This window comes from Oncorhynchus clarkii, chromosome 4 (assembly GCF_045791955.1).
Source record: "Oncorhynchus clarkii lewisi isolate Uvic-CL-2024 chromosome 4, UVic_Ocla_1.0, whole genome shotgun sequence".
NCBI classification, from domain to species: domain Eukaryota; kingdom Metazoa; phylum Chordata; class Actinopteri; order Salmoniformes; family Salmonidae; genus Oncorhynchus; species Oncorhynchus clarkii.
In genome coordinates, this window is record NC_092150.1 from 45,191,900 (window position 1) to 45,263,988 (window position 72,089).

Genomic DNA, 72,089 nt, shown 5'->3' on the forward strand with positions numbered 1-72,089 from the left:
CGAGGGCCACCAGGGGACCCACTACATCCACCTAGCTCCCTACAGAGGGCCTAAGAGGGATGGGGCCAACCTAGGGAGAGGGGGGCCAACACCTGGAGAGGGGTGCCGACCCCCACCAACGGCCAAAAAGGGGTGCCATTACATCCAGCCAGCTCCCTGCACCAGGGAGATGCGGGAGAGGGCCAGAGGGGACTGGGGCCATCCCAGGGAGGGTGGGGGCATCCCCCGGAGAGGGGGGCCGACCCCCTGCCCTCAACCCCCAGACGGCGCCACTACATCCACCCTTCTCTCTTCACCAGGGGGGTGACCGCCAGAGAGAGGGCCCATGCCCGGCCCGTGACCACCAGGGTGTGCTACTAAATTCACCCAGAGAGGGCTGGAGCCAACCTAGGGACTCAGAGCCGACCCCAGGACAGGCCACCAGGGTCTGACTTCCGCCCGTAGCAGCTTCATCCAGCCAGCTCCCTGCCCCAAGGGTTAGTGGGGAGAGGGCCCAGTGAGGGCCACCAGGGGGTGCCACTACATTCAGCCAACTCGCTGTTCCAGCTTTAGAGAGAAATAGTAATGGCATATTTTTGTAGGTACTAACTCCGCCATGGTTCGTTCGACAGCCTATTGGGTAATACATGGCATTTACTTATTTGGTAAGTACAGGCTTAGGAAACGTTATACGTTTTGTTCTATGAGTTAATCTTCATCAGGTAACGTCACATTTTGTGATTTAAAAAAAAGGATTTATGCACATAAAGGCTTCATAATTGATAAAGGTCATGTTAAATGACTAATACTATCTCATAGAAGAAACGTATACGATCTCCTAAGCCCGTCTTAACCTGACCTTATTTTTGGTAATTTTGTCATATTTCTACCATTATTACATTTACATTTGAGTAATTTAGCAGACGCTCTGGTAATAATTTGACTAAATACATATACTGGGATGTCTTTTATCATTTTCCTCACAGTAACACACACTTTCAGTTTTAGTCTTATTACACCAATTATTTACAGGATTGGTGGATCCCCGGCAGGACGGTTGAGCTAATGTAGGCTAATGTGATTAGCATGAGGTTGTAAGTAACAAGACAATTTCCCAGGACATAGACATATCTGATATGGGCAGAAAGCTTAAATTGTTGTTAATCTAACTGCACTGTCCAATTTACAGTAGCTATTTTAGTAAGATAATACCATGCTATTGTTTGAGGAGAGTGCACAGTTATGAACTAGAAAATGTATTAATAAACTAATTAGGCACATTTGGGCAGTCTTGATACAACATTTTAAAGAGAAATACAATGGTTCATTGAATCAGTCTAAAACGTTGCACATACACTGCTGCCATCTAGTTGCCAAAACCTATATTGCACCTAGATTCCTAAGTGATATAGTTTATTTATTTTATTTTTACAGGGACAGTGCACATTAATCAGCGTTTCAGTAAAAGTGCCGGTTTTAGCCAGCCGGCTAATTTTCAACATCAGTCCCTGGGCAGGTTATTATTATTATTAATGGCCTTAGTCTTGCATTTCAAAGATGATGGGGGGGGGGAAATCTTTGTGTTATCTTTTACCAGATCTAATGTATTATATTCTCCTACATTAATTTCACATTTCCACAAACTTCAAAGTGTTTCCTTTCAAATGGTATCAAGATGCATATCCTTGCTTCAGGTCCTGAGCTACAAACAGTTAAATTAAAAACCTCTTGAGGATCGGACCCTTTTTTTTTTATCCCCTGAAATGACACCCAAATCTATGCCCTGAAACATCTATTCAGTTTCTCCACATTGAAATGAATGTCGGCCATCTTGAAAATAGGCTGTTGTGACTGATTTTATATTAAATCTTATGATGACTATGAAACTTTTCCAATGGGTCTCCTTGTTCTGTGTGAAGTTTGGTGTAGTTATCATTTATGGTACTATGTGATAATAAAGCACATCCCACTGCTGCCCATTCTGTCTCATAAATATACCTCAAAATACATACAGAATACATACAGGTATCAAAATATATACAGGTATGACCTTTGACCCCCAACCAAGGTGGCCCCATGGAGATGTCATTAACATACAGTGGGGCAAAAAAGTATTTAGTCAGCCACTAATTGTGCAAGTTCTCCCACTTAAAAAGATGAGAGAGACCTGTAATTTTCATCATAGGTACACTTCAACTATGACAGACAAAATGAGGGAAAAATCCAGAATATCACATTGTAGGATTTTTAATGAATTTATTTGCAAATTATGGTGGAAAATAAGTATTTGGTCAATAACAAAAGTTTATCTCAATGCTTTGTTATATACCCTTTGTTGGCAATGACAGAGGTCAAACGTTTTCTGTAAGTCTTCACAAGGTTTTCACACACTGTTGCTGGTATTTTGGCCCATTCCTCCATGCAGATCTCCTCTAGAGCAGTGATGTTTTGGGGCTGTTGCAGGGCAACACGGACTTTCAACTCCCTCCAAAGATGTTCTATGGGGTTGAGATCTGGAGACTGGCTAGGCCACTCCAGGACCTTGAAATGCTTCTTACGAAGCCACTCCTTCGTTGCCCGGGCGGTGTGTTTGGTGGGATCATTGTCATGCTGAAAGACCCAGCCACGTTTCATATTCAATGCCCTTGCTGATGATAGGCTTTGTTATTTTGGTCCCAGCTCTCTGCAGGTCATTCACTAGGTCCCCCTGTGTGGTTCTGGGATTTTTGCTCACCGTTCTTGTGATCATTTTGACCCCACGGGGTGAGATCTTGCGTGGAGCCCCAGATCGAGGGAGATTGTCAGTGGTCTTGTATGTCTTCCATTTCCTAATAATTGCTCCCACAGTTGATTTCTTCAAACCAAGCTGCTTACCTATTGCAGATTCAGTCTTCCCAGCCTGGTGCAGGTCTACAATTTTGTTTCTGGTGTCCTTTGACAGCTCTTTGGTCTTGGCCATAGTGGAGTTTGGAGTGTGACTGTTTGAGGTTGTGGACAGGTGTCTTTTATACTGATAACAAGTTCAAACAGGTGCCATTAATACAGGTAACGAGTGGAGGACAGAGGAGCCTCTTAAAGAAGAAGTTACAGGTCTGTGAGAGCCAGAAATCTTGCTTGTTTGTAGGTGACCAAATACTTATTTTCCACCATAATTTGCAAATAAATTCATTAAAAATCCTACAATGTGATTTTCCGGATTTTTTTTCTCATTTTGTCTGTCATAGTTGAAGTGTACCTATGATGAACATTACAGGCCTCTCTCATCTTTTTAAGTGGGAGAACTTGCACAATTGGTGGCTGACTAAATAATTTTTTGCCCCACTGTACCAAAACATAAATCCCTTCCATAATTTATTCATTATTTTATAGTAACAATTATGATCCTCCAGCCTTCGTCTTGAATAGTGATTTCCTACTCATTCTAATGACACTATATATCCACTAGATGGAGGTGTTTTGACTAAAGTACCAACTTGTCCAAAACCCCATCTGTTTGATTATTAGATTAATGTATTAATAGTCACTACCCTTTCCAAGCCACAAAGTCTGGAGGAAAGGACCTGGCTGCAGTGGAGGAAGGACCTGAGTCATTCATTCCAAAGGCCATTTATTCTGGAACAGAATAATAAATCAAATTAAGCTTTATTTATATAGCACATTTCAGACATAAATGCAACACAATGCACTTCACAAGGAAAAAAATATGAATATAAAAACTGAAATATTTACACAAGAAACAAAAGAATAACAATTTTAAACTAAAACACTAAAAAAGCACCCTAAGGAAAAGCAAAGCTAAAAAAACGTGTTTTAAGATCCCTTTTAAATATGGCCACTGTTTCAGGCCCCCTCAGGTTCTCTGGCAGGCTATTCCAGAGACTGGGGACATAATAACTAAAGGCTGCTTCTCCATGCCTCTTGGTCCTAGGCTTCAGGACAGTTAAAAGGCCAGTGCCAGAGGACCTGAGGGATCTACTGGGTACATGCAGCTGAAGTCGGAAGTTTACATACACTTCAGCCAAATACATTTAAACTCAGTTTTTCACAATTCCTGACATTTAATCCTCAGAAAAAATTAGTTTTAGGTGAGTTAGGATCACCACTTTATTTTATGGGAAATGTAAGAATAATAGTAGAGAGAATGATTTAGTTCAACTTGTATTTATTTCATCACATTCCCTGTGGGTCAGAAGTTTACATACACTCAATTAGTAGTTGGTAACATTGCCTTTAAATTGTTTAACTTGGGTCAAACGTTTCGGGTAGCCTTCCACAAGCTTCCCACAATGAATTGGGTGAATTTTGGCCCATTCCTCCTGGCAGAACTGGTGTAACTGAGTCGGGTTGGTAGGTCTCCTTGCTCGCACACGCTTTTTCAGATCTGTACACAAATGTTCTATTGGGTTGAGGTCAGGGCTTTGTGATGGCCACTCCAATACATTGACTTTGTTGTCCTTAAGCCATTTTGCCACAACTTTGGAAGTATGTTTGGGGTCATTGTTCATTTGGAAGACCCATTTGCCACCAAGCTTTAACTGAAGTTTGATGTCTTGAGATGTTGCTTCAATATATCCACATCATTTTCGTTCCTCATGATGCCATCTATTTTGTGAAGTGCACCAGTCCCTCCTGCAGCAAATCAACCCCACAACATGATGCTGCCACCCCTGTGCTTGGGACGGTTGGGATGGTGTTCTTCGGCATGCAAGCCTCCCCCTTTTCGTCGAAACATAACGATGGTCATTATGGCGTGGCCAGACTGCGTGGCCACGCACGCCTCCAACTCAATCATCAAGTTTGCGGACGACACAACAGTGGTAGGCTTGATTACCAACAACGATGAGACGGCCTACAGGGAGGAGGTGAGGGCCCTCGGAGTGTGGTGTCAGGAAAACAACCTCACACTCAACGTCAACAAAACTAAGGAGATGATTGTGGACTTCAGGAAACAGCAGAGGGAACACCCCCCTATCCACATCGATGGAACAGTAGTGGAGAGGGTAGCAAGTTTTAAGTTCCTCGGCATACACATCACAGACAAACTGAATTGGTCCACTCACACAGACAGCATCGTGAAGAAGGCGCAGCAGCGCCTCTTCAACCTCAGGAGGCTGAAGAAATTCGGCTTGTCACCAAAAGCACTCACAAACTTCTACAGATGCACAATCGAGAGCATCCTGGCGGGCTGTATCACCGCCTGGTATGGCAACTGCACCGCCCTCAACCGTAAGGCTCTCCAGAGGGTAGTGAGGTCTGCACAACGCATCACCGGGGGCAAACTACCTGCCCTCCAGGACACCTACACCACCCGATGTCACAGGAAGGCCATAAAGATCATCAAGGACATCAACCACCCGAGCCACTGCCTGTTCACCCCGCTATCATCCAGAAGGCGAGGTCAGTACAGGTGCATCAAAGCTGGGACCGAGAAACTGAAAAACAGCTTCTATCTCAAGGCCATCAGACTGTTAAACAGCCACCACTAACACTGAGTGGCTGCTGCCAACACACTGACACTGACTCAACTCCAGCCACTTTAATAATGGGAATTGATGGGAAATGATGTAAATATATCACTAGCCACTTTAAACAATGCTACCTTATATAAATGTTACTTACCCTACATTATTCATCTCATACGCATACGTTTATACTGTACTCTATATCATCGACGGTATCCTTATGTAATACATGTATCACTAGCCACTTTATACTATACTATGCCACTTTGTTTACATACTCATCTCATTTGTACATACTGTACCCGATACCATCTACTGTATCTTGCCTATGCTGCTCTGTACCATCACTCATTCATATATCCTTATGTACATATTCTTTATCCCCTTACACTGTGTACAAGACAGTAGTTTTGGAATTGTTAGTTAGATTACTTGTTATTACTGCATTGTCGGAACTAGAAGCACAAGCATTTCGCTACACTCGCATTAACATCTGCTAACCATGTGTATGTGACAAATAAAATTTGATTTGATTTGATATGGCCAGTTCTATTTTTGTTTCATCAGACCAGGTGACATTTCTCCAAAAAGTACGATCTTTGTCCCCATGTGCACTTGCAAACCGTAGTCTGGCTTTTTAATGGCATTCTTCCTTGCTGAGTGGCCTTTCAGGTTATGTAGATATAGGACTCGTTTTACTGTGGATATAGATACTTTTGTACCTGTTTCCTCTAGCATCTTCACAAGGTCCTTTGCTGTTGTTCTGGGATTGATTTGCACTTTTTGCACCAAAGCACGTTCATCTCTAGGAGACAGAACGTGTCTCCTCCTGAGTGGTATGACGGCTGCGTGGTCCCATGGTGTGTATACTTGTGTACTATTGTTTGTACAGATGAACGTGGTACCTTCAGGCGTTTGGAAATTGCTCCCAAGGATGAACCAGACTTGTGGAGGTCTCCAATTTTTTTTCTTCTGAGGTCTTGGCTGATTTCTTTTGATTTTTCCCATGATGTCAAGCAAAGAGGCACTGAGTTTGAGAGGTAGGCCTTGAAATACATCCACAGGTACACCTCCAATTGACTCAAATTATGTCAATCAGCCTACCAGAAGCTTCTAAAGCCATGACACAATTTTCTGGAATTTTCCGAGCTGTTTAAAGGCACAGTCAACTTAGTGTATGTAAACTTCTGACCCACTGGAATTGTGAGACAGTGAATTATAATTGAAATAATCTGTCTGTAAACAATTGTTGGACCAATTACTTGTGTCGTGCACAAAGTAGATGTCCTAACCGACTTGACAAAACTATAGTTTGTGAACAAGAAATGTGTGGAGTGGTCAGCAAACAAGTTTTAATGACTCCAACCTAAGTGTGCGTAAACTTCCGACTTCAACTGTACTTGCAGCGGTAGAAACATGTTGTCGGAATGCAGCTGTATTGAACCTCTGGGCACAATAAACTTGGTTCAGCTTTCACAAATGTCTGTTGAGTTTTTTACTCTGAGAATTAAAACCTAACAGTATTCTGTTCCCACTCGTGGTATCTCTCTTCGGTTACGCATGCACGGAATAGCAAAACAGCATAGCTGCAGTTGGTGAGCATTTTGTCATATTCTGGTGTCTGATGAGGAATGGAAATGTCAGGGGGAACCTTCGAGAGGTATACATTTGAGCGCTTCGGCGTGTGCATACTCCTCACCCTTCCTCTTTTGGCACCATGCAATGGACCGGGGTACAGCTGAGCAGTGGGAAGGTGGTGGGGAAAGAGTGGGGTCCAGGGACTGGCTTGCTGTGGCCTGGCCTGTGGCAGCAGCCGGGCCTCGATCCGGCAGCAGAGACGCAGAATCAGAATACCTATAAGAATTCTACTTTAATCTATTCATATACCTTCTCACTGATGGCAATAAATAATCTTCAAGTTACTTTCTTGGCATTCCATTTAGTTTTTTCAGACCTGCTGCCATTTCATTGCTCCATTTTCCCTTATGTGAATCTTCTCAGGCTTTATGAGTACTCTTTAACTTACAACAATCACCATAGACCTGGCACTGGAAAGATTTCTCATAATGAGTCTCCATGTGCAGGTTCAGATTATATTTGCAAAATTACCATTAATCAAATGTGTGTCAACGTTAGTTTCAAGATTGATCTATTACACTTTCTTTTTTTTTTTTTATATATTTTTTTTTACTTAAAGTGTTCTACACACACACACCACAGACAGGTTTTCTCTCACTAGTATGCACTCTAATCATAACAGAAAACGTGGTGTGAAAGGAATCCCCACAACTTGCACCAATGAAGACCAGCAGTGCCAATTTGACTGACCCGCGCTCTCCACTCGCCACACGATCTACACTGAGGATCACACTGTTTCCACGCTGAACACTAGAATAGTGATTAAATGCAAAGAGGGGCTGAGGTTCACTGGTTGGTTCTAGGGACATGGAACCCTCTCCATCAGGTTCTGTTTTGATCTGTTCTGTTGAAGTGCATGGTAGAAAGGCTCCCTGTCCATATTCCTCACATTCAGTTTGGTAAATATGTGAAGGCTCAGTTGAGTCCTGATTCTGACACAAGCAATAGTGAATATAACATTAGGGTCTTTGGACTCCAGAGCATGAAGCTGCTCTCTACCCATAACTGGTCCTGAGCTCCTGTTCATAAATCTGTGTGGGCTCTGGGTCCTCCTGCCCCAGACTAGGTCTCCACTCATGCTCACAGTGCTGCTGCTCTGGTGGGAACCTTTTCAGAGACAGAGAGAGTGAGCTGCTGTAGGTTCTGGAGGAAGGATGAAACAGATGACTAAGTGAATTCAGCTGACAACAATAATAAACCAAGACAACATAATCACGATTTACTTAAAGGGTGTATATGAAACAAGGGGTCATGGAGAAAGAAACCCTTCACCAGGCACCACAGTATTGTTTTTCTGTCTATTGATTAAAATGATATCCCTTAAAATGAATCAATATGAATTTTGAAACAACGGTTTGCAAAGTACTCTTGAATGTTCGTGGACGTTTGGCGTTCTGAAACAATGGACGTTGATGTCACTAGAGGAACCAGTCAATCAACTGCAGCATATTAACCAGAAAATGTATAATAAATGTATAATAATCACAGTAGAAAAACTCATCATGAACTCATTTAGGCCTACTGGAATATGACAGGCAGCCAAAGGTAGGCTACCTCTTTTTTATTGTGTTCGTGTCTTTGCTATGGATTAAGTGATATGACATGCTATTTTATCAAATCTTTTCTCTGTAATTAATATTACCTGATTAAACTAATCATGTAAATGTAATTAACTAGGAAGTCGGGGCACCACGGAATAATGTTTATAGAGCTGTTGTCTTCCGAACAAACTCTTAAAGACCTGGTAATCTTTTATATCAATAGCAGTCAATTATTAATCGTCACCTTATTCAGTCTCATTTGAACGTTATAAAATTCTGGATTATCTTCACAAACCCTGGCTATCAAGTTGAATCAACAATACAACATTTGGTTTAATTATTTATTTACTAAATACCTAAATAATCACACAGAATTACATATACACAGGATGGTTACTAATTATGTCTTACAAGAAAACATCCGTAGCGGACGGAAACTATATGACGGCTGGTTACACAAAGAAAGGGGGCTGGGTTTGAATGAAAGCGCGGGAGACTGAGGAACAAAAGGATTGGGTCTCTATCGGACCTTATGAAGCTATGCTATCGTAAATACAGAATCTTATGCATTCTAAATAACCGCCCATTTGGAAAAGGAAAATGCCAGCAATATTTACTCTGAGCTGCGCTTCAATAGATTGGTCATAGATGGAAGGCTGGGTTGCCCAGCAGAGATCTCCCTTGTCCTTTGAAGAATATGTATTTTGGTAGAATGGATACGTTGTAGTACCGTGTCTTCCTGAAGAGATTGTTCGTCCTGTCCTAGTCCACGTTTACAGCTGCTGCTGCTGCTGCTGCTAACTCGACGTCTAGGATGTATCACTTCTTTAGTGAATAAGAGTTCAAAGTTCATACCAAGTTACCATACTATAAGCTCATGCTATATTCTGGCTGGTATTGTCGGAATTCATCCTTCCAGCACGTCGATCGTCACCAGACGTTGAAATTCCCCCTTCTAAAACATATGGACATCAGTCCTCACATCACTGGGAACACAATGTTAATTTTGTTAGGTTGTAGGTGTTCAACCATTCGCAACCAGAGCTCACGCTGAGATTGGCTTAGTTCTGTAGTTGATATTAGCCCTTTTAAACGTATGGACAGGAGTCCTCACATCATCGGGAACACAAGGTTGACTTTCGTCAATGGGCTTTTGTCGTGGTGGAGAGAAGGGCATGTTTCATAGTTCACAACCAATGCCTGTTCACTTGGGCGGGGCCACTGAGTGAGCATAGTTCACTTATGAAAACAATTATCTCATTTAGAAGCTAAAATTACACTTCATCTTTTCACAAATAGTTTAATATTTAAACATTTAAATTGCACAACAATTCCATGTGAATCTGATAACTAGAATGTGTAGACTTTCCAAGAAACAGTTTATGTCGTCCTATGATCAGTAATAATGTCTCAGACGACAACTGATCTGACATCATATTCTTTAAGTACCAACGGATACTTTCAACTGGTTGGATTACTGAAATATGGTTCCATTCCCAACCCTTTGATGTTACCAGACTCCCTCTATGTTAACAAAGGGCTTTCCAAGAGTCAAATCTATAGAGTAGAGAGAGAAAGGGGGGAAAGGTATTTATGGGGGTCATAAACTTAGGTGAAATTAGATTGCTATTGGTTATGAATAGGCTACTGGGTGGATGGGTGGTTGGTTGTTGAGTTATTTTCTAACCGTTGTTTGCCCTGCTAAAATGTTTCATATACACACACTTTAATCAATTAACGTTACTAACCTGCTCTATGCAACTTTATATCTGGTTTAGAACGATATCAAGCAGCCTCCGTAGCTTCTCGTTCTCTTCCCTTGAACGATAGATTTCTTCCTGGTACTCTGCCACCGTTTTTTTTAACAGCCCCAAATATCTCATCAGCAGCTGCTGTTAATCGTTCATTGAGAAGAACTCGCAGCAATGATATGTTAGTTATTTTCGCATTATGAAAGTCGTTGTTCTGTCCTGTCCGATCAAAATTCCACACGTACTCTCTTGTTAAGGAACAGCACAAAACAATGAAGCGCACATGCTCGGTTGCTCGTTTATCCACTGAGCGGTGTGACAAAAGTTTCATTGTAGCCACCTGCAGTAGAGTCTGTGCAATGGGTTATCTGATTCAATCCTGGTGTCAATAAAGCGACTAGTTGCCAATATTTGAAATGAGTTGATCTATGAGTAATAATAGTAATTGCCTTTAGATGTTATTCAACGTTAGATACTTAAGCAATAAGGCCCGAGATTGCCAATATAGAAGGTTATTGGCTGTTCTTAAGCACGACTCAACACAGAGTGCCTGGATACAGCCCTAACCGTGGTATATTGGCAATCTACCACAAACCCCCGAGGTGCGTTATTGCTATTATAAACTGGTTACCAATGTAATTAGGTATACGGCCTGATAGACCATGGCTTTCAGCCAATCAGCATTCAGGGCTTGAACCACCCAATTTATAATAATAAATTATTGATTTGTCAAAGTTCATTGCACAAATATTATTCCACAAGTAGTTCTGGACAGGTCTCCGTGCTTCTGTAACCGAAAGACCCCACACAGGAAGCTGTGCACTTATTGGTCAGTATAGTAGAGCCCTGCTTTGCATGAATTTTAAGCCGGACCCTACCCATGCCCACAACGTTCAAGCCTTACCCTATCCAGGCCCGATTGCTTCTGCCAAATTTAAGGCCCGGCTTAGAGATCCTTATTTATTCTCTATGTTTGGTTAGGTCAGGGTATGACTCGGGTGGGAAAATCGATGTTTTCTATTTCTTTGTTGTTTTGCCGAGTGTGGTTCCCAATCAGAGGCAGCTAGCTGTCTATCGTTGTCTCTGATTGGGGATCATATATAAATTGTGATTTTCCGTTTGGGTTTAGTGGGGTGTTATTTTCTGTTTAGTGTCTGTGCCTGATGGAACGGTTCGCTTTCGGATGTGTTATTTTTTTGTTTGAGTGTTTCTTGTAAATAAATATCATGAACACTTTCCACGCTGCACTTTGGTCCACTCTTCCTTCCACCGACGAGGAGCGTTACACCGGCCCTGCCCGAAACCCAAAATCAGAAATAACTTCCTCCATTAGTAAATCCATTTGCTGCTCCTCTCTGTCTCACTCACTCTCTGCACACTGCTTACTGTGCATACGCTCTGCTTATGGCGGCTCTGGGTCTGTGAGTATCCATGGCAGCGTCGGCTCTGCTTGGGCTGCTCTGCTCAATAACGAGATGAGAGAGTAGTTAGCTGAGCTACTTTTTGTCACTCTAAACTCCGACAAAACTCAAGGAACATTACTATTTTCGGTGAAATAATTTATCCTGTTTTTTATTTGAAGAGATTGAAGCACTTATGACACCATGTTATGATCTTAGTCATATGACTGTACTGCGCTGTACGGGGTCGGGTAGCAGAGCTCTACAGTGTAGTCAGAGTTGATAAATGTCGAGAAATCAAAAAGGATCTAAATTGGTGAAGTTCGTTCAGTTTCAAACATTGACTCAATGAGAACACTAAAGAGAGAAGGCAAGTAAAGAGAAGAGCGACCTTAGGCTACTACCCTATACCTTTCAACGAGACCTCTACGTTCACAAACTGTAAGTAACTTTCGTTATTTTCATAAATGGCTGTAACAATTAGGCTATAGGCTTTATAGAAATATAATAGTATGCAATGTTGATTGTGTAGACAAAGCTTTAGCTAAAACATTATAGTTTGTTAGAATATTTGGTTTGAGCTATCTGGAATCCCCCCTGCCCCACGAGGAATTCCTCAGCTTGAGGTGACCATTGACACCAACGGCATTCTGAACATATCAGTGGTGGACACGAGCAAGGGCAAAGGGAACAAAATCACCATCACCAACGACAAGGGGCGGCTCAGCAAAGAGGACATTGAGAGGATGTTGCAGGATGCCAACAAATACAAAGCTGAGGACAATGCACAGAGGGAGAAAATTGCAGCCAAGAACTCCCTGGAGTCGTACACCTTCAATATGAAGAGCTGCTTTGAGAGGAGCACGAGCTTCATTCATCATTACCAAGCTGTACCAGCAAGGAGGGATGACCACCGACACGGTCTAGCTCTGGTGCCAGCTCCCAAGACTCAACCATTGAAGAGGTTGACTAAAGCGAAGGACTTGTATAATGGACTTTTCAAAATGCATTAGTACAGTATCACTGAATACGTTTTGCTATTCAGAAAATACTCATTTCTACTGCTTGACATTATAATGTCCTTTTATGGCTCAGAGCTATTCGGGAAGTGTTTATGTATTGGTTGAACTGTAAAGAGACAGTAGATGTTGATGTTAATATGTCATTTCATATTGCATTGCTGGACATTGAAAATAAAATGTATTGAAATAAGTGTATAGGTCTGTTGGCTGTTTCCTTCTCATCGTAGCAGATTCAGTATTCACATAACGTTTTTTTTTATTTATTTTTTTACTCAACACCATGAAATATTGTAAACAAAACTTTGATGGCTAAACCACAGAGAGAAGAGCAGGTGAAGACACCATAATAGCCACTGTTTGGAACTCTATTCTGTGATAACATCTGATACAATCATTATGGTCCTTCTTGGAAAAAGAGGCACATTTCTGGTAATCCCAAAAGTAAAATCGTCACATTTATGGAACATATTATGCCTATAAAAAAAATATATATAGGTCACATTTTTCTTACTTTATTCTTAATGGTGTCAAGCTCAGAGAACCAAATATGATTGATTTGTAATATTTAATATTCCTTCGGTCACTGAAGGAAAGTACCAGATGAACTATTTTATTTTACAGTACCAGTCAATTATGGACACACCTACTCATTTCAGGGTTTTTCTGTATTTTTTTGAAAAATAATGAAGACATCAAGACAATGAAATAACACATGGAATCATGTGGTAACAAAAAAAGTGTTAAACAAATATTTGATTCTTCAAAGTAGCCACCCTTTCCCTTGACGACAGCTTTGCACACACCTAGAATGCATTTGAATTAACAGGTGTGCCTTGTTAAAAGTTAATTTCTGGAATGTCTTTCCTTAATGTGTTTGAGCCAGTCAGTTGTGTTGTGACAAGGTAGGGTTGTTATACAGAAGATATCCCTATTTGGTAAAAGACCAAGTCCATATTATGGCAAGAACAGCTCAAGTAAGCAAAGATTATTTTTTATTTCACCTTTATTTAACCAGGTAGGCTAGTTGAGAACAAGTTCTCATTTACAACTGCGACCTGGCCAAGGCAAAGCAGTGCGACAAAAAACAACACAGTAGTTACACATGGGATAAACAAAAGTACAGTCAATAACACAATTAAAATCTATGTACAGTGACAGTCCATTACTTCAAGACATGAAGGTCAGTCAATACGGGAATATTTCAAGAACTTTGAATGTTTCTTCAAGTGCAGTCGCAAAAACCATCAAGCGCTATGATGAAACTGGCTCTCATGATGATCGCCACAGGAAAGGAAGACCCAGAGTTACCTCTGCTGCAGAGGATACGTCCATTAAAGTTACCAGCCTCAGAAATTGCAGCACACATAAAAGTAACAGACACATCTCAACATCAACTGTTCAGAGGAGACTGTGTGAATCACGCCTTCATGGTCGAATTGCTGCAAAGAAACCACTACTAAAGGACACCAATAAGAAGAACAGACTTGCTTTGGACAAGAAACATGAGCAATGGACATTAGGCTGGTGGAAATCTGTCCTTTGGGCTGATGAGTCCAAATTTGAGATTTTTGTTTCCAACTGTCGTGTATTTGTGAGACGCAGAGTATGTGAACGGTAATCTCTGCACGTGTGGTTCCCAGTGTGAAGCATGGTGGAGGAGGTGTTGGCATACTTTGCTGGTGACACTGGCTGTGATTTAAGGCACACTTAACCAGCATGGTTACCACAGCATTCTGCAGCAATACACCATCCCATCTGGTTTGCGCTTAATGGGACTATCATTTGTTTTTCAACATGCCAATGACCCAACACACCTCCAGGCTGTGTAAGGGCTATTTTACCAAGAAGGAGAGTGATGGAGTGCTGCATCAGATGACCTGGCCTCCACAATCACCTGAACTCAACCCAATTGAGATGGTTAGGGATGAGTTGGACTGCAGAATGAAGGAAAAGCAGCCAAAAGGTGCTCAGCATATGTGGGAAGCTGGTGAAGCTGGTTGAGAGAATGCCAAGAGTGTGCAAAGCTGCCATCAAGGCAAAGGGTGGCTTCTTTGAAGAATCTCAAATATAAAATATATTTGTTTAACATTGTTTTGATTACATGATTCCATATGTGTTATTTCATAGTTTTGATGTCTTTGCTATTATTCCACAATGTAGAAAATAGTAAAAAATAAAGAAAACCCTGGAATGAGTTGGTGTGTCAACTTTTGACTGGTACTATGTATATTTTCTAAGGCTCTGGTCTGTCGTAGGAGTGAGGGTAAAATGTAGGAATTTTCTCTGGTATCCACTTTATGTTTTAATTATTATTTGGGGTATAGGGGAGGGTCACTTTAAGTGTTTTCGGGTAGGGTCAGGTCAAAATATATTTTACTGAAAGGAGGGCCGTAATTTTCATTTCAGAGATCCGATTTTCTCCAGGTATCCCTAATAAATAACGTACAGTCCATTATAAAAAAATATTTGACACAGCTACGCAAAATTCGTGGCAGGAACAGACATACGGAAACTAGACAGCACTTATTAGCTGTATTCAAAATACAGATTCTCTCCCTTTTAAAATGGTTGGCATTTTAATAACCCACTTATTAGGATTTGCTTATCCCATCACAATACGGTAGTTTAACTGGGGAGAATAACGGAAACTTCAATGCAGTCGTCGGCATTTGGGAAGGATGTTAAGTAATATCCGTGGGTTTAAACCGGGGAAAGTTATTTCCTGAGGTTGACCAGGAGTGAATAAGTCATGCTTTGAGCTCTCACACCAACCCAACCAGTAAATGTTTTTCACGACTAAGACAGTTGGTGCCATTATAGAACAGCTCGGAAACAAATGATAATGGAACCGTCGGTGAACTCTCAGAAGGACGACACTGGTAAGAAAGTCACTAAGTTAGCCATCAACAAGTGCTTTAGCTACGCTGGCTTGATTGCTAACTAACGTTAACCCTTTGTGATAGCCAAATCTCACAAATGCGTGCGAATTTCGGAATGTAGCTACAGACCACTGAACATGTACGAAATGTTGCTATTGCTGGAGCTGTCACTTGCTGAGTGAACTATTTTGACCTTCCTGTTACTACCACAAAGTCAAAATGGCTATATCGTTAAAATGTACTTTTAGGTCTTTAATTTAAGGTTAGTTAGGCATAAGGTCAGCAGTGTGGTTAGGTTTAAAATCAGATTTTCAGAAGAGGAATTGTAGAAAGAGGCCATAATAAGTATGATTTTTGTGGAGACGTCAGTCAGCCTAATTAGAAGCTGTGGCAGGGGTGTGCCAAGGATTGCCATGTCTCCACTGGGAGACAGCCAAAACAATGTTATCTGTCAGTTCGATTGTCAACAGGTGTATTATTGCATTCGTGAATTGCTTTGCATGGGGTGTTTTATAATGTTGTTGACATTGGAAGGGATAGCCTGTGTAGTAGACCTAAATGCAATTGCTTGCATGATCATGCTTGACGCAGCTCATAAGATATCTTCAAGTCTCTCTCTGGGACTGTTGAACCCCATTGTCCTGTGTTCACCATAAATTGAGAGATGACATCATCTGATTTCCTTCTTGTCAGGTGCAATGGAGAGCTTGCAGGCCCAGCTAGCAGATTGCCGAGCGCAGCTGGAGCACTGGCAGGGCGTGGCGACAATCTGCGAACTGAGCAAACAGGAGGAGCTGGGAGAGCTGCAGAGACAGTGTGACCAGGAGATGCAGTCTCTTCAGGAGGCCCTCAGAGGTCAGAGAGAGAGCAACACACACGCACACACATATAACACACACACCACACCACAACACACACACACACAGTGTGACCAGGAGATGCAGTCAGAGGTCCCTACCATTGTATAGATGGGGCGGGTCTCCTCTCTTCTGAGGAAGGTTGCTCTGTTCTATTCATCATCCATTCCCAATGGGGGCTATTGTCAACATTTTTGCACTAGATAGAGAATAGCGTGCCATTTGGAATGCAGACAATGTGTAGGACCCACCTAAATGGCCTGTTATTGTCTGTCATCTCGTTTCTCTCTTCTATTCTCAGAGACGGCTTCTCAGTATGAGGCTAGAATATCTACTCTGCAGTCTGAGCGTGCCCAGTGGAGGAGAGCCAGTGTGCAGTCTCAGGTGTGTGTGTGTGTTCACCTCAATGTTACTTAACCCATTTCCTTGTCTCTGACTTCTCTCGCTCTCGCTCTCACTCAGGGCAGTATAAAGAAGGACGGGGTGGAGGTGGGAGCTATGCAGTCTGAGGGCCAGTCGACAGACCCCACCAATAGCCTCAGAAAGCCAAGAACAGACGGATGGGATAGCCAACCAGCGGAGGCTGAGGGACCAGGGGAGGGTGAAGGGGCAGGGCTGGAGGGCTATTTCTCCCAGAACTGTGACTTCACCTCTTTCTCCTCCTTCTCCTTGGACACGCCCTCACTGCCCCGCCGCCAACCCTCCCAGGAAGACACCGCCTCCCTGGTCTCCACGGGAACCCTGGTGCCCGAGGCCATCTACCTGCCCCCGCCTGGCCACCGTCTGGTCACACACACCGAATGGGACTCGCTTAACACACAGGTGAACACACACACTTTGACATCAATTCACTAAGCAAACAAGTGAGCACCAGCCACACAAACACACTCCAACTAGGACTTATACTGAAAAAATATATAAATGCAACATCTAAGGTGTTGGTCCCATGTTTCATGAGCTGAAATAAAAGATCCTAGAAATGTTCCATAAACACAAAAAGCTTATTTCTCTCAAATGTTGTGCAAAAATGTGTTTACATCCCTGTTAGTGAGCATTTCTCCTTTGCCAAGATAATCCATCCACCTGACAGGTGTGGCATATCAAGAAGCTGATTAAACAGCATGATCATTACACAAGTTCTGTGGACAATAAAAGGCCACGCTCTAAAATGTGCAGTTGTCACTCAACACAATGCCACAGATGTATCAAGTTTTGAAGGAGCGTGCAAATTGGCATGCTGACTGCAAGAATGTCGACCAGAGCTGTTGCCAGATAATTTAATGTTAATTTCTCTACAATAAGCTGGCTCCAACGTCGTTTTAGAGAATTTGGCAGTACGTCCAACCGGCCTCACAACCGCAGACCACGTGTAACCACACCAGGACCTCCACATCCGACTTCTTCATCTGTGGGATTGTCTGAGACAAGCCACTCGGAAAGCTGATGAAACCATGGGATTGCACAAACGAAGAATTTCTGCACAAACTGTCTGAAACCGTCTTCGGGAAGCTCATCTGCGTGCTCGTTGTCCTCACCAAGGTCTTGGCCTGAATGCAGTTCGGCGTCGTAACTGACTTCAGTGGGCAAATGTTCACCTTCGATGGCCACTGGCACGCTGGAGAAGTGTGCTTTTCACGGTAGAATCCCGGTTTCAACTGTACCGTGCAGATGGCAGACGGCGTGTATGGTGTCGTGTGAGCGAGCGGTTTGCTGATGTCAACGTTGTGAACAGAGTGCCCCATGGTGGGTTATGGTATGGGCAGGCATAAGCTATGAACAACGAACACAATTACATTTTATCGATGGCAATTTGAATGCACTGAGATACCGGGATGAGATCCTGATGCCCATTGTCGTGCCATTTATCCGCCGACATATATGACGGAGTGTTCCAGTTCCCGCCAATATCCAGCAACTTTGCACGGCCATTGAAGAGGAGTGGGACAACATTCCACAGACCACAATCAACCTGATCAACTCCCTCCCAAGGAGATGTCGTGCTGCATGAGGCAATTCGTGGTCACACCAGATACTGACTGTTTTTCTGATCCATGCCTCTACCTTTTTTGGGGTATCTCTGACCAACAGATCAAATCTATATTCCCAGTCATGTACAATCCATAGTTTAGGGCCTAATGAATTTATTTCAATTGATTTTCGTTATATGAAAGATAACTCAGTAAAATGTTTGAAATTGTTGCAGTTATTTTTAAGTGTACTTAAAGCCTGTTAAAACAGCCAACATTGGTGTGTTTGACTATCAAACAGGTGAGCAGAACTGTACAGGTCTGTAATGGACTCGTGACGTCTTCTGTGGATTGGTCTCGTGACGTCTGATGTGGTGTGGACTCATGGTGTCTAATTTGGTGTGGTCTGATGTGCAGGTTGTGGAGCGGGAGGGAGAGCTGAGTCGACTGAGGGAAGAGAGGACCAAGCTGGAGAGCGAGCTGGACACACAGACTACTGAGACACACAAACACGTACGCACACCTTTACACACATGGCATATACTGTATATTGAGAAATGTCAGTTGACCACGGAATTGAATGTTACTGTGTGTCGTGTGTGTCAGGTCACAGTTCTCCAGTCTCAGGTTCAGACCTCCGATGCCCTCCTACAGGAGCTGCAGAAGTCTTTCAACCAATCACAGAATGCCATACATAGCAGGCTGGTGAGTGACCGGCACTTGGTCCAACCACGGAGGAGGGGGATGAGGTTCATGTAGTGTGTGTTTGAGATGTTTTGTGTGTGTGCTTGTGTGTTGTGTTCCCAGGCAGAGCTGTCTCTCTCTCAGAGGAGGGTGTGTAATGAGCTGTCCAGGCTAAAAGGGGAGGAGATCGAGGAGATGATTGGGGCAGGGGACACCAACACACCCCTTGGTCCTACACTACAGGTACAGTATGTGTGTATATGCGTGCACTTGTGTGTGTTCATACAGTCAAGAATCATTGCAATACAAAGGAAATATACTATTACTGTATGCACTACTGTACTCTCACCTGTAGGGGGCACACAGTGAGGAGAGGCTGCGTATTGAGATCGTCAATCTGAAGGAACAACTGGAGACCCGCGTGGAGGAGAGCGGTCTGTTCATCTGCCTTTCCTTTGCTCTTTCTTTGTGTTGATAAGTGTAATAGAACTTGCCAGCTGGTTCAAAACCAACATACATTCTCTCTTTCTCCTATGGTTCTGCCTCAACAGAAGTTTTACAAGGTGAGTGGGCATTATTATATATATGTGTGTGTGTGAGAGAGATCATATGTAATTGTGTGGTATAGAAGGCCATAGGAATTAATCAGTAATGCATCACACACGGGAAGTTGATAACAAGCGTTGACCGTAGTAAACTCATAGGTTACGTTAGATTAGGTAGGCTAACGAAGACGACTGTAGACGAAAGTCAGGGAGGTGCATCTGCCACAGCCAAGACCTTTATAAAGGTCTATTCAACTTTTCTTTAACCCCAGATCACAAACTGAAAACATACTTTCTGAAGTGCCTTCAGAAAGTATTCACACCCCTTGACTTTTTCCACATATTGTTCGACAAAAAAATGTAAATTATTAAATTGAGATTTGTCACTGTACACCGTAATGTCAAAGTGGAATTGTGTTTTTTAAAATATGTACAAATTAATTAAAAATGTAAAGCTGAAATGTGACCTACCACTTGGATTTGGTCCTATGGAGCAAAATGGTATATATACAGTGGGGAGAACAAGTATTTGATACACTGCCGATTTTGCAGGTTTTCCTACTTACAAAGCATGTAGAGGTCTGTAATTTTTATCAGAGGTACACTTCAACTGTGAGAGATGGACAAAAATGTACAAAAAATACAGAAAATCACATTATGATTTTTAAGTCATTAATTTGCATTTTATTGCATGACATAAGTATTTGATCACTTACCTACCAGTAAGAATTCTGACTTTCACAGACCTGTTAGTTTTTCTTTAAGAAGCCCTCCTGTTCTCCACTTACCTATATTAACTGCACCTGTTTGAACTCGTTACCTGTATAAAAGTGTGTCCACACACTCAATCAAACAGACTCCAACCTCTCCATAATGGCCAAGACCAGAGATATGTAAGGACATCGGGGATAAAATTGTAGACCTGCACAAGGCTGGGATGGGCTACAGGACAATAGGCAAACCTGTCTGTCTGCTTTCCATCAGACACTAAAACACAAGGCCAAATCTACACTGGAGTTGCTTACCAAGAAGACGGTGAATGTTCCTGAGTGGCCGAGTTACAGTTTTGACTTAAATCAGGGTGAATATGGCGAGACTTAAATGGATTTCTAACAATGAACAACAACCAATTTGATAGAGCTTAAAGAATAATGGGCAAATATTGTACAATCCAGGTGTGCTTAGAGCAGGGGTGGCAAACTCATTCCATGGAGGGCCTAGTGTATGCTGGTTGTTGTTTTATCCTTTCAATTAAAACTTAGACAACCAGGTGAGTGGAGTTCCTTACTAATTAGTGACCTTAATTAGTGACCTTTAGTGACCTTGTACAATCAAGTACAAGGGAGGAGTGAAAACACTGCCCCGAGTTTGACATGTTTCTTAAAGACTTACCCAGAGACTCACAGCTATTATCGCTGTCAACGGAGATTCTAACCTGTGTGAATACTTATGTCATGAGATATTTCTGTATTTACTTTATTTGTTAACATAAAAAAAACATGTTTTCACTTTGTCATTATGGGGTATTGTGTAAATGGGTAAGCAGGAAAAAAATTGATTTAATCCATTTTGAATTGAGGCTGTAACACAACAACGTGGAATAAGTCAAGGGGTATGAATACTTTCTGAAGGTAGTGTGTAAAGTATTTGTTAAAGGTCTCAAATACCAAAAACATTGATTGGTTGACAAGTAGTGCCTCCCAGTAGCCAGGCGATGGCTGCATGGTGCCGTCGGTGAAAAGCAACTGCAGCAATTGAAGGAGACTTCATCAAACCGCATAACCTTTGATCACATGGTTGTTTTTGTGACGTTCATGCAGTTATCCACATAATGCAATACACTTTGAAAGGCGGTGACTTGACAAAACGTATCTGCTCGAACACGCCCGTTGTCTTTCCCTTGTGAAACCGGTCTTCTAACCTCGATGGGACTTCCTTGTTCAATAAAAGCTTTGCCCTCTGCAGTGCAGCTGTCCAGTCTGAAGACCGAGATGGAGCGGGTCCAGTGTCAAAAGGAGACGCTGCAGTTGGAGCTACAGAACGGTCGCACCGAGCTACAAGGCCTCGGCGTGGCGCTCTCACACCTACAAGGAGACAGCAAGACTCTCAACCATGACAAGGTACTGTACAAGGGGACCAGGGATAGATTTGTGTCCGTCCGTGTTGTACCTTTTGTGTACTTAGTGTTCCCAAAGTAGGAAAGATAACATGTTACTGTAGTTCTTTCCCTCTCTCACCATTCTCACTCCCTTTCTATCTCCCTCCTAGGCGTCCCTCCAGCAACAGTGTTTGGAGCTGCGTAGCCAGATCATCAGTATGCGTTCTCAGGTGGACACCAGCCAGATGGTGCAGAGGGACTTTGTCCAGCTTTCACAGTCACTGCAGGTACATTACACAGATTCAGGACCAGCCCACTGGGGGTGTATTCACATTGGTTTGGTTTATGTTATTTTACAGCACTGATCTAGGTCAAGTCCAGCTGGATTCCATATCATTTTTGTTCCATAGTCAAATGACCATGAGGCTTCTTACTCCACCCTCTCTTTCCCTTTTGTCTGTCTCTCCGTCCTTCATCGCTTTCCTCTAGGTGAAGCTGGAGTTGATCCGTCAGGCTGAAACTCTGGACCAGGTCAGTGACATCTTGGAGGAGGGGCTTCCTGAAGAGGGTGCCCCACCCACTGATGCCACGTGAGTCTATCAGAGCAACACAACAGTGCCAAAGCGACGGGAGAAACAGGAAGTATTCCAAGGGTGACCAATAAGAACGAGGCTGGACATGAAGTGCAACCGTAACCATGGAGAAAGACGTGACCACTATCCCCGCTTTGAAGAGGAGTGGGCTTAACAAGGCACTGAGTAATCACTGATAGACAAATCACCTTTCATTCCAGACCACTAATAATGAGTCAGATCTATGCTGGCCTTGTTCAGGCCAATCCTCTCCAACATTGGGAATCACCACCTCAGCTTGTAATGTGACTTGGAATATTTGTACTTTGGAGCTGTTCAATGATGATATATTTTTGGTTGCACCTCGACTTGTTGCTTGAGCGCCCTCCACATCTTTCCATATTTGGGAGTTTAAAAAATGTATTTTCTCACGTTCAATGACCAAACACTCATTAGAAGACTGGCCTTAACCCCCTTTTTTAACTGGACTCATTGAGATAACTTGAATATTTGTATTGAAGTTCCTGACTCGACATTCCCGCCAGTCGGATGTGATGAGAAACACTCCATTACTACTTTAGTGGAAGTCACCAAAATGCAACATGTTGAAAATAGGCCAGTATCTACTGTAAGTTATACCGTATTATGATACTTCTGACACATGGAAATGCACTCTCTCACCCACCTCTCAGGACCAGTGGGCACTTTGCTTGACTTCCAATCATTGATCTAAAAGCACTGCCCTTGTTGATACCAGCGAGTAACACTAAAAACTATATACAACCACTCCAGTGACACAATTACCTTTATACCTTTTTTAGACTTTACCACTTTTTAAAATGAAGAATAAGATAAGAAACCTGTGAATGAATTTTGCATTCTCTTGTTGATACTAATTGCCTTTAATATATAAATATACATTGAAAAACTACTCATTGCAGGATCATGTTTTTCTTGTGTAATTGTTTGCGGAGAGAGAGGTGTGTGTGTGTGTGTGTGTCCACCCTGTTATACAGCTGTGAAGCATGGATCCCTTAGTCGGCACATAAACCCTGGAGGCCTTCCAAATAAAGGGCCTCAAGAAGATCCTCTGTGTTACCTGGCAGGATGCAGTACACCACACAGAGGTACTGAAATGGGCTGGCATGCAGTCCACCTTAAACAATCACCAACTAAGATGGCTTGGTCATGTCATCTGCGTCCTAGAGGGCCGACATTTGCCGAAAGTGCTCAACGGCCACATGAAGGCCAACGCTCTGCTGGTGGCCAAAAGAAACGGATGCAGGAACGAATTAAAAACACTCTGAAGAGGTGCAATATCAATCCATCCAGTATAGAAGACCAAGCCACCTGAGGCATGCTCACAGGGCTATTCCTGCCCCCTCCAACCAAGCCTTCACATGCGCTGTCTGCAGCTGTAAATCCATGATTGATCTCCACAGACACCAAAGGACTCATAAGTGAAGGCGAAGATGCTTCTCATCAACCATAAGTATGTGAGATACTGGGAATCAAACCAATAACAATTAACCAGCCACTCTTGTATTCTCTTTTAATACAGTTTTTATTTTTTAAGAATAGTCAGAATAATTTGAATATATTGTTCATAACACTTTCTTATATATTAACTTAATTTCAATACATACACAAAGAAATTTATATATATGTTTTTTTTTTAATTTTCTGGTGGCTTTTGTTTCATTCTTTGATCTTGTTGGACTTTTTTCTCTCACTTCTAGTGATGGTCTGCGCTCTGGTTTTCTGGGAAGTGCTTCCACCCTTCCTCTTCTCATTCTTTTCTCTCCTTTATACTCCTGGTGTTCTTTTAGTCCCACTTCTTGCTTACTAGATTGTCATCAGCAACTGCAAGGGAAAGAGAAGGGTATTGGCAACCGGATAAGGTAGGACTAGACTTAAGTCCCAAATTGAGCACTAGCCCCTAGGGATCAATTTGGAGGATAGGTATAAGCAATATGGGGAACATTCCAACCCAGCCTAAAATTCCCATATTATTAGAAATACAGTCCTTTTAGATCTACATGAAGTACTATTGATTGATGTGGAGTTGGGCATTCATCTATTATTCTGGCCATTTAGTTACATTTTAGTTCTGCTCAATTGACATTATACAACACTTATCTACTCAACAGTAAATATTGGTGGTTCTGTGTAGCTCAGTTGGTACAGCATTTTTATTTTTTACCTTTTATTTAACCAGGCAAGTCAGTTAAGAACAAATTCTTATTTTCAATGACGGCCTAGGAACAGTGGGTTAACTGCATGGCGCTTCCAATGCCAGGATTGTGGGTTCAATTCCCAGGGGCCACCCACTTAAAATGTATGCATGCATGACCAAGTTTTGGATAAAAGCGTCTGCTAAATGATACCAAAAGTATTACTATGTTCATAAAATAAATCTGACTTTTCCATACAATAATAGGCTACTATTGTGTGTTGACTGTAGTTAAATGTTAATGTTGGTTAAAACTGCAAAGGCTAACCTTGTCCTCAAGTAACCTGTACTCCCGCACACTGACTCGGTACTGATACCCCCTGTATATAGCCTCGTTATGTTATTGTTTTTATTCTTTTTGACTTTATTTGGTCAATATTTTCTTAACCAACAGTGCAGTTCAAGAAGAGTTAAGGGCTTGTAAAGTAAGCATTTCACGGTACGGTCTAAACTTGTTGTATTTTGGCGCATGTGACAGTTTGATTTGATTTGTCCCCAAGCTAGATCTTGCTGGTGGAAGAGTCTACAAAGGCAATTACTACCTAAATGTGACACAGCCATAAAATTAGACAAACTTTTATTAAGCAATATGGGGAACCTGTAGGAAGACACTCACACAGACTTTAGTGAATACATATGAGTGGATATTATATATTATCAGTGTAAATTTAGTGTTGACACCATCTGGATACAAAACCATTGAATCATAAACAAAGTGAAAACGGGATGGACGGGGGGAGTAGCGAAGGCAGTGGCAGGTATAGGAAAAGTGGGGGAGAGGGCAATGAAGGCACCCAGTGGGAAGAGAAATCATATTAACTTATTAAAGGTTTTGCAATTTAAATAGGTAATATTTAGAATGGATGATAGTCTTAGTAAGCCCTGGAAGCAGGTATGAAAGTCTGGAGCAATGTTCACTCTAAGCTGTTTGCGTGCACAGACATGCACCACCTCCAGGACTCCCATGCAGATGGTATGTCAGCCCGCGCAGGGATGCAAGAGATTGAATTTAACTGAGTTCACTCTGTGTAGATCAATGTTTCTCTGATTTAATCAACATTATATCAGCCACTTTTCAGTGCAACAAAACAAATCTAAGATTGAGTCTGTGATTTTGTTGTAGTTCGAGCCACAACTAGCCTAGGCAGCCGATAGTGGGCTCTAGATCTTTTCTTCAACTACAGCACAGTGGTGGAAAAAGTACTCAATTTGTCATACTTTAGTAAAAGTAAAGATACCTTCATAGAAAATGACTCAAGTGAAAGTCACCCAGTAAAATCTTACTTGAGTAAATGAAAAAAAAAAAAAATTGGTTTTATATATACTTAAGAATAAAGTATACATTTCAAATTCCTTAAGCAAACCAGATGGCACCATTTTTTTCTTTTCTTCAAATAGCCAGGAAAACGCTCCAACCCTCAGACATAATTTACAAACGAAGCATGTATTTAGTGAGTCTGCCAGATCCGAGGCAGTAGGGATGACAATGTGTTATATTAATGTGAATTAGACAATTTTTCTGTCCAGCTAAGCATTCAAAATGTAACGAGTACAATTTGGGTGTCTGGGAAAATGTATGGAGTCCCACTTCTTGTACATCATTTTCTTTAGGAATGTAGTGAAGTAAAACTATGAAGTTGTCAAAAATATGAAGTGAAGTACAGATACCCCCAAAAAACGACTTAAGTTCTTTACATCACTGCTACACTCTTTTCTAAAAAAATAAATAAAATAAAAATCAGACAGCCCGCCATTAAAGGGGCGGCAGGGTAGCCTAGTGGTTAGAGCATTGGACGAGTAACCGGAAGGTTGCAAGTTCAAACCCCCGTGCTGACAAGGTACAAATATGTCGTTCTGCCCCCCCGTTCTGCCCCTGAACAGGCAGTTAACCCACTGTTCCTAGGCCGTCATTGAAAATAAGAATTTGTTCTTAACTGACTTGCCTGGTTAAATAAAGGTGTAAAAAAAAAAAAGAAAAAGAAAAAGCTGGTTAAGAAGGAAAATGATGCTTTTGTAGCATGAATGGAGGATGCTTCATGTACGAGCCGGCCCACAGGTGACATGAATGTTTTACCTGCTGGGCACATCAATCCTAAAAAAAAAATAGTACAGCTCAAACGCCCACTATCGGTTGTCTAGGCTAAGCCAAAGCGCACCGGAGTATAATTCTATTGACGGGTAGTGCACGAGTGGTCTTTCAATCACCAGCCAGTGGAGCCGCTTTTCAGAGCTGTTCGTGTGCACGGTTGTTGATATTCTTTGCGAGTTATTAGCCCAGTTATATGTAAGTATTGGTGTCACAAAGGCTCATGACAGCAACCAGGTTTTCCTTCTCCTCTGGCCATGCCCCTCACTGGCTAATTACCACACCTGTTCCCAGTGAACTAATTGACATTACTGCACTATTTAAGCTGCAGTTTTCCTCCTAGCTTTCAGTTGTGCTGGTGATTCAATCCGGTGGCCATCTTGCCTTTTGTTCTTTCTTTGTTGTGCTGACTGACAAGAAAAAACACAATTCCATAACCTCCAAACAACCCAGTGTGCTCTGTGTATGCAATAAAATCAAGTATTGGATTCCTGGCCATCTCCTCATTCCTCTAACATACTACCGCTATTGCACATTGGGCAGGAACAGTCGTAAACCTAATTCAGTCCACCCTAGCCCTAATGCATTTTCTTCAATTGGTCAGCGATGGGGTGTTACTGCTTCCTACAAGAGCATAATGTAAAAACGTTTTTAAAAGACTGCTTTGAACACCCCATATAGGCTACTGTAGGCTATATTATAGAAATCAGAATTGTGAAAATGTTATGGGATTTGCATTATTGGTTTTGTTGATAGGCCACTCTGATAGGTCTACATTATGCTCAAATAGCCACAATATCCTATTGGCTACTGTCTAAAACTGTAAAGTTACACATTTCTCCCAACATTCCAGTTTCCACTAGCAAGACCTGAAATTTGCTCAGTGCCCAAAATAATTAGAGGGAATATTTCTGTGGATATTACAGGATATTATTACAAGGAATGTTAGATTTAATTGATAACAGATTGTGTGTCCTTACCCTCCAGGTAATTGCGGGCCACAAACTTGAGGACCTCGTCAATGAGGATGACGGGGATCGAGAGCTTGAGCACCACCATCCATTTTTCCACGTTCAAGTGGGTCAATTTAAAGATCATCTGCAGCGGAGAGGACAGGCACATTTCAGACACATATCACGTACTACTACTTAGTTATCACGTACTACTACTTAGTTATCACATACTCTTACGGCTAGATTCAATCTGATCGGGCTATGCACCTTTTTAAAATAAATGTTTCCGCGCTTGAGTAGACCACTCACTGTAAACTGTGCATATGTCGGCTCAATCTGAAATTACCTTTAAATGTAAATCGCACTATAACGGTCCAGATTGAATCTAGGCCTTACTCAATTGTAAAATACTCTAACTCAAGTATCACTCTTACTTAGGGCTCTATTCAATCTGTATCGCTGAAGCGTTAGACGTGAATGCAGTCTCGGCTAATGCAGGAACATTGCTTTTTACATTTTAATCGCGCTCTAACGCTACATTTCCGCAATACGAATTAAATAGCCCTTCATGTCAGGGCACACAGTCCAGGGGACTGTATAAAAATGTATGGCTGGGGGAGAGAGAGTGAGAGAGAGTAAGACAAAAAGGAGGCAGAGAGAGAGAGAATCAGACAGAAGGAGATTGAGAGAGAGTAAGACAAAAAGGAGGCAGAGAGCGAGAGATGGATCTGGGATCAAAACGAGTGGTCCTTGGGCCGGACAGGACAAGCATGTGAGGTGAGGGTTGTGGTGCGAGGTAAGGCAGACTCACGGGCATGGGGTCCACGTAAATGATCACAAAGTGGAGTGACATGGAGAGGGACATGGCTCCAACCAGCCACAGGTTGCTCCAGGGGGGCATGCGCAGCAGGGACTGGTTTTCAGACAAACTGGTGGGGGGGTACAGAGGGGTTACGTAATGCAAGCTGGCTAAACACAAATAAAGTATTTAAAATGTGTGTGTTGATGCAGGTGTGTGTTGATGCAGGGGTGTGCAGAAGTGTGTGATCTGACATTACATGGTGAGGGATGGCGGATAATGTTTGTTCTGCAGGTTTATTCTAAAATTACTCTTCCAATTTCTTTGGGGTTACACTACACTTTCAATGTTATAGCTATTTATAAACATAAACAAGTGTTTTATGTAACTTTACTGTTCTACCTCTAAGTTGATATACTGTGTATCAAGAATTACAGTGCTAACAAACTACCAATGTCGCAAGTTTTGAGGACACAGATTAAACCTACTCCTGTCCTGCATTACAAAGCATGCCAAATGGATCATCTCCATTGAAAGTGTTTTTTTGTTGTTGTCAAAGAGTAGGCTTAATCTGGGATATGGGCCCTTAATGTTATGCATAATTGAATCTTGCATTTCTAACATGAATCTTCAAACATTCCTTTATATTGAACCAGGCAGGAACCAAAGTTGCAGTCTGACCTGTTGAGGGCATTGCACATCTCGATGGTGACTAACACAGACAGGGCCATGGTCATGGGGGGAGCGGCCTCAAACACCTCGCAGTGGACGCCGACAAAGTCCTCGTTTTCCTCGTGGCACTGCATGAAGTGGGACTGAAGAGAAAAATCAAGAGAATTAGGATGGAACCATTTACTGGATTATCACAGAATCATTCACTACATTTTTTGCTCAGTAAGAAGTTTAAATTTAGATCCTAGGTAGCCCCTACCCATAACATTAAATATCCCCAAAATGGATGATGATGATCATGATGAAGGTCTTTGACTATTGGTGTATTTTAAATGAGGATCTCTTGATGATGATGGTTTTAGACCAATGACTCAACATATATGAATTTGGAACCGCTGTGGCACTGTAGCACTTTTGTACGGTTTATTTCATTATCTGGGATGGCGTTTCTATACTGTTTTTGTCTGGTGAAGCTAAAGACAAATTTCTACATTGTATGGACAAAGTTTTTCTAATTCTTAAAAATTAAAAAGCAATAGTTTATGTGATACAGGTGTGTTGGTGCTGGGCTGGGACAAAACGTGGAGACCAATCCCTGTTCTACAGAGTGGTTAAATCCCAAATGTGACTATTTCCAATAGTGCACTACTTTTAACCAGGGCCCTATATATGGAATAGGGTGGGACGCAACCTCTGTTCTACACACCAGACTCCACATTTTTGCTCAATAACGAATTGAAATGTAAGTCCTAGGTAGCCCCTACCCCCAGGATTGTATATGGAAAAAATACATGAATTCAGAGCGACATATAGAGCCAGACTAGGGTTCCGATTTGGGATTGGGATTGTCTGCTTCATTTTTATTTTATTTAAACTTTATTTAACTAGGCAAGTCAGTTAAGAACAAATTCTTAATTACAATGACAGCCTGGCAGAAGGCCTCCTGTGGGGATGGGTCCCTGGGATTAAAAAAAATATGATATAAATATTAGACAAAACACATCACAAGAGAGACAACACAACAATACATAAAGTGAGGCCTAAGACAACAATATTTGGTGGCAAATCTGATGGCCGAATGGTAAAGAACATCTAGCCGCTCAAGAGCAACATGACCTGCCGATCTATAAATTATGTCTCCGTAATCTAGCATGGGTAGGATGGTCATCTGAATCAGGGTTAGTTTGGCAGCTGGGGTGAAAGAGGAGCGATTACAATAGAGGAAACCAAGTCTAGATTTAACTTTGACCTGCAGCTTTGATATGTGCTGAGAGAAGGACAGTACACCGTCTAGCCATACTCCCAAGTACTTGTATGAGGTGACTACCTCAAGCTCTAAATCCTCAGAGGTTGTAATGACACCTGTGGGAGGAGGGGCATTCTTCTTACCAAACCACATTAACCTTGTTCTGAACACCTCCAAAACAAAGGTCAAGGGTAGAGAAAGCTTGTTGGACACTAAGAAAGCTTTGTTGAAGAGCATTTAACACAACATCCAGTGAGGGGCCAGCTGAGTACAAGAATGTATCATCTGCATATAAATGGATGAGAGAGCTATGTTGTTGATGTAAATTGAGAAGAGCGTGAGGCCTAGGATTGAGCCTCTGGGTACTCCCTTGGTGACAGGCAGTGGCTGAGACAGCAGATTTTCTGACTTTATACACTGGACTCTTTGAAAGAGGTAGTTAGCAAACCAGGCCAAAGAGCCCTCAGAGACACCAATACTCCTTAGCCGGCCCACAAAGATGGAATGGTCTACCGTATCAAAAGCTTTGGCCAAGTCAATAGAAATAGCAGCACAGTATTGATAAGACTCAAGGGAAATTGTGACATCATTGAGAGCCTTTAAGGTTGCAGTGACACTTCCATAACCTGAGCGGAAACCAGATTGCATACCCGAGAGAATACTATCGACATCAAGAAAGCCAGTCGGTTGTTTATTGACAAGTTTTTGATAAACAGGGCAAATAGAAAGAGGCCTATAACAGTTAGGATCAGCTTGAGCTCCCCCTTTAAATAAAGGACGAACCGTGGCTGCCTTCCAAGCAATTAGGAACCTCCCCAGAAAGGAGAGACGGGCTTGTCGATGGTAGGGACAGCAGAAAGGGTCTAAAACATCTGACCCAGATGTTTTTCGGGGGTCGAGTTTAAGGAGCTCTTTTAGCACCTCAGACTCAGTGACTGCCTGCATGAAGAAACTTTGTAGCGGGGCAGGGGGAAAATAGGGAGAAGCATCAGGGACAGTCGCATTAGAAGGAGTGGGATATGAGGAAATGTTGGATGGGCAAAGAGGCATGGCTGAGTCAAATAGGAATCCTGACTTAATGAAGTGGTGATTAATTAAAGAGCTCAGCCATGTGCCTCTTGTCAGTAACTTCCGCATCATCAACATTAAGGGACATGAGCAGCTGTGAGGAGGAGGGTTTATTCTCCAGGTCTTTAACTGTTTTCCAGAACTTCTTGGGGTTAGACCCACAGAGAGAGAACTGCTCCTTAAAGTAACTAACTTTGACCTTCCGGGTAGCCTGAGTGCCCTTATTTCTCATTTGCCTGAACGATAGCCAGCCAGCCTGAGAATGCGTGTGCCGAGCCTTTTGCCAAATGGAATTCTTGAGGTGGAGTAACTCTGCAAGATCGCGGTCGAATCAGGGGCTGAACCTGTTTTTAATTCTCATTTTCTTTATGCGGGCGTGTTTGTTAACAATACCACTGAAAAGATCAAAAAACAATGTCTAAATGTCTTCGACAGAGGGAGATCAAGCTGATTCTATACCATTTTACAGAGGCCAGTTCATGAAGGAAGGCTTGCTCATTAAACATTCATTTTTTAGCAAGCTTCTATGACAAATCAGGATAGGTCGTTGCACTGAGAAGCAATTATGAACACAGGCTGTAAAACAATGATCATCACTAAGGTCATTACAGAAAACACAAGGCCGATACTGTACCTATCAGGATTATTTGTGAGGATAACATCGAGGACAGTAGTCTTTTCTGAGTGTTTGGAGTCATACCTTGTGGGATTGGTAATAATCTGAGACAGATTTAGGGAGTCCCATTGCTTTAGGACTTGGTCAGATTTGGTCAGGTCTTGCTTAAGGGGGTGCTCCTCCCATAGACACCAATGTGATAGCAGTCTGCTTAGTTCATTGACTTCCATTGAAATAAAAATTAGGGAGTGGGAGGTCTTGCTTCCTCTTCCGTATCTAATGCTACCACTCACCAACTGGTAGAAAGACACACCTGGGCCGTCCTCACTGTAGAGGAACCACCAGGCGGCAGCAGCAACAGTTGCAACACCAACGTAGCCTGGAATACACACCACAGGAAGTCAGGTAACATTGATCTAAATTGTAATTTGTCCAATAGATTTGATTACCTTTTCCTGTTGAAGTATCGAGATGAGATGATTGCATACTTTGTTGTTGTTTGCTTGTGTAGAATTTCTTAACTTTTAATTAAATGTGTATTTTTTATCTACCGTGTTCCTTTATCACTAGGATGTACAGAAACGGTGTAACATTAATTTGATTATTGCTTTGGCTGCAGTTTGTGTCCCACCACCATGCCAATAAAGCACTGCTCCATTTAAATGTGGTGTGGTAGATGGGGGCAGGGTGTCTAGGCTGTACACCAGTGGAGGCTCCTCAGAGGAGGAAGGGGTGTTTTTTGTTATTGTGAAACAAAATAAATTATAATTTTTAGATGAAACTTTTCTAAATATATTCACAGCACCAAATAATTGATTAAAGGTCTACAGTAGCCTCAACAGCACTCTGTAGGGTAGCACCATGGTGTAGCTGGAGGACAGCTAGTTTCCGTTCTCCTCTGACATGTTGTCCACCCAATAAAAGGACCAGAGAATGAATCAAGTACTGAAAGCATAAGCTACAGTTAGCTTATGCAGTGCATAGAATGTGGTGAGTAGACTCAGAAAGAGAGAAAGAATAGTTGAACAGTTTTGAACAAATACATTTCTTCAAAAATTATGGAGAAGCAAGAGAGAGAGAGAGCGAGAGAGAGCTAGCTATATTTTGTTGTACCCCCCCCCCCCCCACACTTACTAAGCTAGTGAATACAGCTAGCTAGTTTAGCCTGTTGAATTTCATAAAAAAATAAAAGTGAAACATTAAAGTTATCCTCTTTCAATAAAACTATACTAAATACATTCACATCACCAAATAATTGATTAAACACATTGCTTTGCAATGAAGGTCTACAATAGCCTCAACAGCACTCTTTAGGGTAGCGCCATGGTATAGCCGGAGGACAGCTACTTTCCGTCCTCCTCTGGCTACATTGACATCAATTCAAAACCTAGGAGGCTCATGGTTCTCACCCCCTTCCATAGACTTACTTACACAGCAATTATAACAACTTCTGGAGAATGTCCTCCAACCTATCAGAGCTCTTGCAGCATGAACTGACATGTTGTCCACCCAATCAAAGCATCAGAGAATGAATGTAGTACTGAAAGCATAAGATACAGCTAGCTAGCACTGCAGTGCATAAAGTGTGGTGAGTAGTTGACTCAGAGAGAGAATGACAATAGTTGAACAGTTTTGAACAAATACATTTATTATATATAGAAAGCTAGCTATATGTGACCTGATTCAAGACACTAGGCATATGTCGCAAGTCACGACTTCACAGGAGAGCTGTTTGAACGTAAAAAAATATTTGTTTTATCAATATGCGTTTTTTTTGGGCAGAAATACCTTCACGAACATGTGAACTTTCATGTGCCTTAATATCAAACTTGTATGCCATCTGTAAATATGAATAAAATTGTTAAATTACGAGCCTAGTTGGTTTAGTCACAGAAAAAGGGAGCAACCTTCCCGCTAGCCATGATTGGCTGAGATAATGAGTGGGCTGGACATGCCGAGAGATGAGTTTCGATTGGTCTGCCATATGGCACGCTTCTTGAGCTGGTCAGTATGTCTAGGTACTCGTGTGAAACGCGGCTTATTTTATATATTGCGTCGTAAAACTGCATAAACCTAATGTCAAGTTAAAGTGTACTGTTAGCTAGCTAACTTTAGCTGTAACTGTTGGACTAATGATACACCCTAGATCAGCTAGATGTCGGCAAAAGTGTGAAAGGCGGTGTTGAATGTGCGACTGTCTGTCACCTTGATTACTCAAATTTTTCTCTCAACCTGTGCACATACGTTGTAAACGTTCATTCATAGGTTAGGTTGTAGCAACCTAATGATGGGTAAAGAGAAAATGTAGTATCATGTAGTAGCCTAAACCTAGCAATGTTACATTGAACTGGGTGAATGGAATATGAATGACAGTCATCCAATGTGCTGTAATAAAAATAAGGCTATGCTCATTAAAAAATAATCGTCCTCCCTTATGTTAAACGACACCGACCGCCACTGCTGTACGCCCATTGTTGGGCAAAGCAGCAGTCGGTGAGGGTTGAGGCTCTAAGTGTTTGACATTGGGTTGCAGTTAGATTTACGACTGAGCCAGGGATAGTTCAGGGTTGGAGTGTCGGACATAGCGTCATGAGGTACATGATAGTGAGCATATGTTGAACCTGGAACATGGCTCTGTTCCAATATCCACGCTAGCATTCTACATAACCCCTGTTTATACCTCCTGCTAACAGGTCCCATGTGGCTCAGTTGGCTTTGCATGGAGCTTGCAATGCCAAGGTTGTGGGTTTGATCCCCACAGGGCACAATTATGAAAAAGGTATGTGCTTTACTGTAAGTTGCTCTGGATAAGAGTGTCTGCTAAATGACAAAAAAAATGAAATATTTTGACCTGATCTTGTTTGTTTACACTTGGAAGATCTGATTTTCAATTAGATCACAACGAGTATTTTAATTGTCTACACCTGTCTAAAAATGTGGGCACAATTAGAATGTGAACAAAGGATGGGCTTTAGACACAATATCCACCTTAGCATACTACTGAGAAACAACATCCACACTAGCAAACTACTTAGAATGAGGCAGTGTATTGGTCATGCATTCACAATGATATTCTAGTGACCCCAATGGTTGTTGAAAGAAAAGGAGAGTAGGAGGAAAGCAGAATGGCCAGTGCATTTGTAATTGTATCGTTTTGTTTTGTATTTGGTGTTTTTGACGTGTTCCTGACTTCACAGAATACATTTCCATGAAAATGGACAATAAAAGTGTTGGTATGGTATGGTATCGTACCTCCAATGGCGAGGTATCTGAAGAACAGCCATCCAGAGATGAGGGGCTCCTTGGGGGAACGGGGCAGCTTGCTCATGATGTCCAGGTCAGGGGGGTTGAAGCCCAGGGCAGTGGCAGGGAGACCATCAGTCACCAGGTTGACCCACAGCAGCTGGACAGGGATCAGAGCCTCCGGCAGACCCAGGGCAGCGGTCAGGAAGATACTGAGAGAGATGGAGGGATGGATGATGAGCGAGGGAAAGAAAGAAAGAAAAAAGAAGAGTCATTTGTGACGAGCAGAGAGTCTTATTGATGTTCTTGCTCACAGTGGTGTCTTGGCCACTCATGTATTGGCAGTCAAGTAGTTATGCTGCTACTACAGTGAATCTCTGTCTTCCAGTAAGTCCCTCTGAATTAGCGGTCAACCACGGTTATGTCTCAGTTGTGGTGTGGTCACTCCCCCCCCCCCCCCCCCCCCCCCCACCCCACCCCACCCCGGACACTCACCAGACGACCTCACCAACGTTGGAGGAGATGAGGTAACGGATGAACTGCTTCATGTTGTTGTAAATGGCTCTGCCCTCCTCGACGGCTGCCACGATGGAAGAGAAGTTGTCGTCGGCCAGGACCATCTCAGAGGCCGACTTGGCAACGGCAGTGCCAGAGCCCATTGCGATGCCGATCTCGGCCTTCTTCAGGGCGGGGGCATCGTTCACCCCATCTCCGGTCTGGTGGAGGGGGAGGAAGAGAGAGAGAAGGAATAAAAGAGAAGGTAGAGAAGGAAGATGACTGTTAGTGTTGTGTTCTGGATGATATGAATCGTATTACTGCAAATATTCTGTTTTTTGTCATTTGGATGGTTGTACAATAAAGCTTTTGAGTTTTCAATAGATGTCTCCTCTGTTCCTGTTTCCTCCCCTCACCATGGCGGTGATCTCATCGAAGCCTTGCAGGAACTCGACGATCTTGGACTTGTGAGAGGGCTCAACGCGGGCATAGCAACAGGCCTTGCGGACTGCTTTTTTTTGCTCGTGGAGGGGCAGGTCGTCAAACTCACGGCCAGTGAAGGCTCGGCCAGTAGTGTCCTCATCCTCGGTGAAGATGCCAATACGACGGCAGATAGCCACGGCTGTTCCCTTGTTGTCACCTGGGAGGGAGGGAGGATAATGAGTTGTAAGATATTGTTTTTCAATTGATTTCAGAATGAACTATAATGGAGGAAAGACAACCAACAGAGAAGAGGTAGTTGGATGGAAACAGTGGGAATGATAAAGACATGGAGACAGAGAGTAAAAGGGAGTTAGGGTTTCAAAAATTGGGTAACTTTCCCAAAATCCCAGGTTTTCCAGAAATCCTGGTTGGAGGATTCCGGATTTCCTGTTTATTCTGTCTTTATTCCGGGAACTTCCAGCCGGGTTTTCTAGGAAACCAGGGAACTTTAGGAAAAGCAGCAGATTTTTACTGTCCAGTATACTGACCAGTGATCATGATGACACGGATGCCAGCAGCCCTGCACAGCTCAATAGCTCCAATGACCTCCTTACGAGGGGGGTCCAGCATGCCCACGCAGCCCACGAAGGTAAGGTCAGTCTGAGGACCACAGACAGAGAGAGAGAGAGGAGACGTAGGGCAAGTGCTTTAGAAATTAAATGAGTTGTTGTGCAAATAAAGCTTGAATGCAATGAATTTAGATAGAAATTCCAGTAGAATTGTTTGTATTTACCTAGTAATTATTATAATAATTTTTTTGTTTGTTTTGTTATTATACATTTTCCCCCCAATTGTTAGTTACGACCTTGTCTTATCGCTGCAACTCCTCAATGGGCTCGGGAGAGGTGAAGGTTGAGACATGCGTCCTCTGAAACTTCTTAACACTCTGCACACTTAACCCGGAAGTCAGCTGCACCAATGTGTCGGAGGAAACACCCGTTCAACACCACAAGGAGTTGCTAGAGCGCGATGAGCCCCCCCCCTACCCTATGGGGTTCCCAGTCACGCCTCAGCACTGCGATCCATTGCCTTAGACCACTGAGCAACTCAGGAACCCTTTTATTTACCTAGTAATTAATACAGTAAGTACTTTAATTCCTCTTCCCCCCCCTCTCTCCCTGAAGCGCTCCCCCCCTTTTCTCCTCTCCTTTCTCACCTCGTAGTCGCCAAACTTGGTGGCGTCTTCGAGGTTCATCTCTTCCATGCGGAGGGGTGTGTCGCGGGTGGCCAGTGCCAGACAACGCAGGGTGTCACGGCCGGTACCCCACTCCTTGATCACAGCCATGATCTTGTTCTTGACAGGCTCGGACAAGGGCACACGGGTGGTGCCAACGCGCACATATGCACACCTCTCAATAACACCCTCGGGAGCGCCCTAGAGATAGAGGGAGAGAGATAACAGTCAGGGCTCAAGGAGCATTTTGGAACTTTATCAACAATCACTGCAAGATTGCTATAGAGATTACTGATATGACAACGTCACTGGGGCGTTTACTCTGAGCATTTCCATAGAGACGGTTGCCGGGTATTCTCTCACCTTGACGAACATCTTGTTGCCGACAGCGGCCTTAGAGGACTTGGCTGGGGAGCAGAACACTGACATGGACTTCCTGTCTCTGGAGAACTCCAGGGTGAACTCCTTCTTCATCAGCTGCTTGATCACCTGGGAGAGAGACGGAGAGGACATGGGTCGGCTGGAGAGGGAGGAATGAGAGGGATGGAATGGGGGAGGAGGTTGGAGAGGGGAGCCAGAAGGAAAAGAGGGAGGTGAGAGAGGGTGGACTGGAGTGAGGGAGGAAATGAGGGATAGAGGAAAGGTGGCGGGAGGGAGGAAGAAAGACTTACAGAGCAACAGGCGTTGGCTCTGTCGGGCTTTGACAGGCCGCGCACTTCAGTGTTGAACACATTCATCTTCTCAACCAGGCAGCACAGAGCGGTCTCAGTGGCCTCGCCCACCTTCTCATAGATTCCCTTAGTCTGCAGGAGAGAGGGGAAAGACACTATCAGATCTGGGCTAGACTAATACACATATCAGATACATAAAATAACAGCTACACATATATATATACAGATACTGAGTGCTGACACACGCATGCACACACACACACACGCAAACTCACAAACACTCACTTACATCGTTGTAGTCCATAGAGGAGTCATTGCACAGAGCACAGATGGTGGACAGCTCCACCAAGCCATCATACTGGCCACACTTCACTAACGCACCGTTCTTAGTACTGAGAGAGAGATGGAGAAGACAGTAAGTCAGATGTGTGTGTGTGTGTGTGTGTGTGCGTGCGTGCGTGCGTGCGTGCGTATGTATGTGTGTGTTTCCAGGCTATACTCACACTTCTCCCTCGGGAGTGTACTTGGAACCGGAGATGTCAAAAGAACCCAGAGAAACGCTGTCTCCGTCCACTTTGTCAATAATGAACATCTGGAACCACATCACAAAGACAACACACACACACACTACTTAACTATGCATTTAAAAAAGCCAACTGAACCAATTTCTTAATCACCGTTATTTTGTGAGTAGGGTGGATTTTGGAAGGACAATAAATTGATCTAATGTATGTGTGAGTACATTTTTAAAAGGCAACAATGTATTTTGGGTTCGCTACGGTATATGCCCAAATGTTGAGCATACTCACAATCCTATTGCAGTTGGCTGCCTTACAATTGTACTTTGAATCAACAAACTCTGCTCGAGGTGAGCTGAATTTGAATAAGCTTGATGAGTAAAATTACAAAATGTATGTTTGCTCAAAACCACTGAAAAGCAGAGCCATCATTATTTTGTTTCCCAGCACGCTTTATTGCAGTTTGAGTTTTCAATACCTGTATTTTTGTATTCATACCCCTTGACTTATTCCACGTTTTGTTGTAGCAGCCTGAATTCAAAATGGATTCATTTTCTAATCCATCTACACAGAATACTCCATAATGACAGTGAAAACATGTTTTTAGACATTTTTGTTTTTGTCAATTTCGCACTAGCATTTTCCAGCCCTAACGCCAGGTTCTGCAATTTACCTGTCTAACATCAGCTCTCTAGCTTTGTAGGGGAGGGGTGGCAATATTTCAGATGTGTCCTTAAAAACACATGCAAAAGTGACAATTTCATGCAGTGCTAATGGGAAGTTTTAAGACTCATAAAAAGCAGGTCTTAGCAGTAATGCAGTTGATACTTACATGGATTTTGAGAGCGAAAGTGCAGCCTATCCAGCCATGATGCACAGTGAGTACCCATGGAAGAGAGATGTGATTTAATGCTGCTGAATCTAGTATTGAGAAACATAAACTATTGGTTTCCCACCCATTTAGTTTACTTTGATTAAGAACCAAGCATAGCCTATCCTTCCCTTAATCAAGGCTGGTTTAGCACCATCACATAGGTGTATATTTTTTTGCCTGGCCATTAGCCAACTAGCCAATGAGTAAGTTAGTTTTAAATGGTATACTGAGCGTACTTTGAAATATTTTGGATGTTTTTGCCCTCATGCTTTTTCATTTGGTATTCAAAATTCACATACCTGCATACTTCATTTCGCTTGTTTGAGTAGGCTTTCCATCTCCATTTTCAAAGAGCGCCCCTCACCCAATTAACGTTACCAAAGACACCCGCGCTCCTCCAAACTATTCAATCCTCCTATAATGCCATATCAATGCTGTATTTTTTTCAGAATCTCCCTAGGACATAGGCAACGATACAATTGACTGGAGTCTAGTTTGTATATAAACGTGAATGTTATGCATAAAGACATTTAGGCTTGCCCTGTGCACACATGCTAACGAATGAGATAAGTGATTTATGATATCAAGCTTCTGACCCAATCCTTATTAGAAATGTTGTTGTTGGTGCTGCAAGATTATGTTATAAATACTGTTATTGCATCAAATGGTTATTTTATGCAACAGAATAAAGGGTTCATAGAACACTCTCATCTGTGTGTATTTTACTGAGAATGGGCCTCTGGGAGATTTAATGCTGACAGAATATTTACAATGTCTTTGGGTGATAAAACTAACAAGACTACATTCCATAGCATGAGTTGGTGTTTCTGTACTGAGGTGCCAGGGTGGAGATGGCTCAGTATGGAGTTGGGGGCCAGACCCTAGTTTCTACACAATGAGAGCAGTCTTTACAGCAGATACTGTTTGCTGTGAATTATTAGTATCTTTCATACGAATCTTAACCTTGTGACCCATTCCATACATCTGTTGTTTGTCATGAACATCCAGGAGGATGGACTTTGCTATAAAATGCTGTGGCTCAAATCCGCTCATTGGGCTCTCAACGAATCACTTACGGGAAGGTCATTGACACAAAGTTAACTTGTTTTAAAGAAATGAAAAGTCTCTCCTTTTGATTAGAATAATTCCACGACATTGGTTTAAAAAACAGATTGTTTTTCATTTAATTTGATTGAAAACCAAATGTTGAAATATTCACATCCAATATTTCAAACTTAGAAATATTCACATCCATGGGTTTATGGTGATTAAGTAAGCTGCTACATGGTTCAAATGCAATGCAATTTTCATCTGCTATTTCTGTGGTGCAGATATTATCTGTAAGATGGTTCCATAATGTTTATAAAACATTACATTTGCCAGTAGTATAATGTTGTGGATATTTCCCCTTTCTCTTCATATTGGATCTCTATCCAGCACCTGTGAAAGGTTTGGATGTGCATAAAACCCTTCATAGTCTAAGATGCCTTGTTTGTATTATATGCCCACAGGAAGCAATTATGGTTCAGGTATCTGTATTTAGACATACCTATTTAAATGTCATTTCGTTTTTATTAGAATTTGATTACAATTATACACAGTCTTTTTAGGCCTTTATCAATAGCCTAGTGAATGTAATCTTTGTTATTGACTACGTTTGGCATGTCCAGACTGCAATTTACAGTAGGCCTAGGAGCCCCCTATATCAGTGCAAATGCTATAGCCTATTTAACAATGTATTTCCATTCTGAAGCAATGCAATGCTTATATAAACAGGTCGACTGCAAACATGTTCAACGTATGTTCAACGTATGTTCAACGTATGTTGCAAATATGGGGCAGGCTATTTAACGAACTAGGCTATAAGGGAGTAACATTCAAATTGGAGTTGATAACAATGCAATACACAAAAGACTGTCAATACACAACTTGAAGCAACCACCTATTTAGCCATGGAGCATGTTCTGATTGGCCAGTGAGGGGCAAGCCTCGACACACCCACAACTGGTTTATTTATCAAAACCCAGCCCTTTCAAAACCCAGCCCTTTCGCACCACCACCAGCAACTGTGCCTATAATTGTTGTGGTGAAAATAGCTAAAATATTTCTGACATACCCCTGAACCTATAGTGCTTACCGCCAGTGCTTAGATTTACCACTGCATTAGGTTTGTTGAAATAGACCCCAAAATCTCAATTTAAGGTATTTTAAATTCAGGCTGTAACAACAAAATGTGGGGAAAAAACCAAGGGGTATGAATACTTTTTTAAGGCACGGATTAGTTGATGACAAATAAATAACGTACACTGAGTGTACAAAACATTAGAAACACCTTCCTAATATTCACCAACTTTTGCCCACAGAACAGCCTCAGTTAATCGGGGCATGGACTTCAAGTTGTCGAAAGCGTTCAACAGGGATGCTGGCCCATGTTGACTCCATTGCTTCCCACAGTTGTGTCAAGTTGGCTGTTGCAGTATGTCCATTGGGTGGTGGATCAGGCTTGACACACAGGGAAACTGTTGAGCGTGAAAAAAACAGCAGCGTTGCAGTTCGAGACACAGTCAAACCGGTGCGCCTGGCACCTACTACCATACCCAGTTCAAAGGCACTTCAATCTTTTGTCTTGCCCATTCACCCTCTGAATGGTGCACATACACAATCCATGTCTCAATTGTCTTAAAAATCCTTATTTAAACTCTCATCCCCTTCGTCGACACTGGTTAAAGTGGATTTAGCAGGTGACATCAATAAGGGATCTTAGCTTTCATACTGGATTCACCTGGTCAGTGTTCCTAATGTTTTGTACACTCAGTGTACATTTTCAGAAACTAATCTAATGTGTTAGTAGTTGGATGTTTTGCACCCGTTACTGAGCTGCCTGTTCCAGTGTATATGATTTAGGCAGTCTCATTAATCAATCTTCCTTACCCCAGCAGTTATTCTCAATGCAGGTTGCGGGTGAATAAAAGTTACAATTGCTGGATATCCTCGCTCTGCATTCCAATAGGAATTAAACATCACTTTGCAAACCAGCATTGAGGTTTATAGCAACGTACAATTGAAAGGGAATCAGCTGCAATAGGATTGTGAGTGTTCTGCAATAGGATTGTGTTTAAATAAAGGTTAAATAAATAAATAATACAAATATATAATAATAATGGCATTCAGGTTGATTCAACGTACAATTGTAAGGCACGCAGCTGCAATAGGATTGTGATGGGACTCCTATTGCAGCTGGTTGCCTTACAATTGTATGTTGAATCCACACCTTTTTTACAGTGTGGTGGATCACTGGTGCGTTTGTGTGTGTGTGTGTATGTTTGAACGCACAGCGCACGTGTGCATGTTTGTGCGACGTGTGTGTGTGTTTGTGTGTGTGTGTGTGTGTTTGAACGCATGTGCATGTTTGTGTTTGTTCGACGTGTGTGTGTGTGTTTACCCACCTTGGTGACACACATCTGGTTGGTGGTGAGGGTGCCGGTCTTGTCGGAGCAGATGACGGAGGTGCAGCCCAGGGTCTCCACAGATGGCAGGGAGCGGACGATGGCATTCTTTTTGGCCATACGGCGGGTACCCAGAGCCAGGCAAGTGGTGATCACAGCGGGCAGACCTGGGGGGGAGAGAGGGGGGGGGAGAAGGGGGACAGATGGTAGAGAGAGAGAGGGGGAACGAGTGTTATTAGTTAGGCAGTGTGTTTGTGATGAGAAACCTTGCTTGAGACCTGAAGATTTGCATTAGTTCTGCTACATAGGCTTTAGCTCAGCAGGTTAACACAGTCTCAAGGGTGATTGGTTGATTGACTTTTGTCCACTTTATTTTGACCAGTCTAGACTATTTAGATTAGATTAGTGCTAGTCCAGTATCAGTTGCTTACCCTCAGGAATGGCAGCCACAGCCAGGGCCACAGCGATCTTGAAGTAGTAGACGGCCCCGCGGATCCAGGAGCCTCCATGAACGGGGTCGTTGAAGTGGCCAATGTTGATCATCCACACGGCAACACAGATCAGGGAGATGACCTGTTATGGAATAGACAACAAAAGGTTGTCAGATAAAGCCTGGTTTAAAATATATACAGTGCCTTGCGAAAGTATTCGGCCCCCTTGAACTTTGCGACCTTTTGCCACATTTCAGGCTTCAAACATAAAGATATAAAACTGTATTATTTTGTGAAGAATCAACAACAAGTGGGACACAATCATGAAGTGGAACAACATTTATTGGATATTTCAAACTTTTTTAACAAATCAAAAACTGAAAATTGGGCGTGCAAAATTATTCAGCCCCCTTAAGTTAATACTTTGTAGCGCCACCTTTTGCTGCGATTACAGCTGTAAGTCGCTTGGGGTATGTCTCTATCAGTTTTGCACATCGAGAGACTGAAATTTTTTCCCATTCCTCCTTGCAAAACAGCTCGAGCTCAGTGAGGTTGGATGGAGAGCATTTGTGAACAGCGGTTTTCAGTTCTTTCCACAGATTCTCGATTGGATTCAGGTCTGGACTTTGACTTGGCCATTCTAACACCTGGATATGTTTATTTTTGAACCATTCCATTGTAGATTTTGCTTTATGTTTTGGATCATTGTCTTGTTGGAAGACAAATCTCCGTCCCAGTCTCAGGTCTTTTGCAGACTCCATCAGGTTTTCTTCCAGAATGGTCCTGTATTTGGCTCCATCCATCTTCCCATCAATTTTAACCATCTTCCCTGTCCCTGCTGAAGAAAAGCAAGCCCAAACCATGATGCTGCCACCACCATGTTTGACAGTGGGGATGGTGTGTTCAGCTGTGTTGCTTTTACGCCAAACATAACATTTTGCATTGTTGCCAAAAAGTTCAATTTTGGTTTCATCTGACCAGAGCACCTTCTTCCACATGTTTGGTGTGTCTCCCAGGTGGCTTGTGGCAAACTTTAAACAACACTTTTTATGGATATCTTTAAGAAATGGCTTTCTTGCCACTCTTCCATAAAGGCCAGATTTGTGCAATATACGACTGATTGTTGTCCTATGGACAGAGTCTCCCACCTCAGCTGTAGATCTCTGCAGTTCATCCAGAGTGATCATGGGCCTCTTGGCTGCATCTCTGATCAGTCTTCTTCTTGTATGAGCTGAAAGTTTAGAGGGACGGCCAGGTCTTGGTAGATTTGCAGTGGTCTGATACTCCTCCCATTTCAATATTATCGCTTGCACAGTGCTCCTTGGGATGTTTAAAGCTTGGGAAATCTTTTTGTATCCAAATCCGGCTTTAAACTTCTTCACAACAGTATCTCGAACCTGCCTGGTGTGTTCCTTGTTCTTCATGATGCTCTCTGCGCTTTTAACAGACCTCTGAGACTATCACAGTGCAGGTGCATTTATACGGAGACTTGATTACACACAGGTGGATTGTATTTATCATCATTAGTCATTTAGGTCAGCATTGGATCATTCAGAGATCCTCACTGAACTTCTGGAGAGAGTTTGCTGCACTGAAAGTAAAGGGGCTGAATAATTTTGCACGCACAATTTTTCAGTTTTTGATTTGTTAAAAAAGTTTGAAATATCCAATAAATGTCGTTCCACTTCATGATTGTGTCCCACTTGTTGTTGATTCTTCACAAAAAAATACAGTTTTATATCTTTATGTTTGAAGCCTGAAATGTGGCAAAAGGTCGCAAAGTTCAAGGGGGCCGAATACTTTCGCAAGGCACTGTATGTAATGCAATTGTCATCATTACACTATTGGTTTCTTTACATTGTACGTCTATGGACAAGGTATGACTTTGGTTTTATTTCCCTGACACTGTTTCTAAATGCTTACATTTTACCATTTGTGGCTCAAATCCCACTGTCATTTTGTAATTTGGGTGAAATATCCCTTTAAAGTTGTATCAAATCAAAACTGGCAAAAATTGGCTACTTGACCATTTTAAGGCAGCGGGGAAACTAATCTTGTTGCAACAACTAAGGTAGTGTAGTAGTAGTAGCAGTAGTAGTAGTGTAGTAGTAGCTGTCTGTCTCACCTTGGAGAGCTGCTCTCCGAACTCGTCCAGTTTGGCCTGCAGGGGGGTCTTCTCCTGCTCTGTCGCAGCCATCTGGTCGCGGATCTTCCCGATCTCTGTAGAGACACCAGTCGCCACGGCTATGCCAATAGCCTTGCCTGAAGCGATGTTGGTGCCCTTGAGGGACGGACAGAGGGAGGGAGAGAGGGAGCGAGAGAAAGGGAGGGAGAGAGAGGGGGAGAAGGAGATAGAGGGGAGTGGTCAATTAAGGCTGTAAGGGTGGAGGAGATGAAGAGTGGAAGAGGCTCATAAAGAGAAGGGCAGGAGTGTGGAAAACAACAGTTAGATTGACAGAGATTCTGAGATGGAGGAATAGAAAAATAGATAGATGGATAAATATATAGGAGAGTCCCTCACAGAGAAAAGCATGTTCTTCTTGTCCTGGTTGACAGCTCTCATGTCTGGGACGGCATCGGTGTGCTTGATCACACTGACAGACTCACCTGAGCGAGGAGAGAGACAGAGCAGATAGAGTGATTTTTACAACAAAATAGTTTTACATGTATTTATATTAGGGCTGTCAAAAGATTAAAAACACTTAATAAAGTTAACTCTCTGGATTTGATTGCAAATTCCGAATGTAATTTAAGATTTTTCATACAAAAAAAACATATCAAGAATATTGACGTCTTGATTTGGTCTAAAATAATGGTTAGTCAAATAGATTTATTTTATTTTGGCCAAATTGAGATATCACACTTTATTTAACCTCAATGTCAACTTGTTTTTACATGGCATTGTAGATTTTAGCTGTATAGATTATGTATTTTGGATGTTTTCAGTGTTTTCAGATTCAACGCTTTCAGACAATGCGAGAGAGAGAGAGAGAGAGAGAGAGAGAGAGAGAGAGAGAGAGAGAAAAAAGTGCACTGAAATTACAAAAAGTTAACTTGAGTTAACTGATTAACTCTGACAGACCTAATTTATTTCCATTGTAGTCTTGTAAAGGGGGTTAAGACAGAGTTGATAATATCACTCACCGGTGAGGATGGACTGGTCAACACGCAGAGTAGTAGAGTTTATTTTGACGAGTCTGATGTCAGCGGGGACTTTGTCACCAACTGGGGGAAGAAAAAAAAACATACACTGTGAGAATGGCGCTGGAGGGGATGGCTGCCATTTTACGGGCTCCTAACCAACTGTGTTATTTTGTTAGTTTTTTTTTGTGTTGTTTGTAATTTATTTTTAAACTTATTTTGTACATATTGTTGCTGCTACCGTCTCTTATGACCGAAAATAACTTCTGGACATCAAAACAGCGATTACTCTTTAACAAGTCAGACGTGAAGGATATACTGCTTTCTCGGGAACTGCCAAAATCCCTGTCATTTGCATGAAGAAAAGACGGCGAAAAAGAGGGCGGAGGTCGGGCTGCCTTCGAAGAATTCGTAGGCGAGTGAGTAATCCTCCACTACCATCCATTCTATTGGCCAATGTGCAATCATTGGAAAACAAAAAGGATGATATACGATCAAGACTACCCTACCAACAGGGTACTAAAAACTGTAATATCTTATGTTTCACCGAGTCGTAGATGAACAACGACACGGATAATATAGAGCTGGCGGGGTTTTTCATGCATCGGCAGGACAGAGAAACTACGTCTGGTAAGACGAGGGGTGAGAATGTGTGCCTATTTGTCAATAACAACTGGTGCGCGATGTCTAATATTAAAGAAGTCTTGAGGTATTGCTCACCTGCTCTCCTGTACTCCCTGTTGACCCACGACTGCGTGGCCAAACACAACTCCAACACCATCATTGCTGACTGCACAACAGTGGTAGACCTGATTACCGACAACAATGAGACAACCTATAGGGAGGAGGTCAGAGACCTGGCAGTGCGGTGCCAGGACAACAACTTTTCCTTCAATATGAGCAAGACAAATGAGCTGATCGTGGACTACAGGAAATGGCGGGCCAAGCACAGGCCCCCATTAACATCGACTGGGCTGTAGTGGAACGAGTCGAGAGTTTCAAGTTCCTTGGTGTCCACATCACCAACGAACTATCATGGTGCAAACCCACCAAGACAGTCGTGAAGATTGCACGACAACACCTTTTCCCCCTCAGGAGACTGAAAAGGTTTGGCATGGGTCCCCAGATTCTCAAAAAGTTATACAGCTGCACCATCGAGAGCATCCTGACCAATTGAATCACCGTATGGCAACTGCTCTGCATCTGACTGTAAGGCGCTACAGAGGGTAGTGCGTACAGCGCTGTACATCACTGGGGCCAAGTTTCCTGCCATCTAGGACCTATATACTAGGCGTTGTCGGAGGAAAAACCCCCAAAATTGTCAAAGGCTCCAGTCACCCAAGTCATAGACTGTCCTCTCTGCCGCCGCAGAGCAAGCGGTACTGGTGCGCCAAGTCTAGGACCATAGCCTCCTTAACAGCTACTACCCCAAGCCATAAGACTGCTAAACTGTTAATCAAATGGCCACCTGGACCCCCCCCCCCCCCCCCCCCTACCTACATGTACAAATTACCTCGACTGACCTGTACCCCCACATTGACTTGGTACCGGTACCCCCTGTATATAGCCTGGTTATTGTTATTTTATTGTGTTACTTTAAAAAAAAGTACTTTCGTTTATTTGGTAAATATTTTCTTAACTCTTTTTTGAACGGCCTTGTTAGTTAAGGGCTTGTAAGTAAGCATTTCACTGTAAGGTCTACTGCACCTGTTGTATTCGGCGTATGTGACAAATAAAGTTGGATTTGATTTTTAGTTCAAGGTAGCTGTCTCAACTTTATGCATATACACACAAACTCCACTCCACTTCAGAGTTCATTTAACGTATGTTCAAACAGAATTACTACATTTTCATTCACAGTCTTTATCACAATCAAGGTTTTCCCTGGTTAACATTGTGCTTATTCTGAATTTTTACAGTGTATTCTGACAATACACTGCTTTTATACACTGTCAAAATGTCCCCATTTGACATTTTGACTCTTCAGTATGGCAAAATAGAGAGAGAGAGAGGGTGTGAAAGAGAGAGGGAGAGAGAAAGAAGAGAGAGAGAATTGATAATAGAGAAAAGTCCCCTCATCCAACTAATATTGACTCTCGAGACTAAGTTTATTAACCTCTACCAACCCAACAAAGCTTAAGGACAGCACTCAGACAGTCTGATCCAACCACATTATAACCAAACAAAAAATTAAAATATATTACCTATTCGGAAAACATTTGTACTATTTACACATTGTAACAACACTGTGCATAGTTAAAAATGTAACATTTCAAACGGCTTTCTCTTTTGAAACTTTTGTGTGCTTCATTTTAACTGTTCATTTGTGATTGTTTATTTTACATGCTTTGGCAATTTGAATTGAATGTACATGCCAATAAAGCCCATTTGAATTGAATGTACATGCTAATAAAGCCCCTTTGAATTGTGAGAGAGAGAGAGAGAGAGAGAGAGAGAGAGAGAGAGAGAGACTGACTAGTTTTAACACTGTGGATGAATAGTGACACTGAAAGCTGACCCCACAGACAGACAGACAGAAAGAGAGGGAGAGAAAGACAGAGAGGGCGAGACCTTGGGGACACAGTGATATGGAGAGAACAGGTGTATGGGAAAAAGTGAGAGAGCGAGAGAGAGAGAGAGACAGGTGTTAGTAATAAGCATACACGTTATCTCTCTATCTCTCTCTCAAATTCAAAATCAAATTCAGATTGCTTTATTGACATGAAATACAATTTGTAGATATATCGCCAAAAAAGTATAGTGGTACAGCATTTCAGTACAATGCAATGAGGATAATGAAATACAGTTCATTTCAGTAGTAATAATAACAGCACATCTAATCATGCATACAGGTACAACACTACTGCTGTTGTATTGTGGAATCTTCGGTCGATCAGTTTTATGAAAGAAAAATACGATTATTTAAAAAAAATAAAGAATGGTTAATAAATAAACAACAAAATGGATGATGGTTCCACTATGTATTACTGTCAGTTACATACCATCTCTTTCTTGTTCTCTCTCTCATTCTCTCTATACCTCCCTCTCTCTTACCCTCTGATTGCCTTAAAATGACCCACTGTCTCAAGGACACAAGGATAGCCTCCCTCCCTCCCTCCCTCCCTCCCTCCCTCCCTCCCTCCCTCCCTCCCTCCCTCCCTCCCTCCCTCCCTCCCTCCCTCCCTCCCTCCCTCCCTCCCTCCCTCCCTCCCTCCCTCCCTCCTTCACACAATGACACTTAGTCATTGTCATACACTCTCTATCCCTCTCTCTTTCTTACCCTCTCATATACACACGGGCACACACACACACTCAGATCAGTGGTTCCCAATCTTTTTCAGTTACAGTACAGAATTGTACTCTGCCCTGAGTACCCCCGAAGTACCCCCTCATGTGCATTTTACCAGTAGCTCTATGGTGTCATGAGTCTTCTCAAGTACACTCTGTGGATAGGCCAAGTACCCTCAGGGGTTCTAGGGCCTACAGTACATAGTGCACTACTTTTGACCAGAGCCCTATGGCTATAAAGTGAATAGAGTGCTCTTTGGGAAGTGCCTGTCAACCAGTAGACTGGCAATATTCACTATGGGTATTAGGCCTTGATTTTTTGGAAGAGGTGGTATAATATATTAGCAAACCCTAAAGACGTGATGTCCATCTGCGAGGATTTGACAGATTCAAGCACTTTGTGACAAATTGTACACACTGTGATAAAAATTGTTGTAAAAAGGGCCATATGCTTTCATCTCTACACCTTAATCTCTGATAGGCAAGGTAGATTGTTTTTCCGCTTACATCAGATCTACATTTATTTTAGTGGCTTGTGGGTATTGGGGCTTGGGCTTATAGGGGTAGAAGTTGCCCTTGGGTACAGATCTAGGAACAGTTTACGCCTAAATCTGAGCCCTTTAGTCATTAGGAGAGAAAAAACCCAGATCAGTGTTTATGGGGTTATACAGTTATTACGTAAATCTGAATCACTGAATCTGAATCTTACCGGACACCTCCACCACATCTCCAGGGACGATCTCCCTGGCCTTGATCATCTGGACGTTCTTCCTGTCCGACCGATAAACCTTCCCCATCTCAGGCTCATACTCCTTCAGAGCCTCGATGGCGCTCTCTGCATTGCGCTCCTTCAGGGCAACAATAACCCCACAGAACATCAGTTCCTCCTATTCCTCCTGACCTCCCTTCCAGAAGTGTAAAGCCTGACTTATGCCAATATGCCCACCCCCTACACCCCCTACACCCATCACATCCACCCCCTCCCCGCTCCCTTGTCTCATAACCCCCCTATGTGTGAATCCTTGTGCATAGTTTCCAAATGACCACCACAAGGCCAATATGGACCTGCTGCTTGTGGCTTGCAGTAACCCGATCGTCCCTCTGTATTTTTTACTGTGGGTTTGGGGGCTGATGCATTTTCCCCTATAACACCCCTCCCCCACCCCCGCGGGTAACACATTCTGACCCTCAACGGGTAAACTAACGCACGTGATGTATTGTGTGTGTGTGTGTGAGGGTGTGTGTGTGTGTGTGTGTGTGTGTGTGTGTGTGTGTGTGTGTGTGTGTGTGAGTGTGTGCGTGCGTGCGTGTGTGCGTGTGTATGTGTTTCAACTAACTGACCTGCCAGACTCCAACGATGGCATTAGCAATGAGAATGAGGAGGATGACTAAGGGTTCCACAAAGGCTGTGACTGTTTCCTCACCTTCCTCAAACAAGGCCAGCACCTGAAAGCAAGAGGGAGGGAGGGAGGGAGGGAGGGAGGGAGGGAGGGAGGGAGGGAGGGAGGGAGGGAGGGAGGGAGGGAGGGAGGGAGGGAGGGAGGGAGGGAGGGAGGGAGGGAGGGAGGGAGGGACGGAGGGAGGGAATTTATGGTTATTGATAATGGAATGGAATGCACTTTTATGACACTTGACAATATGCGCCCGTAACAGAAACACTTTTTTTCCACTATATGCCAGCCTTTTTTGTCTGTGTGTCCGTGCACGTGCATGTGTGATAGAGGGAGTTGTGTGTGTGTGTGTGTTTCTTCACGTGTGTATGCGCGTCCGTGTACGTGACTGTGTAACGAGTTGTTGTCACTGGTCTGTTTAGGAAAGGGTGTGTTGACATGGACACAGATCAGTTATGGTCCACTGAAGCAGAGGAAGAAGCAATCTAACCCACAGAGAGAGACAGAAATCCCTCCATCCCTCCATTATTGTATACATCCATCCATTATCCTTTATTCCCTATTCCTTTGTCCAAACCGTCCTCTTTTACCTTCTTCCATCGCCTCTCCCTTCTCTACTCTGTTGTTCCTTAGTGCAAAGATTTCATTCTTCCATCATCTTTTCCCTTTCTTTCTTTCTTTTTTCTTTCTTTCTTTTTTTCTCTCTCTCTTTCTTTTGTTTGTTTGTTAATTTTTTGTTGTTGTCTCTATCCATTTATTCTGTTATTCCCTCTCTTTTAAGATCTCTATGTCATTCATCCTCTCTGTATTCTCTATTCTAAAATATACTGCATTGAAATCCATTGAAGCCTACTCACACGTACCATAGAACCTTTCCATTCCAAAACTTTATTTGAAAGCACATGAAAAACATTACACTGATATTGCCAATGCATTTATATATTTATACAGTATATTAACTATATATTATGCATTTATTAATTACATATTACTATCATTACAGTGTCTTTCTCAACCATATATGTTCCTGTCATCTGAAACAAACAATTCCATTGTGCAATACAATCTCTCTCTCGCTCTCTCGCCGGCAATCCTTTGTTCCTTTCATCCCTGACCTTTGTGGAAGGATACAGTTTCTCGGCCTGGCTTGAGACTCTCTTAAAATAACACTCTCTCTCTCCCCTCGCGCCCTCTTGCCACACAAACGCACGCACGCATGCACACACACACACACACACACACACACACACACACCACGCACACACACAGTACATCGCACACACTACGCACACACACACACAGTACATCGCACACACACACCACGCACACACACAGTACATCGCACACACACACACCATTCTTTCTAAGGCCATAATGACAGCTGGTCAGGGACAGAGTGTAAAAGGTTGGGGTGGGGGGGTTAAAACATTATGTCACCCCTCTACTCCAAAACAGATTTGAAGAGAGAGAGAGCTAGACAGGAGGGCAGATGGGAGACAACAGTGAAATGAAATAGTGAAAGAGAGGGAGGGAGGGGGGAGGGAGGGATTCCTAGAGTGAATGAGCGAGTGTGTGTGAGTGAGTAAGCGAGGGAGTGAGGGAAGGAGAGAGGGAGGACATCAATCCATATGAAATGACCGGTCACAGCATGTGTTCTGTGTGTGCGTGTGCGCAAAGCATAACTGACCTGTGTGTGTACAGTATGTGTCTTTCATAGTGCAGGTATGTAACCTTGTGTGCATGCATGTGTGTGTGCGCGTGTGTGTGCGCGTGTGTTAGCTGTCAGTGTCATCTCAGAGCCTCTGCCACCATGCACACCTGCTACGCTGAAACATTTACCCATCCTGCACTGGGGTCAGGAGAGGAGGTGGAAGGAGGAAATTGACAGGAAGTGACTTCACAATGATCTTACAGGTGCTAACACCAACAAACACATAAATACACCCAAACATATCGACCTGTGTAGACCCTACCCTCTATGCACTTGTGGAGATCTGAGAGGACTCAGTAGGTATTATCAATACATGAATATCTTCCCCTTGCTCTCATTACACCAATTATTGAGGAGAAGACCAGATAACATCACTTTACCCTGTCTTGTGTCATTACTCTGCAATATTTTCCCTGTAACCCATAGCAATATCTATACTCCATAGTCGGTCAAAATCAGTGACAACATTTTGTCTACTTACAAAAGAGATGCAGGCAGCCAGCAGAAGGATTCTGACCAACAGATCCTCAAACTGCTCTACGACCAACTCCCAGATCGTCTTACCTGAGAGAGAGGAGAGAGGAGAGAGGAGAGAGGAGAGAGGGAGAGAGAGAAAGAGAGAGAATGTCATTGGATGCTGTAGCCAACCATTGCCTTGATGACAGCTTTGCACACTCCTAAGATCCCCATGCCAATGCCAAGCATCGGCTGGAGTTGTGTAAAGCTCGCCGCCATTGGACTGGAGCAGTAGAAAAGCATTCTCTGGAGTGATGAATCACACTTCACCATCTGGCAGTCCAACAGATGAATCTGGCTTTGGTGGATACCAGGAGAATGCTACCTGCCCAAATGTATAGTGCCAACTGCAAAGTTTGGTTTAGGTGGAATAATGGTCTGGGGCTGTTTTCATGGTTCGGGCTAGGCCCCTTAGTTCCAATGAAGAGAATTCTTAACGCTACAGCATTCAATTACATTCTAGACGATTCTGTGCTTCCAATTTTGTGTTTGTGGAAACAGTTTGGGGAAGGCCTTTTCCTGTTTCAGCATGATAATGTGTGCACAAAGCGAGGTCCATAAAGAAATGTTTTGTCGAGATCGGTGTGGAAGAACTTGACTGGCCTGCACAGAGCACTGACCGCAACCCCATCTAACACCTTTGGGATGAACTGGAACACACACTGCGAGCCAGGCCTAATCGCCCAACATCACTGCCCGACCTTACTAATGCTCTTGTGGCTGAATGGAAGCAAGTCCCTGCAGCAATGTTCCAACATCTAGTGGAAAGCCTTCCCAGAAGAGTGGAGGCTGTTATAGCAGTAAAGGGGGGAACAACTCCATATTAATGCCCCTGATTTTGGCATGAGATGTTCAACGAGCATACATACTTTTGATCATGTAGTGCATGTCTGATCTCGCAAACAATGCAAAGTAGCTCTAATCTAGAGCCAAGCGTGTTGATTTTTAATCCGAGGGTATCCTGTTATTGACACACTTGTTCAATTATGCAAAATAAAGTGACAACAACAGTAATTAATGAGGCAGCCTGGACAGGGCAGGTGAGTGCAAATAGGGTAGACAGAGCAAGTGTTTGGTTGCTGCAGCCTTTCCTTTATGTTGGTGTGCTAATATATGCAAATACACCCATTGTATTTATGCAAATTAGGCACATATACTTTCCATTATTGTAACACACAATTAAAAAAATTATATGTATAACAAATATTTTTGTTGTTGAAATTTTACAATAAATTTAACACCTAAATTCCCACCTAAACCCCTGGACTCCATTCAATATTTGTCCGTGTCAGTAAAATGTTTTATGTGCTATAATTCAGTCAATATCTGATGGTTTATACAAATTCTAAAAGTTTGGAGTACCTTCATCCATTGTCCAACTGTTGCATTTAATTAGAATTGTTCTTAAAACCTTTTAACAATTTCGATGACCATTGCTAATGTCTCTATTGGCATCATGATGATTTAGTACTGTCAGATGTGAGAATCATCACCGTTACAGGGAGGGATAGTCAGTGTGATAATAATCTCTCATGGGCAGACAGACACACGCAACACAACTGGAAGGTTCCCACTAGATAACACAGCCACAAAGTCAAAGTGGTGTGTTTCATAAAAAATGTATCCAAGCAAAAATGACCTTTTTTGGTTAAGGTTAGGGTTAGGCATAAAGAGAAGTGTGGTTAAGCGTAATGTTAAGGTTAGGGTTCGGTTTAAAACACCGGAGGTTGCTAAGGGGAGGAAGGCTCATAATAATATCTGGAATGGAGTGAATGAAATGGTATCAAAAACATGGAAACCGTATGCTTGATGTGTTCAATACCATTCTATATATTCTGTCCCAGCCATTACTATGAGGAGGTCTTCTCCAACTGAGGTGCCACCAGCCGCCTGGGGTTTCAAATCAGATTTTAAGAAGAGAAACTGTGGAAATAGGTGTGGTTTATGACTTTGTGACTGTGTAAACTAGTGATAACCCAACTGAAGCATCTGACGCCATTATGCAAGTTTTTACTTCTGGGTTTTCAAGGTTTTGTGTGACAGATGTGATGGGTAAGTGAGGACACAGATCTGTGCATAGGAATATCCTCCTCTTTCAGGGTTATGACACGTCTGACAACAAGAGCAATCCCATTCACATCCTCCTCTTCCTTCTCTCTGAAGTGTGTAGCCACTCCCTGTCAAGCATCTGATTTGGATAAGAAATATGGCGACTGACAGGATGCCCATCATCCCAGGCAGGAAGCATAACAACAGGTGTGTGATTATGTGTGTGTATGCGTGTGTGGCAAGAAATAAAGAGGTAGTGTGACTGATGGGATGTGTAACCTCCCGGACACTGGGACGGAAATAGGAGTGTGTGTGCAGACCGACCACAGACAGGTGTGTGAGGGGCAAAGATAAACGTTGGTAACTCACCAATCTCAGCTGGGAGCTCTGTAAAAGGGGAAAGCGAAGAGAGGAGATTATTAGCATAGCATTGCTATTTGATACTAACATTGCTAATTGAGGATAGCATTAGGCTTGCTACCTCTACCTTTGATAGCAGAAATGCTAATTATACACTGTGATTAAATGTAAAGGACTAGATTTACGAAGCCTTTGTTCTCGCCTGTTTAACGGTCAGATCAGGTCTTTGAAAATACAGGTGCAAACATTTGCACTTGATACACATGACTATAGTTAATTAGCTAAAAACCTTTACTTTGCTCATGTCATCCACCTTTTCATTGATAACTTACGTCAGGATTGAAATCTCTCTGAACTCATTTCTACAGTAGCCATAGAAAACCTTTGTCCTTCTCACCGACCTCTGATTGGTTAGCCAATTAGAGCCTTGAGTCTGTCATTGCTTTTCATTGGTTGGATGAGACAATGACTATACCAATGCTTCATATCATGATTTACGCATGGATGACCAAGAGGAAACATTTTTATAAAATATTATCATAAGCCTCATAACTTAACTTTTGCCGCTGTATATCTTGGCTGATGCTTAGCCACTCAATGTTATTATAAAGTGTGCTAACTGCAAATATACAAAAATTAAAGGATTGATACAACGGATATGGAAGTAGAAGTTGTCAGGAACTTCTGGAAACCAACCAATCAACCACAATAGGGAGCCTGTACTGGACTGATCACAAACTACACTACCCAAGCATCCCTTGGTGCCGCTGACCTTGAAATGGTATCTGACACACCATCACAAGGTCACGTGAACCATTTTGGTTGCCGCGCGCCAATGTGTCAGTCAGCCAGCCAGCAGCCAATCACAAAGAGACAACATCCGACCTTCCCCTGGTCATAACCAAAACAAAGACTAGCTGTTGTCCAAGCCAGTGGAACACCTGTTGCTGTCTGTCTGTCCCTCCATCGCATTCATCCTTTCCACAGCATTTAGCACCAATGAATCCCATTTTGGGTCCAAACCTCTACACCCAACCAGATCCTCTTCCTTTTCCCCTTCTCTTCTTCCTCCTCACCATTATCTTTCCAACAAGCCCTATCCCTCCTCTTATCCACCTCCATGTCTCTCTGTCCATCCCTTGGTTTCTCTATGCTTTTCCATCAATCCACCCATCTATCCATCCATCCATCACAGTCTCTCTTTCTCACCGTTGTGACCATATCTGGCCAGGTTCTTCTTGAACTGTTCTGGTGTGAGGCCGGTGGTCTGGTCGACACCAAAGTATGACACGACCTCTTCCGAATCTTTTGCGTGTGCATTCTCCATCCTCACCAAACAGGAGACTCTTCAGGAGAAGAGAACAAAACAAAGATACGTTTAGGACACGTCTATCCGGTAATGCGTGGCTTGGTGCAGTAGGTAGTTCTCCAGTTATGAGGTTTTACAACCAGAGAAATTAATTGTTACCCACCACTTTATAAAAGTGTGGGATGGGGATAAAACCTGTCAACCCCCTTCGTTCGCTCTCTCCCCTCTCTCTCTCACTGCTCTTTCTCACTCACTTCTCCGGCAAAACTGGAGCCCTGGACTGACAGAAAGTGCAACCTGGCACAGGCTCCTGAAAAGTTTTATATGGACACAAAAGTGAGGCGATTGGTGCTCTCTCACCATGCGCTTGCACCTCATTGGCTGAGGGGAGCAAAGGTGGGTGGCCCGGGAGGGCCCTATGAGGGGGGGGGGGTCACGCATGGAAGAATTGGGCACCAACTGCAGAGGGTTGTCCGCTGTGTGCCGTCAAACTGAAAATAAGATACATTTTTGGATCGAGCATGGTAAGTAGAACAGGGAGGGGGAGATGGGGGCAGCGGTGCTTTGAATCAGAGGTAGGGGGCTTTGAATGATGGGTTCAGTGTGCTACAGTATGTATGGCAGATAGGACAGAAGGGGGGTAAAGATAGAGAGGCAGAAAGAGATAAAGAGAGAGGGGGGGTACAGAGAGAGAGGTAGATAGAGATATATAGGATATATAGAGAGAGGGGGTACAGAGAGAGTGGCAGATAGAGATAAAGAGAGAGAGGGGGTACAGAGAGAGAGAGGCAGATAGAGATAAAGAGAGAGAGGGGGACAGAGAGAGAGGCAGACAGAGAGTACAGAGTGAGTTTTAAACTTCCTTAATAAGCACAATGTCTTGAGTAAAAACCAAATTGGATTTATACCCAAACATCGCACGACCGATCATATTTCCACCCTAAACATCCTGATAGAATAACATGTCCACCACAATAAGACCAAAGTGTATGCTCGCTTTGTTGACTTCCAAAAAGTATTTAATTCTATTTGGCGTACAGGACTGTTCTATAAAGTTATTGAAAGCGGTGTAGGGGGTCAAACGTATGACATAATTCAATCAAATGGCATAACAGACATGACTATTTAGAGGGGAAACAGGTGCAGCGTCAATATTGGCAAGAGAAGAACAGAATTCTTTAACCAAGGGTGGGGCCTTTGGAATAGTTGCAATCTCAGCCCCACGCTCTTCAATATTTACATCAATGAATTCGGACACTATTCTAGAAAAATCCTCAGTCCTTGGTGTTAGTCTCCACAATTAAGAGGTTAAATGCCGGCTCTTCGCAGATGACTTGTGCTTGCTGTCACCCACAGTACATGAACTCTAGCAGAGTCTGGACCTGCTGGACCTGCTAGAGCAGTACTGCTAGACCTGGGCCCTGGCAGTAAATCCCAAAAAGATTTTAAAAATAATGATTTTCCAGAGAAGATCCAGATCAGGGAATTAGACCGAAGTTCTCAATTGGCACAAAATATATAGAGTACTGCACACACTACAATTACTCAGGTTTAAAACTAAGCTCAATTGGACACCTAAATGAGGCAGAGAATGAACTGAGAGGGAATTCTACACCATTAAAAAACAAATTAAAATTAAAAATACCTATTCAAATTTGGTTAAAACTAATTGAATGTGGTATTGAACAAATTTTGTATAATTATAGTGGTCTGGATATATTCCAAGATCAGGTTGTGGGTTGTCTATAATAATTCATAATTCCTTTAATGTTTTTAAAATATCCAGATAAAAATCCCAGAATGCATTAAATCCAACACTGCGGTATGGAAGGGGACATCTCGTGACTGTCACGTTCTGACCTTAGTTCTTTTGTTATGTCTTTGTTTTAGTATGGTCAATGTCACGTTCTGACCTTTATTTCCGTTGTTTTGTAGTTATTTAGTATGGTCAGGGCGTGAGTTGGGTGGGCAGTCTATGTTTGTTTTTCTATGTTTTGGGGCATTTCTATGTTTTCGGCCTAGTATGGTTCTCAATCAGAGGCAGGTGTCATTAGTTGTCTCTGATTGAGAATCATACTTAGATAGCCTGGGTTGCACTGTTTGTTTGTGGGTGATTGTCTATGTTAGTGGCTTGTGTCAGCACAGGTCTATTTTGTTAGCTTCACGGTCGTCATTTGTTTATTGTTTTGTATGCAGTGTCAGTACTTTCTTTATTAAAGATTTACCATGGACATTTACCACGCCGCATTTTGGTCTTCCGATCCATCTCGCCTCCTCTTCAGATGAAGAGGAGGACGACCGTGACAGTCAGGGCGTGAGTTGGGTGGGTTGTCTATGTTTGTTTTTCTATGAGTTGGTATTTCTGTGTTTGGCCTGGTATGGTTCTCAATCAGAGGCAGCTGTCAATCGTTGTCCCTGATTGCGAACCATACTTAGGCAGCCTGTTTTCACCCTTGATTTGTGGGTGATAAATCAGCAGGAATTGTTGGACTCAGTTGGCCACTGAGGGTTTGTGGTTTACGCTCATGTCCAGAGAGTGGCAGTTTTTCTTGGAGACAGACGACCTGTCTCATCTTGCAAGACTGTTTGCTTAGAGAAGCAATTGGAGCCCCCCCTGTTTATTTTCAACACCTCCTAATCCCCATTGCCAACCATTTCATCTTCACCTCAGTCTTAGGTCTACATCCAAAGTACACCTCCAAGAGACTGTAAACAAGCGATCCCTCACTTGTAAAACAGCCATTAAGTCTATGTTTAAAATGTATATAGGCCCTACTGACCAGCTCTATATGTCACATTAGCTGGTACATAACCAGCAATCTAAATGACAACCAAATGTACTTGAAAGGCTATTTAGCTAGTTATGATCCATGCTAACTGGCTTTGTTTTCGCAACATGTTATGCTAACTGGCTAGCTCTCAGACCAAGGTTACAGTAACATGTATTGTTATGTCATGCTAACTAACTAGACCTAACATGCTATGCTAACTAGCTAGACCTATCATGATATACTATAGAAAGTAGCTAAACCGAATATGCTACTATAAATAGCTAGACTTCACATGCTATGCCATGCTAACTAGCTAGACCTAACATGCTATGCTTACTATCTGCTACTAACATTGAATTGAAAGAGGGTTTCTCCACAGGTGGCAGCTAGCCTGGGGTGCCACTCACTGTTGACCCAGGGCGCAATTAGCTATGCGAAACGGCGATGATTTGAAGATACTTTTTTGGATAGATGCTTGCCTCAATGGAATATTGAGGAGACCCCATGAATCAATACAAATAAATCTTCAGGATTCAATTCAAACTGAATACTGAAAGAAAAAAATATATATATATGTTTCAGAACATCTCCAGGTGTCCCTGGCCAATAGCAATAGAGAAGAACATGGTGGTTGGAGAGTGAGTGACTAGTGACAGACGGTAGGAAATAGGAATGTTTTGGCTATGAATGGATTGAGAACAATTGGGAATATCTGTTGTTGACTGGGGATATTTCACAATGGGAGAGGGGCTACAAAGAGGACAGAGGGGAAAATAGTTAACTGTACAGAAGGTCTCATTTCTCCGGTGACAGATGACAACACTTGCTATTAATAGGTAGGGTTATCCTTGGGTGTTTTAGGTAAAAGGAGACAGGTGGGGGTTGCAGTTGAGGATTTCCCAGAGAAGACAGAGGGGATAGGCTAGTGTTACTGTACCCTTCCGTCTGCCTTTAACACTGCATTTATTCTCCCTATCTCTCTCTCCTATTTCTCTCATTTTTCTTCTTTACTCTTTCTTTCACTTGCTTTCTCAACTGTCACTCCTCAATACTGTCTTCCCATATTACTCACTTATCTTCTCTGTTCTCAGGCTTTCTCTCAATCTCTCTCCTCCCCTCTCTCCTCTGAGTTATATTTAGCCGCAGGGGGTTTGGTGGTAGAGCCGTCAACCCCTCGGCCCCACTGCCACTCAGAGCCTTACAAGGCCTAGGCAGGGACACGGTTGCCTGGTAACCGGCCGTGTTTTCACCTAAGCTGTGAAGGTCCAGTGTTTGACCCCCACCTAGCCTTCGCCGTACTAATTATCACCATCACTACCACCACCGTCATCCTCGTCCTCCTCGTCATCCTTCACGGTGTTAATGCGGCCGCTTGATAAACAGATGTCCAATGGAACGACGGTCTGTCCGCTCGCTCCTCTACGGTGCTTCAGTGAGTTTTAGAGAGGAGAATTGTATGTGCTGAAACAATTGGGGAAAAGGTGCTTGAAGACTGTCGTCTGAAGTATGGTGGCCTGGGGTGGACTAACCTAGCAGTTACTGAAGCCGCTGCCTACAGAGGACTGGAATGCCGATGTTGGCATGGATTTGAACAAACTTTTCCTTACTTACTATATCTTTCTAAATAATCTTTCAAAACGTTTTTTAAAAGTTGAAAGTATGAGTTTATTTATTATATTCACTGCTGATTTCTCCTCCTTCACCATCACCACCGGCAGCATTACCTTTTTACTCCACCTCCTCCTCTTCCTTCACCTCCTTTTTTCAATATACATTGTAGAGAGTGAAACAGAAGAGAGGAACATATTCAGCTTCTCTTGGAGGACAATAGAAGTAGATTTCAAAAGTGCTTCTTTATTAATAAAACCAATGTGCTTCAGTGTTACCTGAAACAACCGCATACAAGAGGTCTTCTTCAACAAAACATTTGAACTGTTGCAGTGCAACATTACACACCTCCATTACAAAGATAAAAGGAGTGAGAGAGAAAAGGAGTCACAGAAAGAGGGAGAAAGTGAGAGCTTGTGATAGCAAAAAGGAGTGAAAGACAAAGGCCATAAGGATAATTAAGGTCAGAGGCATTATCAGCAACTGCTGGAGAGACTGAGGTCATAGGAGGAGAAAGCAAGGCAGGGGAAGAGATTACAGTATACCGGTCTCCTACTCTATAGCCTGAGTGTCACGCCCTGACCTTAGAGATCCTTTTTATGTCTCTGTTTTGGTTTGGTCAGTGCGAGAGTTGGGGTGGGCATTCTAGGGTTTTGTGTTCTATGATTTCTATTTCTTTGTGTTTGGCCGGGTATGGTTCTCAGTCAGGGACAGCTGTCTATCGTTGTCTCGGATTGGGAACCATACTTAGGTACCCTTTTCCCACCTGTGTGTGTGTGGGAGGTTGTCTCTGTTTAGAGCACTTTGCTTGTGAGCTTCACGGTTTGTTTTTGTAGTGTTTATTGTTTTGTTTGGCATCATTTTGCTTAAAATAAAGAAAATGTACGCTCACCACGCAGCACCTTGGTCCTCATCCTTCAACAGCCGTGACACTGAGTCCCAAATGGAACCTTATTCCCCATATGACTCTGGCCAAAAGTAGTGCACTATATAGGGAATAAGCTCTCCCTCTCCCCAAAACAAAGGAGCTGATCGTGGACAACAGAAAATGGAGGGACGCGCACCCCCCCATTCACATCGACAGGGCTTCAAGTTCCTCAGTGTCCACATCACTAACGATAATGGTCCAAACACAACAACACAATCGCGAAGAGGGCACAACAACGCCTATTACCCCTCAGGAGTTCCTCAAAAAAGCCATCCAGGACGTCTATACCAGGCGTGTCAGAGGAGTCTGAAACCAACCGGACCCTGAACAGCTTCTACCCCCAAGCCATAAGACTGCTAAGGAGTTAGTTAAATGGTTAACCAAATAGCTAGCTACCCAGACAACTGTTTATCCGTCACTTTAGTCCTAGTTATATGCTCATATCGACCTCAATTACCTCGTACCCCTGCACATCGACTCGGTACAGGTACCACTTGTACATAGTCAAGTTATCGTCACTCATTGTGTATCTATTATTACTTTGTCATTACGTGTTTTACTTTTCTATTATTTCTCTATTTTCTTTCTCTCTGCGTTATTGGGAAGGGCCCATAAGTAAGCATTTCATTGTTAGTCCACAGCATGTGACAAATACATTTTTTCTTTGAATAGGGTGCCATTTGGGACACACAGCCTATATGATTTCATCAGAAGTAAATTGGATGAGGAGTTCCTTTGTCAGGGGTACAATCCAACTCCCGGGCTGACTGACATTTTTATGGAATTGACCCCAATCCTGATTTACATGCAAAAAGTGCAAAGCCAGATTGTTGTTGTGGCAGCCAGGTTCAGATACAGTGCCTTGCGAAAGTATTCGGCCCCCTTGAACTTTGCGACCTTTTGCCACATTTCAGGCTTCAAACATAAAGATATAAAACTGTATTTTTTTGTGAAGAATCAACAACAAGTGGGACACAATCATGAAGTGGAACGACATTTATTGGATATTTCAAACTTTTTTTAACAAATCAAAAACTGAAAAATTGGGCGTGCAAAATTATTCAGCCCCTTTACTTTCAGTGCATCAAACTCTCTCCAGAAGTTCAGTGAGGATCTCTGAATGATCCAATGTTGACCTAAATGACTAATGATGATAAATACAATCCACCTGTGTGTAATCAAGTCTCCGTATAAATGCACCTGCACTGTGATAGTCTCAGAGGTCCGTTAAAAGCGCAGAGAGCATCATGAAGAACAAGGAACACACCAGGCAGGTCCGAGATACTGTTGTGAAGAAGTTTAAAGCCGGATTTGGATACAAAAAGAGTTGTTTAAAGTTTGCCACAAGCCACCTGGGAGACACACCAAACATGTGGAAGAAGGTGCTCTGGTCAGATGAAACCAAAATTGAACTTTTTGGCAACAATGCAAAACGTTATGTTTGGCGTAAAAGCAACACAGCTCATCACCCTGAACACACCATCCCCACTGTCAAACATGGTGGTGGCAGCATCATGGTTTGGGCCTGCTTTTCTTCAGCATGGACAGGGAAGATGGTTAAAATTGATGGGAAGATGGATGGAGCCAAATACAGGACCATTCTGGAAGAAAACCTGATGGAGTCTGCAAAAGACCTGAGACTGGGACGGAGATTTGTCTTCCAACAAGACAATGATCCAAAACATAAAGCAAAATCTACAATGGAATGGTTCAAAAATAAACATATCCAGGTGTTAGAATGGCCAAGTCAAAGTCCAGACCTGAATCCAATCGAGAATCTGTGGAAAGAACTGAAAACTGCTGTTCACAAATGCTCTCCATCCAACCTCACTGAGCTCGAGCTGTTTTGCAAGGAGGAATGGGAAAAAATGTCAGTCTCTCGATGTGCAAAACTGATAGAGACATACCCCAAGCGACTTACAGCTGTAATCGCAGCAAAAGGTGGCGCTACAAAGTATTAACTTAAAGGGGCTGAATAATTTTGCACGCCCAATTTTTCAGTTTTTGATTTGTTAAAAAAGTTTGAAATATCCAATAAATGTCGTTCCACTTCATGATTGTGTCCCACTTGTTGTTGATTCTTCACAAAAAAATACAGTTTTATATCTTTATGTTTGAAGCCTGAAATGTGGCAAAAGGTCGCAAAGTTCAAGGGGGCCGAATACTTTCGCAAGGCACTGTAACATAACTAGAGAAAATAAGGAGAGGAATATAGGGAGAGAGAGACACAGTGTGTGTGAGAGTGACAGAAAGACAGAGAGAGAGGAAGAGAAAAGAAAGGAAGACGGGAGGAGAGGGGAGGGAGAAGAAAGACACAGTGTTCTATTACATTTATAATGGTAACACAAGCTGAGGGTGTTGTAACAGGTGTCTATGAGAGAGAGTGTGAGAGAGAGAGAGAGAGAGAGAGACAGAGAGAGAGAGAGAGAGAGAGATAGTTGGGGGCGTCAGTCCAAGTAATAGACAGAGGACACAGATAAAGGCAGATTGTTGTCGACTGATGAGGAGGAAGCAAGATTGATGGCCAATGACAGTCCACTCCTTATAAGTGCACTTCAGATAAATGCAAACTCTGTTTAGGTGCACTACAGTTTGCCAGTCCCAATTAAATTGCTGTACACTGTTCCTAATTGCTCCTGAAACTAAATACTCTGATGTATGTATGCTGAACTGTACCAAAATGGCACCCTATTCCCTATATATGGCACTACTTTTGACAGGGCCATAGGGCTCTGGTTAAACCTCTCTAGCAGACTGCCCTCTGCAGGCCAGTATACTGAAGGAGAATGAAATATATTAAATGTCTTTGCTAACCTGTCTGTGTGAGCAATGAGAAGAGATTTGTTAGTGTCCATTTTGAAACCTGATACCGGGTGGATTTGATTTTATTGTGTTTCTGTCCCTGAGGTTACATTTACATTGCACACACATGCCTGGTTTAACGTCTCTCCCCACCATGCCACCCTAGTCAGAGAGGTTGAGAGAGAGGGAGGGATAGAGACAGAGAGGTACAGTGGCATAGAGTAAATGAGAGAGGGAGAAACAAAGAAAGAGAGAGATGTGTAAAGAAGATGGCTAGAGAGAAATAAAGAATCATAAAGAACGAGGGAGTAGAGGTGCTGAAACACAGAGAGACTGACAGAGGAGGGAAATGGGAAAGATTACAAGAATCTACAGTTGAAGTCGGAAGTTTACATACACCTTAGTCAAATACATTTAAACTCAGTTTCTCTGTCTTAGGTCAGTTAGGATCACCACTTTATTTTAAGAATGTGAAATGTCAGAGTAATAGTAGAGAGAATTATTTATTTCAGCTTCTATTTCTTTCATCACATTCCCAGTGGGTCAGAAGTTTACATTCACTCAATTAGTATTTGGTAGCATTGCCTTTAAATTGTTTAACTTGGGTCAAATATTTTGGGTAGCATTCCACAAACATCTCACAATAAGTTGGGTGAATTTTGGCCCATTCCTCCTGGCAGAGTTGGTTTAACTGAGTCAGGTTTGTAGGCGTCCCTGCTCGCACACGCTTTTTGCGTTCTGCCCACACATTTTCTATAGGATTGAGGTCAGGGCTTTGTGATGACCACTCCAATACCTTGACTTTGTTGTCCTTAAGCCATTTTGCCACATCTTTGGAAGTATGCTTGGGGTCATTGTTCCTTTGGAAGACCCACTTGCAACCAAGTTTGAACTTCCTGACTGATGTCTTGAGATGTTGCTTCAATATATCCACATAATTGATGCCATCTAGTATGTGAAGTGTACCAGTCCCTCCTGCAGCAAGCACCCCCACAACATGATGCTGCCACCCCGTGCTTCACGGTTGGGATGGTGTTCTTCGGCCTGCAAGCCTCCCCCTTTTTCCTCCAAACATAACAATGGTCATTATGGCCAAACAGTTATATTTTTGTTTCATCAGAGCAGAGGACATTTCTCCAAAAAGTATGATCTTTGTCCCCATGTGCAGTTGCAAACCGTAGTCAGTCTTTTTATGGCGGTTTTGGAGCAGTGGCATCTTCCTTGCTGAGCAGCCTTTCAGGTTATGTCGATATGGGACTCGTTTTATCAAATCAAATCAAATATTATTTGTCACATACACATGGTTAGCAGATGTTAATGCGAGTGTAGCGAAATGCTTGTGCTTCTAGTTCCGACAATGCAGTAATAACCAACAAGTATTCTAACTAACAATTCCAAAACTACTGTCTTATACACACAAGTGTAAGGGGATAAAGAATATGTACATAAAGATATATGAATGAGTGATGGTACAGAGCGGCATAGGCAAGATACAGTAGATGGTATCGAGTACAGTATATACATATGAGATGAGTATGTAAACAAAGTGGCATAGTTAAAGTGGCTAGTGATACATGTATTACATAAAGATGCAGTAGATGATATAGAGTACAATATATACGTATACATATGAGATGAATAATGTAGGGTATGCAAACATTATATTAGGTAGCATTGTTTAAAGTGGATAGTGATATATTTTACATAATTTCCCATCAATTCCCATTATTAAAGTGGCTGGAGTTGAGTCAGTGTGTTGGCAGCAGCCACTCAATGTAGTGGTGGCTGTTTAACAGTCTGATGGCCTTGAGATAGAAGCTGTTTTTCAGTCTCTCGGTCCCAGCTTTGATGCACCTGTACTGACCTCACCTTCTGGATGATAGCGGGGTGAACAGGCAGTGGCTCGGGTGGTTGTTGTCCTTGATGATCTTTATGGCCTTCCTGTAACATCGGGTGGTGTAGGTGTCCTGGAGGGCAGGTAGTTTGCCCCCGGTGATGTGTTGTGCAAACCTTTAGTTCAGTTACCTTAGCTTTCTTGGGAACATGAACAATGGTGGCCCTCTTGAAGCATGTGGGAACAACAGACTGGGATAGGGATTGATTGAATATGTCCGTAAACACACCAGCCAGCTGGTCTGCGCATGCTCTGAGGGCGCGGCTGGGGATGCCGTCTGGGCCTGCAGCCTTGCGAGGGTTAACACGTTTAAATGTTTTACTCACCTCGGCTGCAGTGAAGGAGAGGCCGCATGTTTTGGTTGCAGGCTGTGTCAGTGGCACTGTATTGTCCTCAAAGCGGGCAAAAAAGTTATTTAGTCTGCCTGGGAGCAAGACATCCTGGTCCGTGACGGGGATGGTTTTCTTTTTGTAGTCCGTGATTGACTGTAGACCCTGCCACATACCTCTTGTGTCTGAGCCGTTGAATTGAGATTCTACTTTGTCTCTATATTGACGCTTAGGTTGTTTGATTGCCTTGCGGAGGGAATAGTTACACTGTTTGTATTCGGTCATGTTTCCGCTCACCTTGCCCTGATTAAAAGCAGTGGTTCGCGCTTTCAGTTTCACGCGAATGCTGCCATCAATCCACGGTTTCTGGTTTGGGAATGTTTTAATCGTTGCTATGGGAACGACATCTTCAACGCACGTTCTAATGAACTCGCACACCGAATCAGCGTATTCGTCAATGTTGTTGTCTGACGCAATACGAAACATATCCCAGTCCACGTGATGGAAGCAGTCTTGGAGTGTGGAATCAGATTGGTCGGACCAGCGTTGAACAGACCTCAGCGCGGGAGCTTCTTGTTTTAGTTTCTGTCTGTAGGCAGGGATCAACAAAATGGAGTCGTGGTCAGCTTTTCCGAAAGGAGGGCGGGGCAGGGCCTTATATGCGTTGCGGAAGTTAGAATAGCAGTGATCCAAGTTTTTTTTACTGTGGATATAGATACTTTTGTAACTGTTTCCTCCAGCATCTTCACAAGGTCCTTTGCTGTTGCTCTGGGATTGATTGTCAACACCACTACGGTGGAAAGTCCGGACCATGCCCCTCAAGTGGATTTACCGGAGGAGTACCAGGATCTGCACCGGGTTTTATCTAAGACCCAGGCTCCACGCCTGCCTCCCCATCACCCCTGGGACTGTGCCATTGACCTGTTGTCTGACGCAGCCCTCCCGAGAGGACATGTCTATCCCCTCTCCTATGAGGAGACCGAGGCCATGGAGACCTATGTACAGGAGAGTCTCCAGCAGAGTTTTGTCTGCCCCTCTAAGTCACCATCCTCCTCAAGCTTATTTTTTGTTAAGAAGAAAGATGGGGGACTGCGCCCCTGCATTGATTATCAAACACTGAACAAGGCCACCATCAAGTTCAGCTATCCTTTACCCCTCATCCCAACCATCATCGAACAAATGCACGGGGTGCAGTACTTCACAAAGCTGGACATGAGGAGCGCCTACAATCTGGTGCGCATTCGTGCAGGCGATGAATGGAAGATGTCTTTGTCCACGACCACAGGTCATTACGAGTATTGGACTGTCTAATGCTCCTTCATTCTTCCAGGCCTTCATCAACAAAGTGTTTTGAGACATGCTGGGATGGGGCATAGTGGTCTATATAGACAACATTTTCGTCTATTCTGCTGACCCCGACCAGCATGTCTTGTTAGTCAGGTCTGTGCTGAAAAGACTGTTGGAGCATGATTTATATGTTAAACAGGAGAAATGTTGGTTTTCCAGTGGTCCGTGTCTTTCTTGGGCTATCTCATCTCCATGGAGGGAGTGGAGCTGGAGCAGCAACGTGTCAGTGCAGTCAGGTCATGGCCCATCCCCAATTCCATGAAAGCAGCCCAGCGATTCCTGGGGTTCTCCAAAAATTTTCGGAGGTTCATCCAAGGCTTTAGCACAGTGGTCGCGCCTCTTACCTCCCTGCTGAGAGGAGGTCCCCAGCGGCTTCATTGGACGGCGGAGAGGGCGTTCGAGACGCTGAAGGCACTTTTCACTACTGCTCCCGTGTTGACACATCCCGACCCCTTCACTGCCCTTCATCGTTGAGGTCGTTGCCTCCATTGTAGGAGCCGGGGCCGTGTTATCTCAACGCACAGGAACCCCTCCAAAGATGCGGCCCTGCACTTTCTACTCCAAGCAGCTGAGCCCCGCCCAGAGGAACTATGACGTAGGGGACCGGGAACTCTTGGCAGTCAAGAAGCCTCTGAAGGTGTGGAGGCACTGGCTGGAGGGTTCCAAACACCCTTTCCTGGTGTGGACGGACAACCGCAACCGGGAGTACATCAGGGCAGCAACGAGGCTAAACCCGAGACAGGCAGGTGGGCTCTATTCTTCACAAGTTCCAATTTACAATTTGCTATAGGCCAGGCTGGAAGAATGTCTCGCCTCTAAGATGCAAAGGAGAGGCAGGGGGAAGACATCCCCATCATCCCTCCGTTCCGCGTCATCACGCCAGCAGTGTGGGACATGGACGCTGACATACGGCAGCGTCCATGTGTACGGAACCTGCACCTGCACAGTGCCCGGAGAACCGCGCCTACATGCTCACAGGTATGTGGGACCGCCACCTTTCCTGGGCACACGGCGCCTGTTTCGGGTCATCCTGGGATAGGCTGTACCATCGCCTGCCTAACGGAAAAGTACTGATGGCCCACCTTGGCTAGGGATGTCCGGGTTTACGTCTCTTCCTGCTCCATCTGTGCTCAGTCAAAGACACCCAGACACCTCGCTTATGGAAAGCCCCTTCCCCTGCCGGTTCCACAACGACCCTGGTCTCACCTCTCGGTGGACTTTGTCACTGACCTTCGCTCCTCCCAGGGGAACACCACCATTCTTGTCATTGTGGACCGGTTTTCCAAAATTTGTTGCCTCCTTCCTCTGCCTGGGCTTCCGTCGGCCATGCAAACTGAGGAGGCTCTTTTTATACACGTCTTCTGGCACTACGGGATCCCGGAGGATATTGTGTCAGACCATGGCCCTCAGTTCACCTCAAGTGTATGGAAGGCGTTCCCTCCGCCACTCCTCTACTAACCTCAACCCAACACACACTGGAAAGGAGTATCAGCTGACCCTGGCACCTTGGGATCCGAGCCAAACCGAAGCCCCTGTGGTGGACAAGTGGTTTCTGCATGTTGGTGGGTACTGTCACGGATCCCCCCGGTACTGCTACTCATTCTGTTCACCAGTTCCGGAGGTCAACGTCACCGGCCTTCTAGGCTGCACTGAACTTTCATTATGCACACCTGTTTCCAATTCCTCACTGATTGTGTTTGTATAAATGTGCCCTTTGTTTCCCCATTGGGATGTCGATTTATTGTTCCCATGTCCGTTGGTTGTGTGAGTACCTATGCATTGTCTCAGCCTGTACTGCATATTTTGTGCATTGTGTATTACTGGTTTTGCCCCGTGTCGTTGTACAAGGTTTACCCTCGCTCTTTTGTTTGGGTACATCCCAGTATTTTGTTTACGTGTTTGTTTTGGGTACATTAAAAACCTCTTAAGGATCCACTCCTTTTTTCCGCCTAAAATGACATCCACAAATCTAACTGCCTGTAGCTCAGGCCCTGAAGCAAGGATATGCATATTCTTGGTACCATTTGAAAGGAAACACTTTGAAGTTTGTGGAAATGTGAAAGGAATGCAGGATAATATCACTTCTATGGGACTGGGGGGCAGTATTGTGTAGCTTGGATGAATAAGGTGCCCAGAGTAAACTGCCTGCTACTCAGGCCCAAAAGCTAGAATGTGCATATAATTAGTAGATTAGTAGATTTGGATAGAAAACACTCTGAAGTTTCTAAAACTGCTTGAATGATGTCTGTGAGTATAACATAACTCATATGGCAGACAAAAACCTGAGAAAAATCCAACCAGGAAGTGGGAAATCTGAGGTTTGTAGGTTTTCAAGTCTTTGCCTATCCAATATACAGTGTCTATGGGGTCATATTGCACTTTCTAAGGCTTCCACTAGATGTCAACAGTCTTTAGAACCTTGTTTCAGGCTGATACTATGAAGGGGGAGCAAATAAGAGCTGTTTGACTAAGAGGTCTGGCAGAAAATGCCATGTCAGACAATCAGTCTGCTCAGTCACTGTCGGCAGACAGCAATGAATTTGATTGTAGTTTTAAACCGGTGCACCGTGTTTTTTTCTGGAATGCAAATGGAAAAGTAACCTAGGCCAGGGTTTCCCAAACCCGATCCTGGGGGGGGCTGTGTAGTGCTAGGGCAAAGACCAAAACGTGCACCTGGGGGGACCTAGGACCGAGTTTGAGAAACCCTGGCCTAGACAGCCAATAGTTGCTGGTAGATCTGCATTATTGTCTAGGATAATACATTTGTGTCCCCCGTGGGCCGTCTCGTACATAAAGCATCCTCCATTCAGGCTGCAAAGGCATAACTTTTCTCCTTAACTAGCTTTAATGGCAAGCCGCCTGAAAAATATGTGCACTGTCTTAATAAAACAAAAGTTTCACAATTTTTTTTATTTGTTGGACAATTTAGGATGTTGCACTTCACGTTCAGCCAGTTTTCCCCAAAATGGTGGTGCAAAATATTGATCCATTAAGATATTTTTCCCATCAGGAAATGCGGGAATATTCTGGTAGGCCGGTCTGATCGGACCTGCATGGGCATGCTCCTCAACTGTACTTTTTGTTTCTTTCTCTCGAATAATTAATTGTCAACCCTTCCTTATGACCCAGATGGAATCACGTGATCGTTTCTTAACCCATAGAAAGTCCTGACTCCCGCCCAGTTGACTACTTTCACATGGTGGAAGGCCTCAATGGCAATGTCCATGCCAAAATGGGTTTTA

General features: G+C 43.1%; 2 protein-coding genes across 3 annotated transcripts; one reads left to right on the top strand and one right to left on the bottom strand.

Annotated features, from left to right (window-relative positions):
• Positions 1 to 15,526: 15,526 nt before the first annotated feature.
• On the top strand, positions 15,527 to 23,326 carry LOC139406859 (rab GTPase-binding effector protein 2-like). Its single transcript, XM_071149959.1, has 12 exons — positions 15,527 to 15,672; positions 16,366 to 16,527; positions 16,831 to 16,913; positions 16,992 to 17,351; positions 18,914 to 19,009; positions 19,103 to 19,201; positions 19,304 to 19,423; positions 19,536 to 19,614; positions 19,732 to 19,743; positions 21,691 to 21,845; positions 21,994 to 22,110; positions 22,313 to 23,326. Exons 1-12 carry the CDS (start codon positions 15,630 to 15,632, stop codon positions 22,415 to 22,417), a joined length of 1,431 nt encoding a protein of 476 aa, XP_071006060.1. The 5' UTR covers positions 15,527 to 15,629; the 3' UTR covers positions 22,418 to 23,326.
• A 604-nt stretch (positions 23,327 to 23,930) lies between these two features.
• On the bottom strand, positions 23,931 to 57,475 carry LOC139406860 (sarcoplasmic/endoplasmic reticulum calcium ATPase 1-like). Of its 2 annotated transcripts, none has more exons than XM_071149961.1 (25): positions 57,423 to 57,475; positions 57,069 to 57,205; positions 55,869 to 55,886; positions 53,416 to 53,498; positions 51,174 to 51,278; positions 50,542 to 50,680; positions 46,548 to 46,628; positions 45,925 to 46,010; positions 45,529 to 45,684; positions 43,404 to 43,545; positions 42,973 to 43,139; positions 38,638 to 38,726; positions 38,424 to 38,526; positions 38,135 to 38,266; positions 37,827 to 37,952; positions 37,446 to 37,664; positions 36,778 to 36,889; positions 36,223 to 36,446; positions 35,807 to 36,027; positions 35,321 to 35,523; positions 32,362 to 32,447; positions 29,148 to 29,281; positions 28,479 to 28,596; positions 27,695 to 27,812; positions 23,931 to 24,258 (listed from the first exon to the last, which is right to left on the bottom strand). In XM_071149961.1, the coding sequence occupies exons 2-25, from the start codon at positions 57,184 to 57,186 to the stop codon at positions 24,221 to 24,223; spliced, it is 3,018 nt and encodes a 1,005-aa protein (XP_071006062.1). In that variant the 5' UTR covers positions 57,187 to 57,205; positions 57,423 to 57,475; the 3' UTR covers positions 23,931 to 24,220. The 2 variants fall into 2 exon arrangements, with proteins under 2 accessions (XP_071006062.1, XP_071006061.1); XM_071149960.1 differs by having other exon boundaries at positions 57,332 to 57,465.
• Between the last annotated feature and the right edge of the window lie 14,614 nt (positions 57,476 to 72,089).

What these genes read in the sequence shown, in the direction of transcription:
- LOC139406859 (XM_071149959.1), top strand. Translation starts at nt 15,630, where the DNA reads ATGATAATGGAACCGTCGGTGAACTCTCAGAAGGACGACACTG. An exon ending in TCTTCAGGAGGCCCTCAGAG is followed by an intron (nt 16,528 to 16,830) that starts GTCAGAGAGAGA and finishes TTCTATTCTCAG; the next exon opens with AGACGGCTTCTCAGTATGAG. An exon ending in ATGCCATACATAGCAGGCTG is followed by an intron (nt 19,202 to 19,303) that starts GTGAGTGACCGG and finishes TTGTGTTCCCAG; the next exon opens with GCAGAGCTGTCTCTCTCTCA.
- LOC139406860 (XM_071149961.1), bottom strand. Translation starts at nt 57,186, where the DNA reads ATGGAGAATGCACACGCAAAAGATTCGGAAGAGGTCGTGTCATACTTT. An exon ending in GTGTGTCTTTCTACCAGTTG is followed by an intron (nt 29,282 to 32,361) that starts GTGAGTGGTAGC and finishes TTTTCTCTTCAG; the next exon opens with TCCCACTTCATGCAGTGCCA. An exon ending in GGCCCGCAATTACCTGGAGG is followed by an intron (nt 24,259 to 27,694) that starts GTAAGGACACAC and finishes TTTCCCTTGCAG; the next exon opens with TTGCTGATGACAATCTAGTA.